At 45.5% G+C, this 60,948-nt stretch overlaps 5 protein-coding genes across 9 annotated transcripts in view; 3 read left to right on the plus strand and 2 right to left on the minus strand.

Moving 5' to 3' along the window:
- The window catches only part of adamts6 (ADAM metallopeptidase with thrombospondin type 1 motif, 6), a 56,078-nt gene extending 49,422 nt beyond the window's left edge, over positions 1-6,656 (plus strand). The window contains exons 24-25 of the mRNA XM_076757689.1: positions 1,935-2,091; positions 3,477-6,656. Of these exons, the coding sequence (XP_076613804.1) occupies positions 1,935-2,091; positions 3,477-3,586 (267 nt within the window). The 3' untranslated portion in view covers positions 3,587-6,656. The remainder of the gene's footprint in view (positions 1-1,934; positions 2,092-3,476) is intronic.
- Positions 6,657-17,590: 10,934 nt separating this feature from the next.
- Positions 17,591-45,198, minus strand: cwc27 (CWC27 spliceosome associated cyclophilin). The gene is made up of 14 exons (XM_076758586.1): positions 44,979-45,198; positions 44,537-44,633; positions 43,635-43,747; positions 43,395-43,538; positions 43,163-43,261; positions 42,970-43,073; positions 42,285-42,354; positions 41,618-41,697; positions 41,484-41,520; positions 41,234-41,400; positions 31,064-31,167; positions 23,253-23,362; positions 23,050-23,153; positions 17,591-18,131 (listed from the first exon to the last, which is right to left on the minus strand). The coding sequence occupies exons 1-14, from the start codon at positions 45,018-45,020 to the stop codon at positions 17,969-17,971; spliced, it is 1,434 nt and encodes a 477-aa protein (XP_076614701.1). The 5' UTR covers positions 45,021-45,198; the 3' UTR covers positions 17,591-17,968.
- A 603-nt stretch (positions 45,199-45,801) lies between these two features.
- On the plus strand, positions 45,802-49,462 carry ppwd1 (peptidylprolyl isomerase domain and WD repeat containing 1). Its single transcript, XM_076757860.1, has 11 exons — positions 45,802-45,962; positions 46,087-46,189; positions 46,314-46,417; positions 46,593-46,713; positions 46,839-47,286; positions 47,369-47,559; positions 47,650-47,839; positions 47,926-48,107; positions 48,189-48,270; positions 48,358-48,540; positions 49,250-49,462. The coding sequence occupies exons 1-11, from the start codon at positions 45,830-45,832 to the stop codon at positions 49,391-49,393; spliced, it is 1,881 nt and encodes a 626-aa protein (XP_076613975.1). The 5' UTR covers positions 45,802-45,829; the 3' UTR covers positions 49,394-49,462.
- An 82-nt stretch (positions 49,463-49,544) lies between these two features.
- On the minus strand, positions 49,545-55,018 carry trim23 (tripartite motif containing 23). The gene is made up of 11 exons (XM_076757862.1): positions 54,674-55,018; positions 53,918-54,080; positions 53,553-53,674; positions 53,190-53,468; positions 52,922-53,104; positions 52,623-52,838; positions 52,394-52,528; positions 52,160-52,289; positions 51,948-52,058; positions 51,262-51,386; positions 49,545-51,145 (listed from the first exon to the last, which is right to left on the minus strand). The coding sequence occupies exons 1-11, from the start codon at positions 54,770-54,772 to the stop codon at positions 50,966-50,968; spliced, it is 1,743 nt and encodes a 580-aa protein (XP_076613977.1). The 5' UTR covers positions 54,773-55,018; the 3' UTR covers positions 49,545-50,965.
- A 496-nt stretch (positions 55,019-55,514) lies between these two features.
- mzt2b (mitotic spindle organizing protein 2B) lies at positions 55,515-60,626 on the plus strand. 5 transcript variants are annotated; one of them, XM_076758918.1, is made up of 5 exons: positions 55,515-55,584; positions 55,810-55,997; positions 56,815-56,975; positions 58,451-58,588; positions 59,619-60,626. In XM_076758918.1, the coding sequence occupies exons 2-5, from the start codon at positions 55,822-55,824 to the stop codon at positions 59,762-59,764; spliced, it is 621 nt and encodes a 206-aa protein (XP_076615033.1). In that variant the 5' UTR covers positions 55,515-55,584; positions 55,810-55,821; the 3' UTR covers positions 59,765-60,626. The 5 variants fall into 5 exon arrangements, with proteins under 5 accessions (XP_076615033.1, XP_076615034.1, XP_076615035.1 ...); XM_076758919.1 differs by having other exon boundaries at positions 58,454-58,588; positions 59,619-59,896; XM_076758920.1 differs by lacking the exon at positions 58,451-58,588 and having other exon boundaries at positions 59,619-60,625.
- The last annotated feature ends 322 nt before the right edge of the window (positions 60,627-60,948 follow it).

Raw genomic sequence — 60,948 nt, forward strand, 5'->3', positions numbered from 1 at the left:
AGCTACCGAGCGCCTGGTCTCCCGGGCCAAAAGGTCACCGGTTCAAATCCCACTTAAGTCACACCATTGACGTATGCCATCTGTCATGGCCGGCGGCGGGTCCTAATAAAGACTCTCTAATTGGGAAGGGATGACATGCGGGCTCGCTGATCTGAGGCAGGCAGAGAGGATCATTGAAGGTGACAGAAAGCCTGGTAGTTCTGTCGTCAGCGGGGGGTGGGGGCGGCCATTTGTTGAAGGCTGGCTTCATATCACGCACTCGTGCACGGGCGCGCGCTCACAGCGATGGCTGACAGGTGTGTTGTTTCTCAGCGCGAGTAATTATGAAGATATCTGCTTCATTTGACGCTCGTGTTTTGCCGAAGGCGCTTTGGCAGCTACTGCAATTGTTTTTGTAGTCTTTATTTTGAAGGGGTTTAATGGCGACCCGTACGAGCGATCCCACTTTTTATTACAGCTGGCACATCCACCGCAGAAGAAATGCAGGTGCACAGTTTGGGTTCGGTACAGACTTTCACATAGAAGCGTCCACTGAATGGAGCCATTTCTCATTAGGTTTGAAGCGAGCATGGACCACATGCTGAAGGCACGTTTGGGTGGCTTTTATCAAGACACATCATTTAATACTCCGACAGAAATACATCCTGAATAAACTGCAGTGCAGGGAATGATCCCTGAAGATTGTAGACATGCATATTTATGAATAAATATTCTTTTGTTTATGGCAAAGACATGTTGAACTGGACTCTGGCTCAGCGAGGATGCAGCTCTTCTGTCAGTCACTGCAGACCCTCCTGACGCTTCCTCTGGTCCTGATCAGAAGCTCTTAGTCAGCACTCGCTGCACCTGTGTTCACTAAATTCAGCTTGATGCTTTTTTGGATTTGCTTCTGGAGTTGCAGCTGTATTAGTTTATGTTTGTATTTAACTATATGAGCGAGGCTGGAAAAGCATCCGTCCAGAGGACAGACTCTGGCAGAGGGAAAACTTGGCCTTATGATTTGTCCTGTTTTTGAATTTTACATTTATGTTTGGCTGCAGCAGAGGTTTTAAATCTGTGAGGTGTGACTGAGAGCTGAGTGTAGAGGAGGCAGGTGCACGCCGGTGTTCTGAAAACAAGAGGAAGTTAGTTATTGTAGTTTGGCTGCTGATTTGGCGTCCTTACCCGCACAGTCAGCGGCGGCTGTGATACACGGCTCCTGCAGGCAGTTCATCAAACATTTTGTGCCTGATTTCTGCGTTTGCGTCAAATCAGTCAGTCAAGTCTAAACACAGCGGCAGGACACGTGATTATCTTCAGTGTCAGTCGTGAATAAACATCCAGACACCTGCTCTGAAGTCACAGGAAGAAGGCAGAACTGAAAATAATCGTGTTTTTAAAGGGTTTTATCAAAGCAGTCCAGTGAAAGTTGTCTGTGCATCTATCATAGAGAACGTAATGGAGCGTTTAGCCACTAAAGAGCCGGATATTTCCCTCTGGAGCTGGTGGAGACCAAAAACAGAGCTAAGAGAAGCACAAGTGAAGGATAATGTTTCTCCATAACTGCTGGATGTGGAAATAAGGAACTGTTTGCTAACAAGTTCACCGGATCGACTGAAAAGGTGAGACGTGTCAGTGTGGTCAGTCTCGCTGTTGGACAGCCAGCAGCACTCAGGAGCATCTGAAACGATTCCTCCTCGTCTCCTTCAGCCGGGCTCGTAGCTCAGCGCTCAGTCTGAAAAGAATTAGAGAAGAATTCCTCTGAAGGAGTGAGAGGCTGTTTCTCTCCCTCCTCACACATGTACATCAGTTGCTCCGGTTCGTCCCGCTCAGTGACCGACGGGCAGAGTCAGCCCGGCGCTCGCAGAGAGAGATGGTCCTCATTTACCTCGTTAAGCTTCAGCTGGCTGCACGTGCTCCTGCACGGACGCTAACTTCAACCTCTTCTGTTTCAGTGTTCGGCCCAGTGCGGCCTGGGCCAGCAGATGAGGACGGTGCAGTGTCTGTCCTACACCGGGCAGCCGTCGAATGAGTGCGCAGAGTCCCTCCGACCCACCACCATGCAGCAGTGTGAGAGCAAGTGCGACGCCACCCCCATCTCCAACGGCGACGGTAAGACGGCGAAACCTACACATCTGAGCCTGCCATCACGCTTTAATGGCGCTGGCTCCGCGACTCGTCTGCTGGCCTTTCCAGGACAGACGCAGGTTTCTATTTAAAACTGCAGCTTCCTTCGAATGCAAAGGCAGATGGTTTGTGTGAATGCCTGTTGTGCTGTACACAAAGCCCCAATTGAAAAGGGTCTAAACCGTCTCTATCTTCATCTTCACTGTTCTGCTATGACCTAAACACACTTGGATGACACACTCCTCTACACTTTGCCAGCTACATTAATCTTTCCAGTGAGGTTGGCTCCTGGTCAAAGCGAAACAGCTCAACCCTCCATATACACTTACACATGATGGATGGCTATTCAGATGCATCGAGAAGGGCCTTTCGATTAGCCTGAATGGAAAACGTGAGCAGCGTTTACAGGCTGGCTAATGGGATTAGCTGTAGGCTAATTGTTCCTTTACGGACAGCAGTGAGGCAATGTCTCGTTTCATTTGGCTCTGCGGAGGCAGGGGCCAAAGCCTAATAAGGGAAGACACTCTGATCGTGATAAGGCATTTAGAGCACTGCCTGTCCGCCATCCAGCAAGCAGTTTGTGTGTGTGTGTGTGTCTGTGTGTGTGTGTGTGTGTGTGTGTGTGTGTGTGCGCACGGTCGGGATGGCAGATAGCCCAGTTAGTGAACGAGGCCAGAATCTGTCTCAGTTTCTGTGTCCAAGCATAGTTTTACTCAGTCGAGGGCTGAGGGAGATGCACCAGCGCTCATGTAGCAGGTTAGCTCCAGAGTCTGCCTCTCGTGTGTTACCATTAAACTCAGTCAGAGCGATTTTCTGAAAAGAAATGTAGAAAGACGGTTCTCTAAAAACACTTGTCTTAAAGGTTTTCAGGAGACGCTCGACGCCTCTGGCCTGAACGTGTCAGTGCTGCAGCTTCAGCAGCTGGAAGCTCATTAGATCATAATATAAAGTGCTGATTTTAGCCAAAACTTAAAATGAACTCATTATGACATGAATTCATCATTTTTAATCATCCCGTCCATTTTACACCACTTATCCAGGTCCAGGTGGACTTAATTTAATTGATTATATCATTAGGAATTATTGTTTTCTACTGCTGGAAAGAAAATATGATTTAATGATAAATGAAAAATCATTATTGGCCACGTCTTCTGTGCTGCTTTTGTTTTGGATGTCGTTGAATTATAATTAAATTACGTGTGGTCATAAAGGTCCAAATTTAACTGGGTGAATCCTGCAGAAACCCTGCAGGAAAATAACTGATAACATTTTTCGTTCTGCCTCACGTTGTACAAACTGAGCGCAGACTCGGCTCTTCAGAGGCTAATTTAAGGTGGATTGACGCTCTTCTCTCGTCTTTGTCTGCACAGAATGCAAAGATGTCAACAAAGTGGCCTACTGCCCGCTGGTGCTCAAGTTCAAGTTCTGCAGCCGGGCGTACTTCAGACAGATGTGCTGTAAGACCTGCCAGGGCCACTGACCCTGAGAGCGAAAGCAAGGCGAGAAAGATGGAGGGAGGCCGACGCAGCACTGACAGGGAGAGAAGAAGAAAACGGGGCAGGCTGAAAACAAAACCAAACCTCCGGACCGGTGGAAGACAGACGGAGAGGTCGGCGCTGGCCGAAGAAGAAGTAAGGATTTCCCTATTTATCACACCTGATCCTCCTGCCCTCCATCGTGGTGGAGCCCAAACCACTGCTCAGCCCGCAACGCTGACACAAACTTATTTTTTAAAATGTTCACTTCTGTGAAGTGGAACTCGGAAGATTATCTGTTGGTGATGTTATTTTTATTATAATAATAATTATTAATATCATTGTTAGTCTTCCTTTGTGTTTGTTGTTTTCTGAATCCAAAGTGCTGGACACATCGCTCACAGAGGATGTACCCGCGGATGGACGGACGGAGGGGAGGACTCCCCGCCCGGAGAGGGGGACGGGAGTCGAGGGCGCGGGACTCCCGTCTTTGGGGTGACTGTGATGGTGCTATTGGCAGGCAGACTTTTTGGCTTCGGTGCACTTTTTCGTGTAAATACTTTGCCAATTTACCGCTCAAATACGACAGAGAAACCCCATCAGTGTACTGTATATTTATTGTACAACTCCAAACAGAGCTGAGATATTGTCCTCTGGTCATGTTTGTGTCAGATAGTAGCCTACTGTCGAGGAAGGGAATGTAATGTGATTGAACTCATATTCAACGTCTCTGTGCTGGAATGAGAATATTACATACTGTAACATACGTTAAACCCTTATATACTGTAAGGATTTGTATATTATATATGATGTTAATCCAGGACCAGAAGGTACCACCTGCTTACAGGAGCGTTCTTAATTCACGGCTTCTTCTCCCCAGACGGGTGCCTTAGGTCCAAACACTCAAATTAAAGTTCACCCGGTCGCTCGGTCGCTCGGTCGCTCGGTGGTCCAGACGCAGTATGAAGATCTGGTCAGACCGTGTCCGGGCCGCATCAGACACTGTTAGCAAACTGGCCTTGACGAAACATCCCGTTGAGGAGCTTCCAGTTCGCTATTGAAGGATTCATTTTGAAGGAGCATTTTCTATGAAGCAGCTTGTTCATCGGAATCACAGCGCAGTCACTATTCTTCCATAACGGTCATATGTTTGCATTTCATCATCCAGCAGAGATTTGGAAATGAGAATATTAATGCCCGTCACTCTCATGTCTGTACTTTAGCTTGAGCCAGGAGACTGTTAGCTTAGCTTAGCACAGCATAGAGACTGGAAACAGCTAGCCTAGCTCTGTCCAACGGTAAAGACATCCACCTACCAGCACCTCCAAACCTAATCAAGATATATTATTTCTTTGATCTGTCCAACAACTGGAGTGTAAAACTTTGATGTGGAAGTTAAGTTCTCGGATTCGTGGTCACGTTTTCTCTCTAAGACAATTAGTGGAATTCAACCATTTAAATGCATTTTTGCACATATTTGCTCATAATGTTGAGACGTTCGTCGTCTGATGACCGTCTCCAAATCAGATTCTAGAAATAAAAAGAGTCTTTTCGGGGAGTTTGTGATGCTCAGAAAAATTACACAGTGAAGCTGCAATACCCGAGCTGACCACTACGCCACCACTCCAGAGCCGAGGTCTGTTCCTGGAGGCTCGGTCCAGCACGTTACCTCCTGAGAAATGTGTTACACTTTGTTTGTGTACAGATTAAAGAACAAACACCTTTATTGGTGAGCTGTAGAGCTGCTGCCAGGCTAGGCGTTTCCCCCGTTTCCAGTCTTTACGCTAAGCTAAGCTAAGCTAAGCTAAGCTAAGCTAGGCTAACTCCAACCCTGTCTCCAGGCTGTAGCTTCTTACTCATCATACAGACTTGAGTGGTATCGATCTTCTCATTCAGTTCTCAGCAAGAAAGCGAATTTCCCAAAAAGTCCAAGTGTTCTTTAAATAAGGGCCCAGCGCTAAACACACACACTCATCACATTCATCACGGATATGTTGCCAGAGCACGTATCCGGGCCTCAGATAGAACGACCCCCTCGTCCTCTTTCCTCGTCTTTGTCCGTCAGCGAAAACACAAAACCAGCCGCCTCAGTGGTGCTTCCCCCTCCTTCATGTTATTGTATTTTTTATTTCCATGGAGTACTGTGTTTACCTCCTCTTTTCCTCCTGCTCTGCTCCGAGGGTTACGGCCTTCCCAGGCTTCTGGTGCTATCAAGTGGGTGCTTCCATTCAACCCTCTCCAGTGTGCTTAAAAGTGAGGCTGGATCCAAACAATATGAAATAATATCCTTGTCAATATCTCTGTTGGTAAATGCTGGTCATGTTATTGTTTTGTTTGTATCTGTTTATACCTCACACTGGGAATTTTCATTGTTAACCGTGTATTGTTGTTTGTGCTACCAACAAAATGGACGCTCACCCAGTCGTAACGCATCCCTTTAGGTGGGGGACGTTCCTGCTGGCGGAGGGGTTGCGAAAGGGAACACCTGCGAAACGTCTCCATCACACTCAGCAGAAATCTGAGAGACAATAGGAGTGTGCAAGAATCTCATCGAAGCTGTTAACAACTAATTTCTAATTTTGCTGCTGCTACTTTTTCGTAGCCACCTTCAGTATGACAATGTCGAGCAGATTTTATCGGTTACCAAACCTTGAAAGGACGGCGGATGGCGAGAAGCCTTTGAATTCAGTTCAGAGCGCTTGGACTAACTCGTCCGCTGGCTGTGGGACGCGGAGCCTCCAGAAAACGAGAAGTGAAATCAATCAAACTGGTACTCATTGCTGTGAACTTGGATGTTTGAATGTCACATTGCTTATACCTGTACCTAAAGTGCAAGAGAAATGAAAAGCATCATGTGATTATTTGCTTATATTTTATATTCAGTATTAATGTTGGTACACTGTTACTAATTTTTTTTCCAAACGTAAATTATATGCTAATTTATTGCGTTGTCTCACTTGTACATTTATTTCACTGCATGCAAACTGAAATTTAGCATAGTGAAAAAAATACAGTGATGCAGCCCCTCACCAGCCCCCCTTTTTTTAAAAAGTAGATCCAATAAAAAGAGCAGCTTTTAAAGAGACTCTGCGTTAGTGGATTCATTTCTTTCCCCTGCTTGTCAAAACGCATCAAAACATGTCCGTGCAGCATTTCTAGCCGTGATCCCTGTGAGAGGAAAAAGCTCAACATCCACCCGGGATCAGATGGGAAGCGGCGGTGCCAGGGTGGATGCTCCGTTCTCACAGGCTTTAAGAGATATATACTCCTGTCCTTTCACTCAGCTCTTGGAAAGCACCCACAGCATGAGAAAAGCTAATGGCATCGCACCAGGATACCCGTTACCTCCGCTGAAGACATCCATTCATTCGCTGCCTCAGTTTAGGGTGACCGAACTGGAGACGGAGGGCACCGTTTGTAAGAGCTTTTGTCCTTATCTACCTAACTCTGACGCGCCGGCTGCATCATCATCCCAGACTCAAACATAATAAACGTCAGCTGGTCTAAGCGAGACGCCGTCCTGAACTGCCCCAGCTCTGTTGCCATAGCTTTGGTATGGCACTCTCCTTCCTCTCATCCTGGCCTCAAGTGTCTGGATTCGCTCTTTGGGAGCTGTGAGGTTTCCACTCTCCTTGGTAATTAATTCCAAATAAACAGTAACTAGCCCACTTGGCTGGGAAACGCTGCCGTCTCCTTCTAATCCACAGTGTCCAATTACAGAGGGAGACAGATGGCCTGTTTGGTCTAATGTAACCAGTTTAGAATACCTGTACGTCTGGCCCGGCTTCTGTCTCCCGCACTGGCCCGTCTGTGATTACATTAGGCCGAACCTGCAGAGCTGAGGGCGACAAGGAGAGAAAAAAGGGAAGGTGATGGAGTTCAGGCCGAGAGATTCGTACCTGCAGACGACCTGAGAGGCTCAAGGTGGTGTGAAACATTTGCGCTCGATTGCGTTCTGATGTGCGCATACGTCGAGGATAGCTCGTCAAAGACTGGACGCACGGAAGCGTTAGCGGTGTGTGCACACGCGGCCCGGAGGCCTCCAGATGATGAGGCAATGAAAGTAAGATCAACCTCAAGACAACACGTGCTGTCACGCAGCTTTATTGCTATTTAGCTTTGGATTGCCAAGTATTTTCCTCAGCTCTGTTGCTCTTAAGGCCCGGCCACATCAGAATGTGCTGCAGGTAAATTCATCTGCATGTGTTTACTAAATATTTGTGCTTCTAGAAGCTTGGTGACGTCGTTCCCGGACTCTCAGGGCTTGTTGGTGAGCTGCTGTAGCCAGTGAGCTTACCGCTAACTCACTAGCTGGCCGGGCTAGCACTAGTCAGTCTTAATAGGACCTGTTTTCTCTCTGCTGTTCTGTTTACTCGAATCAGGCCAGGAAACGTAGCGTCAGTCCAGGCCACATTCACAACAGACCACAAAGACCTGGTTTTCTGTGTCCTCTTTATGCCAGTAACACGTCTTTAGTTCAATAAATATTCAAAATAGTAAAAAAGTGTCTTCAGTTTTCAAGAGTCAGAGTTCTGACTGGACTTAATCATCATGAAGCTCAGAGTAACTGAAGGAGAAAACAGCTCTCTATTTCCCAGATTATTTCCACGTGCATCTCCTGCTTTCCGAGCGTGGTGAAGTTGTTTAAAATGTGGAAAAAACGCGGGACTGGAGCTGTCTGCTTTACTGAAGCAACAAACGAAAGATCTCCAGGCTAAAGACCCTGCCAATGGTCAGTTAGCAAGCCCGTTAGCTTGTTAGCTTAGCAACAATGGTAAAACAACAAACTGCAAACAGTTTTTACTCTGATGAGTGTTAATTAAAATGAACAACAACACGGCTAAGAAGCTAACAATCAGCATCCAGGACGGTTTGCTGTTGGTTGATGGTGCACATTAAAGTTCACTAGATTGAGCCTGACGTGAAACGTTTGCACAGATTAATTTGGCTGTTTTAAATGCTGGTGTGAGACTTCACTGCACAGTGAGGCACTGTCAGCATGTTCACTACAAGATGAAGACTACAGAAAGGTACTGTTGAACGCTCTCACTCCAGTATGTTGACTTTATTAGTCAAGGGGATAATATTAGTCTCCCTGACATGGACCATATGCATTTGAATAAGTGACGAGGTGATTTCCCAGCACAGCGGGTCGCTGAGACGTGCAGCTCACAGGCTGCTTATAATAAGAGGTGCAGAGAGGATGAGGAGCAGATTTCTCCTCTTCTCTGGGATTCTGCACTTCAAATGGAAACTAGTGTCAGAGAGAGAAGCCATCGCCGCTTATCAGCGTTTCAATATCCCTCAAAAGCTGCATGACAAACCGAACGTGTGCAGGCAGCAGCGAGGTACGTTCACAGAAATATGCACAAATTAGAATTCTTCAGCGTCCCACAATGTGTGGAACAGATTTTTACAGATCCCCTCGGAGGTTAGAGGCATCACTCTTGGCTGCGGTCCTGAGGACATATCGTAGCTCTGGACTTAAAGACCGCGGCTGTTTGTGTATTTACCCTCCAGCTGGGAGGTGTGAGGATTAGCATAGCGACAAACAGCACAGCTCTCTGAGGGCTTATCGTGCTTAATCAAAGTTGCCGTGGTACTACAGCGTTGTCGATGAGTGCTTGAAGCGTTTCGGACACTCTCGCCTTCGAACGCGGCGCAGCAGGACGAGCGGCTCCAGATGGTGTGGCTAGAGACAGTGCATGCCTGGACCTGGGGGGTCTGACAGGCAGGAATGCTGGCCTGGGATGGGAAGCTCACAGCTCCAGCACCTGCTATCTACTGGGCTCTGTTTGGGCTCTGTACTGTTAAGCCCTGCTGCTCTTTCCCACAGCTGAGGCCCAGATTGAACTGCCGTGGACAAGATCAAAGCCCCGAAGGGCACTGGCTGCAGAGGGGAGGGCAGCAGCGACCCCATCACATATACCAGGAGGATGTGTTTTTTCCTTCACACCTTCAGAGACGTGAAGAGAAATGCTTCAGCTGTGCACCTTTTCCTCGTTCAAAGCTGTTTTCTTTCAATGTGTGGAGCTCCACACTCTTTATCAGCTGTGAACCAAACACACTGCTGTGCACACACATACAGCAGCCAAACATGCACAACAACAGGACACTGAATCTGAAACAGGTGATGCTGGAAGTCTGTGACGTAGCGACCACTTGCAGGTTGTGTCCCACAACAACAAAAGATCCAAATGAATGTACAAATATACAACGCCAACATCGATTTGATTGATTGAGTTGTTCAGTATTTCTGATGAAGTACCTGCAGATTCTGCTTTCTAGAAATGACGACACTTCAGGTCTTGAACCACTGACCTGATCCTCAGGCAAACACTTGGACCAGTTCAGACAGGATCCCACTCATGACAATGGCCTTCGAAGGTAACACGTAAGGGCACATAACAACCTTCTGCTGTCTCGGGATACTGAACGTGATGGATGTAAGTTTGGCCTTTAAGAGCAAAACCTAGATTACCAGATCACACTGCTTTTACTCTGCAGCAACATCCTGCTGTGTTGACTTCAGCAGTTTTTAATCAGGATCAATCTGATGACACGTTCACAACTTCAGTTAATTTTATGTAACAATTGTTTGAAAAAGTGCAAAACGTTCCCATCATGCTCTCCTGAAAGATGCATTTTTACCCTCCAGTGGATATGAAGTAACCACCGTCCCATGTTTCCATGCATAAACACAAACAGACAAATCCTCAACACCCACATGGCAAAATGTCCTCTCTGACCCTCTACAGTCTTGGTGGATCAACAAGTTCCTCCCCAATGGAAATGTGTTTTCAGTGAACTTTAGATGTTAGTGAGTGCAAAGGGCATGTATCTGGAGTCATTACTTCTTCTGCTGTCCAGTCCTCAGAGGTATGTAGCCTCAAAGCCCCAGGTGAGGAACATCAAAGGGGTTCATAGCCAGGAAACAAGTGGCTAGCTCTCCGTCATTGGGTACCTAAAAACCAACAAACTTTCTTCTGTTGTTCCGAGTTGACGCAGCTCTCCTGTTTTTTTTTTAAATACTTCCCTGACATTCGGCTGTTGGAGCCTCACTTTGTAGAAACCAACAGAGATCCTGTCTTTAAACCTGCTAATATTGTTGAAAGTTGCATGTGTGTGTATTTATTTCAGACCTTAGTTTGAGAAGCGTTTTTATGTTACTACCTTCTGCGTGAAGTCAGTGTCAGGCTGTGCCTTAAAGTTTCATTTTGGACTGAAGATGCAGACCGAGGACAAGATTCAAATAAACAAAGGAATTTATTCACAATATGAAGTGAACACAAAGCGCACTCAAACTAAGAGGAACACTACAAACAAAAGGAGGCAAAACTCAAATGCTGACGAGGCAGGAAGGCACTGAAACAAAAAGCACGAGTGACGGTCCAAACAAAAAAAACCCCCAACACCCAACTACAAAAAGAGCACACAGCAGAGGAACTAGGAAACAATGAGGGAACGAGTAAAATCTGGCAACAGGTAGAACCGAGCCTCCTCCTTAAATACTCAGCCATGATCGGGCTGATGAGCGCCAGGTGCGCTGCTGAGGAGGCGGAGCCAGCTGAGTGCAGGGACACACCCATCTGAGACAGACAGGGGAACAGACAGACAGACAAACAACACCAGGGGAAAGGGAAAAGGAAAACAGTAGGACAAGACAGGTGAGCGAATCCTCACAGTCAGTGTGGACTGAAATATGGAGTCATTGTATTTCTACAGTTGGCTACGTTTTGTCAGTATTGAACTTTACTACCATTGGCTGGATTTTAGTATGTGTGATTCAGATCCACTCCAAAATTTATTGGTTCTTCCTTTGCCAATACTCCACCCTTCCCCCCCAGCAACAAACAAACCAAACTGAAAACATAACCTCAGATAATAATCACTCAACTCTGCAGCTTGAACTTTTCAGCCTCTTCTAGCTCATTTATTGATTTTACACCACATTTACAGCCTGTCTGACCAACTCCCAAAGGAACTGTTTCCAGCAAAACAAAAAAAAAAAAAAAAAAAAAAAAGAAACAGAAAGAAAGAATAAAAACCTGATAAAAAGCTCAAATAGCATAGCTTTAATGAAACTGCTAATTGATGCTGAATCACTTGACCAGTTTGACGTCCCTTCTTCTGTGTTCTTATCTTGTGTTTCGACATGAAAATAAACACAGACGTGTTATTGACAAATACTATGTTGCTATTGCTATATGCTATTGTTACAAAAGGAAAGCATTTGATTTCAGCGTGACTCTAAAGCAGCGCGGCATCACTTCTGTGTTGTCTCCACAGTATGAGCATCGCTGTGCAGTTTCACTGAGCTATTTTAATCTTAAAGACAAGGACAACTCCATCGACTGACCTCCACTTGAGACGGGACTTTGCTCTATTTAGAGTACAACTGATTGATGAATCGCTGGACAATTAATAAATTTGCTTGTGAGCAGATCATTTTGTCTTCACGGCTACTTTTTCATTGTAATGAGAGCGCGGAGAGATTACATTAAGGACAACTAACACACTTTAAAATAGGATGAGTTATTCCTCCATAAAACATATTGTTACCTCAGAACATCATTACAGTTACAAGCTACTACAAGAATAGATCTTACCGGGGGTTCACATTAAAGCAGACCCTCAGGGTCGCTGTCAAACCTTCAATATGGCTCCACTGGATGTCCTCGCTACGTCCGCGTATTGTCCAACGATTCACCTTTTCCTGGTTGGGAGTGAAGGACATGTGGGCTATGAAAGGGAGACAGAAGCAGCATTACAATGTAACCGAACAGAGTAATAACCATGAGCCTCGTGGCTCTCTGTACCGTGACTACAGCCCCATTATCATTTGTCCTCATTAGCTTGCTGTCATTTATTAGTTGTGGGCAGTTGGAGCAGAGGAGGCTAAATCACGACATAATTCATTCCTGATGGATTTCATAATGTCCTCGAGAGAGAGAGCGAGCGAGCGAGCATGTCCTTAAGTATGCTGTACGTAGAGCCTGCTGTTCAAGAGCACCGTCCACCCAAATGATGACACTCACATACACACACAACATTATTCCGTCCCATCCTCAACCAAGCAAAAGCTCTTGGCTTTACTCCATTGGCCTAAGTGATTGGCTATTGATTCTTTATACACTTAATCCATTTACCTTTCCTGCTGACAGAGGACAGAATAGGAACAAAGCAGGCGCATCGCTTAAAGGTGACCCAGCTACCTGCTGAACCACAACGCATGCAGCACCTGAAGGGTTAAAGTCTCCGTATGTTTGAGACGGACGTAAAAGTCTAAAACAGAATGTGATCAGCTGATCAATGTGATCAATGTGATCAGCTGATCGTTTTTACAGAGACTCACCTGAAAACAGCACAAAGTCAATATATTTAATGTTCTTCCTCATCAGCTTCATTGATTTCTGTAAATATCTGCTTATTGTGAATCTGATTTCAAAGACTGGGGAAGATGTGGAAAAACACCTGTTTGGAACATTCCACAGGTAAACAGGCTGATTGGTAACAGGTGAGAGCATCACGTTTTTGGAAATCAGGTTGTCAGAAAAAGGAGTCATCCTCTGGGAACAATGATGGATCATCTCATGACTGAAAACATCATTGATCAAATCATGATGATCCTACCTGCATCAGTTCAATTGACCTAAAACTCAAACCTGAAATAATAATTAAGACATTATTTCATTAATACGACTGCACGTCCAGCACACTTCGGATGGTATTAGCGTATCACATTTAAGCCAAACCACATTATGGCCCCCACCCGCCTCTCACCAACATTCAATATCATACTTACCTCTTTCTCCAATAATCTCTCACAATATGGAATAAATTCACTCTGACCTAAAATGGAAATATTTTATAATGTCCAACGAGGAGGTTAGATAACGACTGCCTTCCATGTAACTCAATGCTACGTATTCTTTCAGTTTGAGGTAAAGTATGTCTGAGGTTTGCTTTTTTGAGTTTAACCTTGGTCTCAGTTGTAGTCCTGGGCTTAATTTATTGTTTACACTAGTCTCCTTCTGTGTGTTCAGTTTCGGAGAAATAGCGTTCATTCCTGATCAGTCCTGTCCAATTGCTGTGGTATTGGAAATGTCCTGGGCAGGCCTTGCTTGGACCTCACGTTTGGCAAGATGTGGGGGAATGAATATGTTATTGTTAACGTTCTCTGCATCACACAGCTCTGCCATCTTTTTCTCTCCGGCTGCTGACATGCACCTCTGCACCGACATGTCGTTTTTAAGGAGTCGCCTTAATGAGGATCCTCAAACGTAAGAGGAGCAAAGCAGCACTTCCAGACAAAGACGGCTTTGTATTAGCTCACCACCTGAAGAGGTTCTAACAAGTTTGCATGCGAATTTGGCTCTGATTTAATACAATGCGCACTGTTTGAGAATATATGGAGGAAAAAAAGGAGTGATGTAATGAGAAGATACAGACTTGTCCATACTGGCTGTGAGGAGATCTCTACCTGACATGATATCAGTGTAAAATTGTGTGTAGACTGACTTTAATGAAAAAATGCAGGATGCTAACACACAAAGTTATGGTATAAAACACAGTGTCGTCAGCAAAACAGCTGATCCAAACTCAACTCGACTCGACCATGTAACAAAAGGAGCTGCTGTGCTCAAAGGAAGTTGAAGCCTAAACTCCTGGACGGCTGCTCTGAGACGTGACGTTCCTACTCTTTACGTCTCCATCGATGCCTCAAAAGATAAAATAACTTCTGTGATAACTTTTACAGAATCGCTCGATCCCGTCTCAGATGATTAGAAAGCAACTCACAAACCTTTAAACTCACAGATCTTCACAGAAACAACAAAAACCTAGGACTGATTCCAATCTGAGGGCTGAGCGATGGGGGACAAATGGACAGTCCTCATTCTAAAAATGCATTAAAGTACTTCAACACTTTGTAATACAGCAACTTTCAGTGTCATTTTTGCATGAATCAAGTACTAATAAAAGTCTCTCATTCATTCATTCTTTGTGTTTTTATTGGATCTTTTACTCTCTTTCTAATGATTTTTATTTGTGTCTTTTCTCTTAACGCCACACTGTAAAGCTGCGTTTTATGTATGAAAGGTGCTTTATAAATAAAGTTATTCTTTTTATCATAAATCACCGACACAGTGGGCTATCATAACAGAAATGCATTTTAGCATGATTACTTTATACAGTACATCCTGCATTTTGGATCAGTATTATCACATTTTGTTTTCAAATTCCAAACCAGCCTTTAACATTGCAGACAAAAAGCTGCTGGACACTGAGGACACCTGCAATGGAGACAAACGATCACTGCGAGTGACCAAGTGTTAACCATGAAAACCTGCCGCGCCTGTTCAAACCATCTTCCCTTTGATCTCGCAAACTCATCAATATTCCTGTGAGCGCACGCTAACTTACCGCGCTGCCTTCTCCTGCACTTCCTGTCCATCACACCCCGGGGAGCGAGGACTCATGGCCTCGGTTCAGAGGTCAGGCACGTGGACCATCTCTGCTGCTCACACCAACACATGAGCGACGGCAACAGGAGCGCTGAACCCAGCAGCCTGCAAAGCAAGAGCCAGACGTTAAAGGCTTTTATGTCCAGGAGGAAATCTGGAATGACGAGAGCAGAAAATAAGAAGTGTTGGTTGAATTTCTAAGAGATGGATTATTAGAGGATTATCTGGCTATATTTAACCCTCACCCACAAGGGCAGAGGGAGATAGTGGTTGAAGAATAGCGTGATAATGCTATTACCTTTCCATCTCATCCCTGGCAGTCACATGACCAGCAGCAAAGAGTGGTATTTCCTGCTCCGAGCCGGGCACAGGGACACCGGGGAGCGCCGAGCGTTCTCCTGGTGGTGCTGCAGAGGAATGACACCGCCTTGTCGTCTCTCTCTGGTCGTCGCTTTGAACATAAATTACTGACTTATGTGCATCTTCGTGAAAAGAAATATTGTGACTTTTTCAGCAGTTCTCTCAGTCACACATCAGTGGCACAACCTGACCAGGACTCAGGAGCACATACAGTCAGTTAGATCACCTGTTTTAGATTTGTGGCAGCTCGGGCCGAGCCGGGCTCATGGTGTAACATTAACTCTGCTTCCTGTTCCATATGAAAATTTAAGCATAATCCCAGAAGTGCAGTAAAAAATAGTGCGCTGGCCAAATGCAGCTCCTGGTCACACACATGGCAGTGGCAGATCATTTACCCCAAAAGCACCACAGTGAGGTAAAGTCTTTGGTTTAAACGGTTCCTTTTTACAAGCTCTGAATGCTCCAGCGGCGACCTGAGCAGGACGAGCTGCCACAGACTGAAAATATCAGGCCGTCACTGGTTTCCGCCTCAGCGTTAAAGGAATGGTTCGAACTTTTGATAGATGCACTTAAGAGATAGATGAGGAGATTGATGCCACTCTCATGTCTGCACGATGAATATGAAACTACAGGTAGTTAGCTTAGCTTAGCATAAAGACTTCAAACAGCACGAAAAGGCAGCTGAGATCTTCCTGCTGCCACCTCTGAAGCTCACTAACACCAAACAGTTCCACATTTCAGTTTTTGTGTGGATTAAACAAACGAGACGTGACGTGTTTTTATTTTTAGCTGCTTCCTCCTGCCTTCAGTCTTTATGCTAAGCTAAGCTAAGCACCTCCTGGCATATTCAACACAGAAACCTCAAGAGAGAACAAGCACATTTCCCACAACTGCTCCTTTAATCTGGTGAAAACTGCTATTGTGGAGTGAGGCTTCATCCCATCTTTCATGATGTTGAATCAGAGATGAGAGGATGAAGCAGGCTATTCATTAACCTCCTGTTGTCTATAATTAGTTTAATGCCACTTTGATGTTAATGCTGCGGTGATGAAGGTGCCCAGTATTAACAGTACTGAGGGCGTATAGAGGCAGTGACAGGATAGGAAAGCTCAATACAGCAGATGTCTGTTTCTGAGATCAACTCCCGGTTACCTCCCAGCGCTCTTTATTTACTTTTCCGACTTTTAGCTGAGCGTCCAAATTCAAGGTTTTAGAGAGATGGGCAGGAAATGCAGGAGGAAAGATGAAGGTGTGACTTCAAATGAAGGCCAGAATCAAGCTGAGGACTTTGCTTTTGTATGTTCTGCATCCTAACCTCGAGGGCACTGGACATGCAGATTTGAAGAGTAAAATTCCGGCAATGTGGAGGCCCTCAAACGCCCCACGGTGGAACAGGAAGTGCGTCCACAGCATGTATAGAACATTACCTCCTCGTGATGTGTGTCGCTTCATCTAAATGACGAAATAACTGGCACGTTTAGCATGAACATCCCGGGATCAGTGAGGAGGAATCTTCATTCTGTGTTTCTGAAAACAGGTCACAGTCTCTTAATTATACAGCCGGATCTGCTCCTGATGTGTGAGGGAAGAGGACGTGTTGATGTTTGCTACAAACTGAATTCTGAGCATATTTTCTCATGAAAAGCAGCCTCAGTGTGGAGCCTTACAGTGAATTTAACCAAAGAAGTGGGACCGTGCAGAGCTGCGTTCAGGTACGCTGCAGTACGTTCAGCTACAGGAAACAGGCAGATTTAAGAATCCACCTGCAGAAGACTCCTTACAATCCGCTCATTGTGTGACGATTTAAAGGCCACACTGGTTGTAGGAGTATAAAAACTTGTTTTAGGACATGAACCTCTTTAATGGTGGAGTTTATGAGTAAAAGTTCTTTAATTGACAAAGGTCTTTGCAATCTAATCTCATTAAGAAGTCAGCTTCTCGCCTGCACTGCAGCTCAAGTTGTATCTGAACGAGAGATCACAACACATTTACGGCCAAAAGTGATGATGAGGATTCATAATCAGTCAGTATACTCAATATACAAGCAGCACACACCTGTACAGTCTAATGCAATCTAACCGAGTTCCAGTAAAGACAGATGTTGTGCTGGATTACATTAGATTACACAGGTACACCTGATAAAGAGACGTCTTCATTTAATTAAAGCCAAACAGAATCATTACAGACTGTTTCCAAACGTACTTTATTTCTCTGGCAAAGTCACATTTAAGCTCTGGACGACAGAAACAGAAAAAGAACGGCATAGAAAAGTTAGCAACATCACACACAGTCCAGTCAGGACCCCAATCTTTACCACGAGCACAGTTTTAATCCAGATGAGCGACTGAGCGAAGTCCAGGAGCAGCTGGTCCGAGCGGAGACGCCTCCCCATCACAGATTACAGGGATCAGGTCAGCGTCCTCAATCCAGATGTTCCAGCCAGGAGACTCTTCAAAGTTTGAGGCGGGTTTGAAGCGGAGGAAACGTGGACAGGCCGGGTGCTGGATGTCCACTTTCTCAGTCACATGGCTTGGGCAGGAGCCGACCTTCGACCTGGTGACCTCACCTCTTGGCCTTCTTCTCCTTCATGATCTTCTTGCTCTCCTCTCTCCTCCGTTTATTGACGGGGTTGCGTGGGTCATAGATCTCGAAAGTGTCCTCGTCGTGCATGTTGGCATCCTTGACTTTTCTGGTTTGCTCATCAAACTGCAGAACGTGGGCCATCCTAAATCAGACGGAGAGAGGCGGAGAGGGATCAAAGAACAGCGGTGCAGCATCCACTAAATCACAGCTCTGCAGATGTGTAACCAACAGGCTCGTTTCTTCTCGCTTTGACCGGCTTGATTTCAACATTACAACCAAAAAATGAGAAAAACTAGAACACGAGAAACAACTTCTATTATTCTGATCCCCGTTTCTTTTTAAGCTGCTAATAATAAACTTCATTCATACTTTTAGAGCAGGCAGAGAACACTGAATAAACAGATACACAAACATACACTGAATGTTTCAGGGGACTGAGTCCTTTGAATGGTGTATGGGTCTGTCATGATGGTGGTGCAGGATGGTAAACAGGCTGATTGCTATACTTGAAATTAAAATTAGAATACAAGGAACTGCACCCAGTGTGCAAAAATAAACGACATATACGATGACGTTTACAATGTGCAGGATGAGCGTGATGAAGGGCTGTTTTTGTGTCTGGTTGTTTTGGTGCTCAGTGATCTCTGGCGCCCACCAGAGGAAAGAAGTTGGAACAGGTCGCGTCCCGGCTGTGACCTCATGAAGCTGTTCTGGTAAAGAAGTGATCAAAACGTGTGCACAGAGCGACATTAGCGTTAGCATTAGCATTAGGCCACCAGATGAATTTAAGTCTGTCATTAGCTCTGTTTTGTTCTCCACCACCTCCTGAGGTAAATATCTGCCGGTTTGGCTGCGAAACGCTCCACCAGCAAGTCGCTAACTCTGTCTGTCTGCTGTTCAGTGCTGGGCAGGTAGCTAACAGCGGGTTTATCAGAGCTTTTTCACTGAAAACAGCTGCGACTGGAAGCAGCGCTGATGAGAACGGCGAAATTGAACAAGTTGTGTACGAGCGATGAACCGAAAGAGGCTAAAAAGAGCTGAGAGAAACAGCGTCTGACAGCTGAAATTTGCATTTCAACTAAAGCCCAAACACGTCCAATATATTCTGTAATGCTGCCTGTGGGAAGCTAATATGGAGACATGCTAAGCTCAGGACACACAAGGTGTTCGAAGACAGATTTTAAGCCTTGTTGGAATATAAAGATGCAGCCACACAAAACGGTAAAAACAGGATTTGAGAATCTGGATGGTTCAGGTATTAATACCAGTATTCAAAACGTACTGAATGAATCACAATCAAAAGACCACGTCTTTGTCCGACGACCACAGATCAGGTATCTGATGGTAAACAGTGAGAGATAAGAGGTGGTAAAGGTGCAGTGTTGGGCTCACGTTTTGAGACAGCAGGTCAAAAACCCTGAACGAAAGCCTGCTCTCCAGAGAACAGACGCTCATGTGTCTTTCATTTCCCCCGTCAGCTTCTCTTCCCCCAAAGACAGATTAAAGAATCAGGACATTCCTCACCGGAGATATCAGTGTCAGGCAATTCACAGATTTCTCCAGCTGCTCTGTGAAGGCTATCGGTAAATCTGAACAACAAAGCAGGAGTGACGGATCAATTACAAGCATCCATTTTTAGCCACGCCAGAGGCTCAAAAGCTGTTATCAAGCAGCTACATCCTCCTACGTCCATGTGTGGGTGGAGAATCGAGTATCAGAAACACCTGAAGAATCGAGGAAACGTTAGTCATGCTAGCAGCGTAGCTCTACTGGTCCACTGCTAACATGTGACTGACAGGTCCCAACAAACATCGGATGGCACGAAATTTGTTTCATGACCAAATATCTGCATTCACATCAGTCATTTAGTGCTAATTAGCTAAATTAGCATGCTAACACCTTAAAATAAAATGGTGAACATGGGAAACATTATACCTGCTCAACACCAGCATGTTAGCATGCTGATGTTAGCAGCTAGCTCAGTGTCTTAGTACAGCCGTTAGCATGGCTGTAGACTGTTAAACCCGAAGGAAACTCCATCAGAAGTTTCTAACGTCTGTGTCCAACAATTTCTGTAACTGTCCAGCTGCTCGATCCTCTATGAACAACTGAGTCTCTCCAGGATGCCCCTTTCATACCCAACCATGATCCTCTCACCTGTTACCAATGAGCCTGTTTCCCTGTGGAATGTTCCAAACAGGTGTTTTTGGAGCGTTCCACATCTCTCCCAGTCTGTGAAACGTGTTGCTGCATCAGATTCTCAGATCAGATTGTTTTCCACAGCGTCTGAACACGTTTTTCATCGAGGAAAGATCCGATTTCTGACGTCTTCGGACAAAACGTCGACAGACTGCTTCTTTTCTAGCCTAATCTGACCCTGGTCGTGTCTGAATACATTCATTTACGCTGCTTTTTAAGTATTTTTTGGGCTACTTTTTGTTCTCTTAGATAGAAGACAGGAGCTACAGGACATGAGGGGACAGTCCAGCCTGGACTCAAACGGACATTGTGATTGGTTGCCGTCTTAGACGCCCCATGACAGTGACCATGTTTGGGGCTCTGTGGTTTCCGGCGCTGATCGGTCGTTAACTGGCTCCACTGACTGCTGCTCGTGTTCGTGAAGCCTCTCCGTCGATGTCCACAGGCTAAGCTACCACGCACATCAGTAAAAATAGCTTCAGTCCAACTGTCTTGTGTCCCAATCTTCGGTCCGTCCCTTCAAAGCTGATGGTCAGCAGGTCTTTCTTATCGGCCACAGAGAAAATATTTACAGGACTCAGGACTGAGTGTGTACACTGTGCACCAGCGTGGGCTTCAAACCCCGAAACAAAGCCGCTGTATATTCTCTCGTGTGTATTTTAAAGTATTTTGTGTTTGATTGCTTGTCTGCTGTGTGCGGCATGTGTTGTGTCTCAGGCCGTGTGTGTGTGTGTGTGTGTGTGTGTGTGTGTGTGTGTGTGTGTCTCCAGCGTTCATTTGAAATCGGCAGGAGTTGTGACAGCTCATCTAGAATGTAATGGCTAGACTCTGGCAGACCCTGAGGACTCCTGCAGCGTGAGCGGGCCGCCTCTGATAATTTGTCTAGCAGTCTCGGCGATGACAGCCCGCCGGCCGTTCAGCCTCAGAGTCCCGCAGCTCGGAGACGGGATGTGGAAACCCGGCGTTCGGGGTCTTATCAAAACCACTCTGTGCTGCCGTGATGCGAGGCTACAGAAGCTTTTCCTCAATTTATTTTTCTAGCTTTCTTTCTTTTTTTTTCGCTGCTCGAGCAGGGGGAGTGAGGGAGGCCAGGAGGGACGGCGAGAGCAGCGCTGGACGCTTTGCATGGAGAGTGTGGACTCTGTGAGGTTGTGTGTGTTAGCAGAGAGGAGGAGGAGGAGGAGGAGGAGGAGGAGGGAGGCAGAATTTGTAGACACAGACACAGATGGAATAGTTTACCTCCTCTGGCCCAGACTTGACTTCCAATGTCTGACCTGTTGTAACCCACATTCTGTTCACAGAGCTCCTAGAGTGGCACAGACTTCCCACTGGTGTTTTTCTAGGACTGCAATGCTACCGCCGCTGTCCCTCCCCTCTCGCCATACCTGGCGGGGGCGGCACAGTGAGGTGTCTGCAGCCAGGAGAGGCTCCAAAAGGCAGCCAAGGCTTCTCTCAAATTCATTAGCCCCCCACCCCCCACACACACAGACAGATTACACTTCAAGGGGGCTTCTGGAGACTAATAGCAACTACAGATTTTGTTATTCTAAATCTCTCACACACAGACACTTTGCTCGAATTCAAACACATGGTATTCATTTCAAACCTCGACTCTGTGCAGTTACACTTTGAGATCTTTGGTGAAAAACAGAATATGAGAGGAAAACACAGCGTCAGGGCTGATTTCCTGATGGCCGATCCGGTGGCTGCGGGTTGAAATCCCGACTTGACGCTCACACACGCGCACGACGTGAACCTTCGCACACATCTATGAGAACCTGAGGCGAGCTTCGGGTCTGACAAAGGTCGGCTTCATCGTCCGTGGAGCGAAGAGGGGTTTTCTGCAGGATCTGAGCAGCTCAGCGTCTCGGTTGGGCCGCTCTGACTCTTATAATAAATGGTTTCTTTTACAAGCTCCCACAATCCAGCGCTCACCACGCGGGAATCAACAGGACGAGCGCGACGTGAACCCAGCGGAGGCTAATGAAAAAGGCCTCCTCGTGCCAGCTCGTCATGCTCGAGCTTCACCGTCCACAGAACAGAGCGTTTGCCAAACTTCTTGAACTCTCCGGGAGCGCTCTGGACTCCGGTGCGCTCACACGCTGCTCGGTGCTGCTGCTAATATCTGCTACAGCGAACGGTGTCAGTGATTCAAGGCTCCGCACGACGGCCTCCACGCCAGCTATTTCGTTGTGTCTCAGGCAGTGTTCCTGCTCCAGACGCTTTCATACACTCGATGTTTGGCGTAAACCACCGACACAAACGTCCTCCTGACTCTGGCTGGTATGAAATTACAATAATTAAAGATAAAGTAACAGATACTCGAGTGAAAACAGACGACCGTGGCCATAAATCGAACCCGATGAATATGAATTAATCACATCTAACATTGAGTTCATTCAGCTTCACAGTCAAACCTGAGCACCAAACAAAATCCCCTTTATTAATCTGTGAATTCTCTTACTTCATCTATTAGTTCTGTTTTGGTCTCCACCAACTTCTCAGGGAAATATCTGCCTCTCTAGTCGACTATATTTGTTTTTTTTTTAGCTTTTTCTCATGAATTTGAGGTTGTTGTGAGCGGTGAGATGACAGACGGTAAAGCTGTGGCTCGTAAAACCAAAACAACGAGCTGAAAGATGCTTTTAAGTCGAGCAGATGTCAAAAAGGACTAATGGTGGTGAGCGTGCTGACGAGGGTCTGAACGCAGTGATGGATTCTTCTCTGAGGTTCGCTGAAGAGAAAGTTCTGTGAGGACGCTCTAAAAAGTGACTGTTTTCATGATGACGGATGACCAGAAAACCAAAGACATAACGAGCCTCAAACACTTCTGTCTGTTTGAGGGTGTCGGGCTCACTGACCATCCTTTGTCGTCGTCTTCTTCCAGCTCCTCCGCGTCCTCCTCCGGAGCGTCAGAGATGGCCGAAGACAACTTGGACTTGAAACTATTGAGGAGGGCCAGCGTCTACCGGAGAGATCAGACATGGTTAAAACTGTAAACTATGCTGAACAGGGGTCAGACTGGTATTTCAGCCGCTGACGAGCACACGCTGACGTCTTTCACCTGCTCTTCTCTGCCGGAGCCTTTCTTCCGTTTTTGTTTCTTGAGCTCCTCGTACTTCTTGCGACCCTCCAGATACTCGGCCACGGCCTCGCTGGAGGGCGTTTTGTCCGCTGCAGAGACAAGACACACGTCAACACTGATCACTGCTCACTCATTACTGACGTCATCATTTCACATCGTTTACGTCCTTTAGATTAGATTAGTTCTTCGCTGACTGACACTCACACTGCCTGGAGCTCACATCGTTTGGAAGGCTTTCACACCACAAACAGAAATCAAAAAGCCTAAAATATTAAAGTTAGTTAAAATTATGCAGATAGCTTGGACGTGCAGTATAGACGGTTTTTGATCTGTTTTCAGATTTCCTGTAAAATAAACCATCTTCAGCACAGAAATCCTCCACAACTAAAATGACTCTGCAACAGCGATGTGTCTGAGCCGACTCCCCCAAGCGGACAACAGCATCTCCTCATTCCGGCATTTGACAAACGAGGAGCCCAAACTGGGCAGAACATGATCAGAGAGAAAAGATAAAAGGAAGCAGAGCTTGTCAAGCTGTGACAGTTGCTGCCGTACCTGATCTGAGAACATGATAATACAGACGAGGCCGCACGGGGCGGTCCTCTCATCTGAGAGGGACGAGCTCTGCGTGAATCCACACCGCTGCTGCCAGCCTTCACAGAGACGGAGTGAACTAAAGCCCCAACCTAGTAACCCCTCGCTTTATCTTCCTCAGTCGTGACCCACATTCTGCTGCCACCTTATACCCAAACCTTATGTAATTGATCGCCCCGAGGAGAGCAAAGGCCTCTTTAATCCTCCGCAGAGACAGGACACATGAGCATCTGTGGACTTCATTCATCTTTTCATAAATACGTGTCCCGTAAAAGAGCCAGAGCTGCTCGTTTATGAATCACATGAGTTCGGTTTGTAGATTAAGTGAGAGAATTAGTCAGCAGCTGTTTGGGCAAGTAACTAATTATTCAGTTGTTTCTTCTTAAGTGTGAGGTTTTTCTGCTTTTTCTCTGCTTTGTGTCGTCCTAATCTGAACATCTTTGGTTTCTGGAGAAGACATTCACATGTTCCAGCTGCTCATGAGTGAATATTTCCTGGTTTTCTGAATGGTCTCTGATAGTAAAGTGAATATCTTTGGTGTTTTGTTGAAGAAAACAGGCTCTGTGGAACTAGATACCAAAAATGTAATGGACTGAAGGATTAATCCAGAATAAAAATAATCCTTCGGTGCGGCTCCAACAGGAACAAAAGGGCCTGAGATGTAAGACTGGACACTGCAGCAGCTGAAGGCGCAGCGCTGACAGCAATGCTGGGAATCATTTTCCACCTCTGCAGCGAGCGTGACGTAGCCTCTCATCGTGAATGAAAGGACAGACCGTCAGCGCGCCGACGTCGGTGTCTCATGCCGTTAATGTGCTCGTGTAAATCTCCCAGCTCAGACTGTGCTCAGGCTGTGAAGTCACAGAGTGGCAGACGGTGAGCACAGTCTGCTGGCTGCCCGAGAGCTTTCTTTCCACAACAAAATGTGATGTCAAACACGCGGCGAGCCCCGAGACAGCGCCGCCTCGCCGGACGAGCCGGGCTGGACGCTGTGACACATTCGGCCGCAGCAAACAAATGATGCAACAGAGAAAACACTGAAGCCCGCTGCTGCTCAGTTAGCTGCTTGTGTTCATGTGTAGTTATTTATACAGCTGTTTATCATGAGCATGAGAAGACGAAGTGAGAGAAACACCAAATTACATAAGAAATGTAAAACACGCGGGAGAAAAATGAAGCTGGAGGAGCAGAAGAGCCAGTTAGAAAGACCCGAAATACCAAACGTAACCTGAGGTGACTCCTTCTGCAGAGACCCCACCACAAAAAGACGTCAAGGAAAACATTATTAGGGCAAAATCTAAAAAAAAAACCTCAATGTAGAAACTTTGAGCACGGACAAACACAGATTTTATTATGAATACAAAGTCCAATTTTATGCTGCAGTGAAGAATCTGTGGAGTTGAGCCTCAGTCAGTCAGCAGCTCTCACCCAGAAATCTCCTAAAAGGTACAAACTCTCATTAAAGGAACAGTTTGACATTTTGGGAAAAACTCTATTTGCTTTCTTGCACAGATAAAAGCAACAACTTACATTCACCCACTAAGTACGAAGCCAGGAGATGGTTAGCTTAGCTTAGCATAGAGACTAGAAACAGGGGGAAACTGCTAGCCTGGATATATCTGAAGGTAGTAAACTCCCACCGGCACCTCTAAAGCTCGCACAGTGAGCCAGGCTAGCAGTTTCCCCCTATTTCCAGCCTTTATGCTAAGCTAAGCTAATCGTCTCCTGGCTTCATATTTGGTGGATAAATGTGAAAGTTGTATCGATGCTTTCGTCTCACTCTCTGGAGTTTTTCCCAAAAAGTCAAACTGTTCCTTTATTGTGCATTTGTACCTTTTAGGAGATTTTTCGGTGAGAGCTGCTCATTGAAGAGTCTCACAGAGATGCTAGCTGTTTCCCCCTGTTTCCACCCTTTATGCTAAGCTAACTAGTTGCTAGCTGTAGACAAATTTAACAGACAGATATGAGAGTGGTATTTTCCCAAAATGTTGAACTATTCCTTTAAATGAGGAAACTTTCCACTGCACTTTATTTCTGCATTTTAACACCTGAAAGTGACTTTTTAAGACGGTGAAGTCAGTTTTTCCAAATCAACAGATGGATGGATCTCCTCATATTGGAAGATATTTCATGTGTATTTATAAATAAATATATAATAAATACATACGTATATATGAAATAGTTCAACAACGAAACGCTTCCATCCCGCGGGGCGTTTGGGTCACGTATCATTCAAGAAAAACGTGGAATTATTGTTTTGGGCTTCGAACACTTCGATCACACGCAGGCCTGGAAATCGAAGCGCCGCGCTCGTCCCGTCTCCTGCGGAGTCAACGTGGACGCCTGCTCTGCTGCTCGAGGGCCGAACCTCTTTGTCTTGATTTATGAGACCAACAAGTGATCTCCCTCCATCTCCCCCCCTCGCCTCTCCGGCTCGGCCTCCCCGCTGCAGCCTGTGACATGCTGGATGCTGACTGATGATGCCCTGAGGTCCTCCACGAGGAGCGCACATCTCCCTCTCCAGCTGTTGTCACTAACTACTATCCTTGAGTTTGATGGCCTTTCTAACTACATTCCTCCCCTCTCCTGTCACCTGGGCTCAAACAGCCACAAATCAAGCGCTGATGTTGTAGCAACCGAAGGCCGTTGTGGACGACGAGCTCCTCCGTGGAAGCTTCCCCGTCTGTTCAACAATCAACAGTTTTCAAAGAGAAGTCAAAGCAGCACGGCGCCGAGCTGTGAGGCAACATTTCTGCGGATCATCAATCAAAAGCACATCAAAAATGATTATCAGTTAGCGCTTCGGGGTCAGCGCCGGCGATCCGTCTTCGATTATGCAACAGCAAAGACGACTCGAGTTTCACAAGGCTGCAGAGAAAATGAGCTGGTCAAGAAGTGCTCGGCGGCGTCCTGCGCCGACAGAATAACATGCTCATCTTGATCACAGGTAATTGGTGCTTCAAATATCACTTTCTTCAAAGTCAACCATGTGCAACCACTGTAACGAAACACCACCAGCGCGCAGCGTAACCTGTATAATATGAAGGTGGGATGAAGACGCTGCCACAGCGCTGACGGTGGGTTTTGAATGGACAGCGGTTTCAGAGTGCCTCTCTTATTTTTGGCGCCGGCAGCCGGCGGTCATGCCAGCAGAGAGAAAACCAGACGACCAGCCGGAATTCAAGTGATGAAAACTCAAGCGATGACTTTTTTAAAAACGTCAAAAATTCTGAAGAGATGATTTTGGTTTTCACTGCAATCAAGAGTGATGCTGCGCACATGGGGAAGAGGACGGCTTAATGCATGAGTCACGTGACCATTTCTGGAAGCATGACAGGTAGAAAAACTGGAGCAAAGCAATGAAAAACCTCGGCTGGACTGAATAAAGACGTTAAAATTCATTTTAGTTTGAACGTATTAAACTAGACGTAGGACAAACGAGCCGAATTTTATCTTCAATGCGATTTTGGCCTCATGAAAACAAGAAAATCGAGGTGAAGCAATAATGGAGCCACTCTGTTTGCTCTCGTTTTGTCTCGGGTTATAAATCCAGCGCGCCCTCTTCTATGACAGCGGCACCTTCATCCCTCCGTTAACGCCCAGCGTCGCTCTGTTCCAACAGAATTTCCTCGATGTGAGTTCAATTAAGTCTCATTTTCATGTTTTTCAGTTGAATTATATTCAAAGTTAAAGGACTGTTAAAAAGTGTTTTTTAAAGCTTCAATGAAAGCACGTTTCCAAATTCAGTCATTGTGTTAAATAATCTTGATCTCCATATTGATGAAAATATTCGTGATTATGTTTTTTCCACTTGTAGCCTGAATCAAAACAAGCAGCGACCACTTCACACTGACGCCGATATGAGAAATACACAAACATCGTCCTGGAGTCAAACCTTAATTTAAAGCCACAGACAGAAAAAGAACAAAAACAAAAACATTTCAGCGACTGAAGAGATATTATTAAAGCGCCATGAAACACAAAATTGGTAGTTTTCACTGTGTCATCAACATCTTTCTAATTCTTTCAGACTTTTTTTTGGCGTTTTGCCTGTGAGACAGCTGACGGCATGAGGAGAGACGGGCGTGTCCCTGCTGGGGGACAGATGTTATGAGTCTCAGCCATCGAGTCACTGGACCAAATACCAGTTTGAACAAGTCATTTCAAACTGCACCAGCAACAAACGATAACACTCATCACAAATTCTGGAAATGTAGGATTGTAGGACGAAAATCCAGCTCAAATATCCACTAAATGATGTTAGAGTCCGTCAGTGTTGCATAAAGCCGCCTCACCGGAGTCAGATTCCTTCAGTGTGTACACATACTTGGCCAATAAAGCCGATTCTGATTCTTACCACAAAGAATTAAGACCAATATGAAAGATATCATCAATCCTTTGGTTTGTCTGTTTTTTCTCACTTGGAAGTAAAGCAGGGTATCATCAAATATTCAGTGATGCGGCTGCCAAGGCACGGCGGGTTGGCACTTCGTTTCTCGATACCACGCAACCATCTAGTAACGTTTGTTCCCACAGACCAAACTCAGCGGATCTGTGGCCAAAAAGAAGCGCCACCTTTGGCTCCGACTGCCGCGATGAGAGCGTGCTGAGTGTCTGCAGCTGTTCAAACCTTCACATGGTGTCCACACTCATCCCTGATGCTCTTCAGTAAAACTTCATGTTGAACCGACAGTCAGTTGTATATTCTCCCACTGGGACTTGAAAGCTGCGCCATCCATGCTCGTCACCATTAAAGGAAGCCGTCCCGGGGTCGCGTTGCTCGCTGCATCTCCACATTCGGTTTAGATGGTGCATTCAGGTTGGATCAGACCACAGGTGGAGCACAATACTGCTGAGTGTCCACCACTTGATGTATGAGAAGAAGGGCTGTCAAAACTGCTTTGTTTGAACCATTCGAGGATGTATTTTGTGTATATTGTTCATAAAGACATGCTGCTAAATGTCTTACTGTCTGTCTAGATAAGTACACATTACAAAATAAACAAGCTAAATAATGTCCGATACCGTGCTGTTTCAGCTTGACCTACATTTAATTAAACCGAAGCGATGTTGTGTGCAGAGTTTCCAGTTGGTGCAGGTCCACGTGTCCTGGAAGTCTTCAATGTCCCAGACAAACAGGAGGAATTCTGGTCACTTATTATCTGATTATGGACCCTATTTTCCCATGTTTTTTGTGTCTGTTACATCGCTCGCGCCAAAGCCACCAGACTCCATTCACAAAAACAGTAATTTTATCATCGTAAAACACACAAAAACAAAATAAAACTCACCAAAACCTTCTTGGTTCGTCTTTTCACTGTTCCAGCAATCATCAGTAATTCTGGTTTGGTTGGAATAAACTCTTAATTCACTGAACTGACAGAGGAGCGAGAGAGAGGACGGACATCAGAGAGGCAGCGGGGGAAACGTGGCGTGGAGCTGGAACATTTCCACATCTACATTTAATTACCGCATAAGGAAAACTGGTTTTTGACTCGTGTTCATCATGAAGTGCGTTCAGTGCAGCCGCCGCGACGCTGCAGCTTTATTTCCGCAATCAAATATTAATTTTCACATTTGCAAAAAGCAAGAAAATCAAATGACTAAAAGATCTTTTATGGTACTTTTTCTAACATTGTTCATTGTTAAGATTTGCTCATTTGTGTCAGTAAACTGAATATCTTTGGGTCAAACGACCTACAGCTCCAACATTTCTTTATAAAACATCCTTAAATACAAAGACTGATAAATCAACGTTAACTGCAGCCTTGAAATCCTTCAGATCACGTGCAGCCCCGCTGAGCCGACACTGACCAGTGTGAGAAGCATGTGAGTGAAATGAGACCAGAGGCTGACCCTCACAGAGGTCAGAGCAGACCCAGCGGAGTGATTTAAGCTTTCGGGGACGGCAGTGTCAGAGCGAGCCTTAAAGTGTGCGCGCCGCTGCTCCGGCGGGACGAGATAAAACGAGCCCTCGCCACAGTGTTCCTCTGTGGCTGAGCTGAGTTTAAGATTTACAGCATTTGAGCAGACATCCGTCTCCCCTGCAGTGGCCATTGGCCCATGACATCTAAGAATTCCATCTAATGGAATTAACTTTTGCTTCCAACACAGAAATGTAATGAGGAACTCTTAAAAGAAACTCCTGCCTCTGGCTAAGCTGCCAGAGACGCACAAAACAAAGGTCCCTGGCAGAGTTTAAATACCTTGTAAGATAATGGAGGAGCTTAGGCTAGCTGCCACTCGGGGTAACAATGCAGCGCTGTTACTGACTCAACACTTGAGTTTATAACTGGATCTATTAAGAGGAGGCCTCTTTCTGCTCCGTGTGTTTGCAGAAACAGCTTAACTCTATGCAGATATCACTAAGAGCAACTCATTAAATCAGACTCACCGACAGAATCTCAGTTAATCTCTGCATTAAAGCACAATGTGACGATTGTGTTTTGTGCTCTTTCACCTAAAATCTTGAACCAATCAGCAGCGAGTCAAGAGTGGGCTCAGTGTCTGTGTTTAGAAACAGAAAAACCATCAGTGTTTGTGGAGACAAAAACAATGTTTGAGCAACAAAAGCCCATCATGGTCTTCAGTGCATTCTGGCTGCTGATAATCCCACGGTTAGGTCGGTCCCTGCGGAACCCCCCGCAAACTATTTTGTTTTGTTGCACAAGAAAATACACACAACCTCAAGCTAACCTCTGCGCCTAAGCGGTTTTTGGTAATTTTCAAAAATGTGTTTCAGCATCAGCAAAAATCCAGAGATTGACGGCATTATGACAGACTGCAGTGTGGTGAGGACCCGAGGAGATTTGGGGGCAGATTTTTTACAGACTCACGTCGGCCAAAGCTGCAAGCTAACAAACACACAAAGGGTTTGATGTGCAGCTATGGCGGCCACTAAACAACATGCACCCACGCAATTTTCTCTGAGCTTTAACACAAAAATGCAGACCCTTGGGGGGGAAAATAGACGTCTGCAACTAATTGACAAAATCAGAGGGTTGCCTGTCTTAGTGTCCATTAGCAGAGAATGTAGCAGAGACCACCCTCTTAGAGACTGTTCACACTTTCAGAGCTCTGTGGTGAAAGAGTTGCTTTTCTTAAAAAGCACCTCATTGTGTAACACATCATCAATAAATCTACTGTATAGTGGAAAACCGTCCATGAGCAAATGCAGAGGAGTAGAATCTGCTCACCGTCCTTGACTTCTTCCACAGCAGGTTTTGAACTTTCTTCTTTCCTTTGCTTTATGGCCTGCAGCTCCTTCTTCAGCTGTCGCGCCTCTTTCCGCAATTCATCACTGCGGAGAAGCGAGAGGAATTAAAACTCAACGTGTATAAACGGCATTAAGGATTACACCTGCAGCACACGAGAACGATGACAGAGCAACAGGTTCACAGACAAACATCAGTCACGACGAACTGAGCGAATAGCTTCAGCAGACTCTTGGCTCCTGCTGTGAAATCAGCACATACATCATTAAAAGAAATTACATCAACACCCTCCATGTTGCTGCTCTTTACACCCAAACGTCGACTGTTCTGGAACTTTAAAATTAAGCACTCGTGGTTAATTCTGCAGGTAGATAAAACACAAAGTGTCAGAATGAGGCATGTACATTAAAGGCTTGGATGGAGCCTTAATGAAGTAATTGTTCTCCCCTGCAGGCTCCTGGAAAAGTTCTAGAAGGGGCGCCGACGTTGAGCCGAGTCGACTAAGAAAAAAGTGTTTCCTTCTTTTTCAGTGAAGCTGCAATTAACTCATCCTGATGATGTCACTTAATGGTGGAAACAAATACAGATTGGTTTGTCTCGTGCCGCAAAATACTTAGAAAATACAAGCGTGTTTGGGAAAAAGCATCTAGAACCATGTTTAAGTTCTTATGTGGGACTTTCTGAGAACTTCACGTTAATTTTCATTAGTCTACATGAGAACAGAGATGGGAAATATTGTTTTTCAAGTCACAAACAAGTCTATAATCTTGGCAACGATTACGTCCAAAATCAAGGACCCAGTCAAGACCACCAAGTTCCAAATCAAGAGATGAGTCCCAAGTCAAGACCAACAAGTCCCAAGTCAAGTTTCAAGTCAAAGTCAGCAAAGTCTCAAGTGAAGTCCCAAATTAAGACAAACAAGTCCCAAATGAAGTCACGATCAACAAGTTCCAGGTCAAGATCGACGAGTCCTAAGTGAAGTCCCAAGTAATGTCCCAAGTCAAGACCACAAAGTCCCAAATTAAGACAGGCAAGTCTCTAGTTAGGACTAACAAGACCCACAAGAGCAACAAGGCCCAAGTCAAGTCACAAGTCAAGACCTGCTTATTCCAAATCAACAGACAAGTCCCAAGTCAAGGTCAACAAGTCCTAAGTGAAGACCAGCAAGTCCCAAGTCAAGACAACTACGTCTCATGTTAAGACAGGTGACTCTCTGGTCAAGACTAGCAAGTCCCAAGTTAAGTCCTAGGTCAAGACCAACAAGTCTCCAGTAAAAACCAACAAGCAAGTTGCAAGTTAGGAACCAAGTCAAGTCCAACGTCACATTCCAAGTTAAGACCAACAAGTCCAAAATCAAGACCAAAGTCAAAGTCCCATTTCAAGTCCACAACATTGTGTTTCAAGTCCTAAACAGGTCATAATATGCCCTTCACAAAACTGACTGCTGTAGGTGTTATATGATGCGATTGATTTTATCAGTTCAAGTCCCGAGTCATCATATTCATTACTTGAGTCTGACTCGAGTCACCTCCGCAGAAGCTTATGCACACAGTGAATATGCATGTCAGGCAGAGCACAACACTTTGGATGAAATCTGTGTGATATTATTTCACATTGTGTTCAATAAACTACATAAACGCTCTGTGATACATGAAATACACAACTGTCAAATACTGTTTGTGCTACAAGTCATGAAAAACTTTATACTTCCTGTCCTTGAGTGGTAACACATTAAGTATTACGGGCACTACTCATGTCCAGCAACCCTTATAAAATCTTTAACTGGAGGACGGAGGCAGGCCAAGGCACATCCTTGCTTCCTTGACTCAAGGTAGCGTCCGTTTTGGCAGGTGGCCCGAAGCCCAGCTCATGCAAGGCTAAATGCTAGAAGTCTGAACCGGGGCCAGCAATGCCGATTATTGTTCCCCTTCACGATTGAGACTACTGCCAGTTGCAGAGCAGATATGTTATGTTAGGAAATGATAATATTTTTGTACTGCCTGACAGCTCTGTTTTTGTCCCATTCTCTTGCAGAGCCACAAAGCACAGGTAAGCTGCACAGTCTGGGCCCCTGGCCTAGAAACATGTGAGGCATCTCCAGACCAAACAATGGCAGCCTTTGTTTCTTACATCTGCTTCTCTGGACTGACATTCATTTACATCCTTTCCTTTTCTTCCCTTTTATCTGGAACCTTGATTCTTCTGTTTGTAGCTTTCAAACACTCATGTTACCTTTGCTTAACTCTGATGTTGCCTGTGGCAAAGCAGTGAGGCATCAAACTGAGTGATATTTTAACTGTAAGTGCCCTGACAAATATTAAGAGCTGTGGCCGACTTGATGTCATGTCTCTTCCTCGTTAGCTTCCCCGCTGCTCCCCAGGATAAACATGAGGAATCAGTCAGACGTACGGTCGTTAGTCCTCGCTTTTCATGAAGAAAAAATGTTGCAGCTGACTCCAAACTGAGTTGCCAAGAGCAGAACTGGTTGGCAGAGTCAGACTTGGCCTGTGTGAGGAAGTCGCCTGCTCAGCTCTGTCTCAGAGCAATGACAACAAACCTCTTCGCTGAGGCACACTATTTATATAGAGTGCGGTAATGCTACTCAGATGTGACGAACCAGAGGTGGGCAAAATAATACAATAATTCAAAGATGACAGCTGCCGTTCACAGTTTCACACAAGAGGTAAAGCCTCGTAAATTTGGTTTAATTGGTGTAATTATTTGGCTAGTACACCTTGTTCAAGACCTCCATCAAAGGTAAATATAGCCACTTCATCTTAAAATGTTTAATTACTGAAGGACATGAGCAAAGCAACATGAAAATGAGGTCAAGTCAGAGATCGTCTATGTTTGAGTGTTAGTTTTTGCTAAGGTAGAACATGCCATCATAAGATCACCTGTTATTACGAGGGCAGCTTTGCAGACAAAATTAGTCATTCAGGTGAAAATCAATCAGCTGTATTTGTCAGATTTAACAGAGGTTGTACAAATTGCCACATTTTTAGGGTTACACCAGAAATTTAGTGCCGTAGAAAGACAATTAAAAAAGAGCAAAGTCAAGGCAGAAGAGGCAGAAATATCCTGACTTTTAGCCAATAGTATGGATCAACCTTCAAAAATGCTGGATCCTACAGTTCCCATAATGCAATTTTCTGATAAAGATTTGTGGTCTCCAAGCTAATAGTCTCCAGGGTTGTTTTCTCAGACATGACAAAGCTCTTCCACAACCACAAGCGATAAAAAAACAACCATTTTTCCAGGCTGTAGACTTCACCTCATGACTACTGAACTGATCTTTAAGTGTATAAATCAGCTGCTTCAAGGCAACACACAGGTGTGCAACAGGGCCAGATGCTGGCTGCCTGGATTACTGAAACAAATGCAAAATTATGTAATGTGACAAAAATCACACTACATATGCTGAAGAGCCTGACGACAGCAGGTCAAAGCAGCTGTCTTGACATGACGCAAAGCTCTTACTGCAGCAGTCCGGCCTCTTCTTCAGGTCTGAGAGGTGAACTTTTTTGCATTTATTCCACAGCGAGGAGCACTTTGGACTGAGCGATCGTTCGCTGCCTGCCGTGACATGCTGCCATTCAGAAAACAAGAGACATATCCAAGGCAACAGCCAAACAATCGGCTCCACAGCCGCGGTGCCAATAAAGAGAAAGAGGCCAGAGAGGACAGGAAAAGCCCCAACAACACCTGTTAAGACACACCTTGAGGCTCAGCAAATTCCTCTGGAGACCCTAACAGTCCAATACTACAAATTATTTGGTTTCTACGCATGTTATGCAACGTGAGAGGTCAATAATAATTTTCAACACGTGACATAAACATAGGTTTTTGATAAGGACCCATGAGATTTGGTTATTTATGAATTGTGACCGAGAAATGTGCTTACCGTGATATTCTACAGTGGAAAAATGACCCCGTCAGTGCCCTCTGGTGGACAAACTAATGACGGCACCATTTCTAAATGAACCACCAAAATCTTTGGCATTTCTGTACTGCAATTTATTTCTAACAGTGGATCAACACACACAGGATGCTGACGTATCTGTAATAAACTAAGATCTGACTCAAATATCCAAACTAAACATTGTTAGCGCTCAAACGATTAATCGCTCAAGTATCAAGTATATGTTAGCATCAACCTGCTACCATTGTTCAGACTGAAGAGTAAAGGAGGTAATATCAAATATGGCCGACAAATCTGATATTTGATGGAAATGTTTTAAAATCTTTAAATTACAATTCACAAAAGTTACACAATATACCTTAAATTACAAAATGTCAAGCTAAAACAGACAAAATGACGAGCCAAACAGCATCGGTTAGCTTAGCATGACAGGATATTTCAATCTTTTCTCATTTAAACTGTATGAACACCACCAAGTGGAAGACATATTTCTGCATAAAGACACAAAACAAAGTAATGCCAACATATACTGAGGATTAGCAGTTAAGTTTGATAAACAGAACGGCTCCTAAAACTTATTTTTGAAAGTTACGTTACAGCTTGTGATGCTACAGTGACATTCTCAGGTTTTCATGGTGCAACCTGGTTTAGAAAATCAAACTTTGGAAGGACTTTTGTAGTTCGTTTAGTTTAGCAATGGGTTTACAAACAGCTGGTGTGATCCAGTCCAGCTGCTGCAGCCGTTCAGGTTCAATGAAGACTAAGATTAAGATTTTATTCTGTAAAGGTGAAAAGCAAGATCGGAAGGACGGAAGAAGAGGATTTGGAGGAGTTTGTGGAGAGTGCCCTCGTTATCTTACCCTTTTCTCTACAGACACATCCATCCATCCATCCACTAATTGCACTCTGGTGGTCTTTTAAATCCCCTTAAAAACCCACTCAGATGTTGTCATTAGGTGTTGGATAAATAGACCTAAATGGGCCAAGCTGCATTCATTATGGATCCTTTTTGTGAATCTCCACCACTCCCAGTGGCCCGGGTCTGCCAGGGGCTGCCAGCTACTGTCATTCTTTCAGAAAATTAAAAAAAAGTGAAACCCAGAGAGCTGTGGATGATTAACTTTTCATAAAGAAAGCATATGAAGTGATTGGCAGCAGACCAAGAACTCTCTCATGATTCAGAACCTTGCATTTAATACTCCAGTGTCTGGCAGGAGTCTGAGGCTGACACAGGAATTCGACAACCTTCAAAATAGTCCAGCGATGACTGTACGGTTCATCAAAAATTCAATGGTTTTCCAAAATGTACAAGCAGACGTCCTTGCCTTTTTTGGATTTCTCTGTATTTTCATTTTCCGGCCTTCAAGAGACTCTAAGAAATGCAATAACTGATAAAGTCGAACTGGCTTCAGTTGAAATACAAGCACGGTACGACTGCAACGAGTCAAACGTGTATTCGACAGTAAAATTTAACACCTAAGTCTCATTTCGTGTAAGTACACCACAAGGATGGCAGCAGCAGCTTCTCCGTGCTACGGTGGACTCAAACCAGTCTAACGACTGAGCAAGTGATGTGGATGAATGTGCTAGAATAACAAGATGGCTGGGTGAACTCCCCTCAGGGGGCACTCCATGGCTTGGTCAAAAGCCAAGGAGAACTGTGAGCTGGAGTGGAGGAATCCAACCTCAACACAGGAATTTGCATGACTTTGCAGAGCGATCTAGACCAACACATTACCCACGCAGTGGACCAAGGTTCCTCTTTTCGAGCGGCTTATCTTCCTCGCAACTGTCGACTGGATCCTTTGGCCTTCTGTTAGTTAGTCGTGATGGAATGAATCTAGAATATCAAGAGTTTCTTTTGTTGTTTGTATTAGTGTCATGTGGCCATGAGTTGTTTGAAAAAGGACATTGATCACAGTCCATGTGGCTGCTCTGCTGTATTTTTTAATTATTTTCAGAAAGCCTTAACCCCGTCGTCCTCGACCTGCATCGCTGTCTGGAACTGTTTCCAGCGAGCAAATGCCCCATATGGGGCAGACATGCTACAGTGGGCCAGAGATGTGTAAACCTGGCAGTTCCAAAACATACACAACCCCACTGCCAAGAACTGGATTATCTCAAGCAGTTTTCTGCACAAAAGCAGCGCTGAATGCTTTCTTGATCTCTGCAACCTTTCCCTGCGAACGCGTTGGGTTATGACCGATGACAAGAGACAGGTGCAGCCAATTAATACAGAGTGACGCAGCGTCCGGGGAACGGCCACTCGGGCAGGATAATTAGTGTCTGATGTCCCATTTAAGTTACGCTGTCCACAAGGCTGGAAGGACGCTTTCTTCAGGAGCGCTGTGGCAGAAGACCAAAGCCAGAAAGAAGAAGATGAAGACTCGAACTGTAATGGCTGCTCAAGACAAAGGACAAGAAGTTTATTTTGATGCTCAATTACTCGTTTTAATCATTTTGTGAGCAAGTAAGACTCACACTTGAGAGTCAGAGGGAAACAATAACGCCTTTGACGCGAAGAAATTCAGAGATTTTACATGCTTGACCACATTGTCAATGATATATTCACTGCTTCCACCTTTTCAAATGTGAATTTTTGCAGGTTTTTACGATATTAAACTGAAGATTTTTAGATTTTTGAGTGTTTAGATCTAAGAATCAGTTTTAATATGTCAACTGGAGCTTTAGCGAATTTGACTCCACACCAAACGAGAATTAAAAATACATTTTTCCTCGCCACTTTCGCCAAGTGCTTCCTCATGTTGGGACTAGATAATGAGTTTGGTCTGTACCAGCTTGAAGTGTCCTGAGACAACTTCTGCTGCGATTTGGTGCTACATAAATAAAACTGAACTGAACTGAATGCCCTTATCAACATCATCATAAAGCTGGTATCACTATCCCTGTGGGGACACTAACCCTTTACCTTAACCATCACAGCTGAATGTCCCTAAAACCAGGTCTTAGCCCTCAAAAGGCAGTCTGGACTCAGGGGACCTCAGATTGGTCCCCAGGATGACAGGACGTCCCTGCAAGCTGGTGTGCAGCCAGATTACGGTCCCCACCGGGATATATAAACAAGACCACACACACTCCCTCACACACAGAGTTATTATTTTAATGACATACTGTAAATGGACATGATGTGGATGATGTGATGTCTTGATAGCCGCCTCTTTAATGTCGTTCTGTTCACGCTGCATATCCCGTATATGAGCATGTGATAACAAGTGATATAAATAACAGGAAGTGCGCTTCTGTCATTATCTCCAGCCTGCAGTAACTGAAAAGCGATTAGCAGAGACAGCAGAGGGAGCCAGGCCCTGCTGGCAGAAGCAGCTCACACTGTCCCACAGCCATATGGAAGCGTTTTGCTTCCCCAGTCATGCCCCGTCGGGTTTAACAAAAGTGGCGACTACCACATACACTGCTTTTGGGACTTCATTCAGTAGTGTCTTTTATAAAGCAACCCCCTAAAGAGGCCTACTTCAAACACAGCAAAAACCAGACTTGATCAATAGCAACATAAAAGAAGCGTCAAACTGTGAGCACAAAAGCTTAACCGGCATTACCAACAACATCAAACATCGCGGCAAGCTGAGGCAAACTGAGCAGAAACAGGATCTGTTTTGATCAATCGAGACTCTCTTCTTGGTTCAGGTACGGTGCACCGTTATCTGGCAACTCGCTCACAAATGTGAACAAGTCCAAGCGTTTTGCAATCATGGAAGAGTGCAGTGGAATATCATCTGGCTGCTGCTGGAGAGCAGCGTAAGATAGTTTTGACCTGATGTAAAAACTATTTTGGTTTCAGGGAGACTCCAAATTTCAAGGTTGTCTCAGCAGCCCCGACTTTGAGGAGAAAAAGACACAATCGGCTTTGTTAACGCTCCCCCGGCCGAGGCCTGAGCAGACAGCGCACTGTACACCTCAAAGAGCAAACAACAAAAGTCCCGCGTCGCTGCCGTCGATCACACAGGACTGAGAAAAGTGGCCTTTTTTCCCAGGTGACTAGATACCAGTCGGTGTTCCTCCTCGCGCACAGAGCAGCTGAAAGCTCAAAGCAAAGCAACGGTGGGAGAGCAGCGCTCACCCTGCAACAATGCCCCCTTTGTCCCGGACTAACACTGTACCTACCAGCCTGCTCTTTGATTCCCTGCCAAGACAAACCACTGTGTTGGGTTACAGTTCTTGTAGCAAAACAATCTGCGCTTGTGTTTAATATACTACAGTCTGCCTGCATTGGCCTGGCTGTCAGTCAGGGCACACACACACACACACACACACACACACACACACACATAACTGAGCGGGGGCCCACTCCTTATCCCATTAGCGCTAATGAGAGAAGGGTATGTTGATATGTGTGTTGAGGGCTACCTGTTAGGAGGATATGGAGGAGAGATAAGCGGCCGACCAGCGGCATCAAAGACAGATGAAAGATAAACGTCTCCCTCCGTCCTCCTCAGGTCATTTTCAGACTAAAGCTGTCTCACACACCATCACCTTCCACTCTCACCTTCAGCTCACTCACGCTCTTGGCTCAGACGGACGCACTGTTTGCTTCTACTTCAGCACAGTAAGTAATTTGGTTCGAGTGCCAACATTCCTGTTTCAAATAGCAGGTCCACTGATGTTGGTCCAGTGAGCCTCGGCTGAGGTGTGTGCGTGTTCGCCGGCTGTGCGCGCGTGTAGAAACAGAGCTGGAAGATATGTGGATGACGAAGACGCCAGGCCTCGGTGGGAGGCGCTGCGTTCAAGAGCGCCGCGTTCATGGAATCACGCTATCTAGATTTAAAGTGCTGCTGTTAATTAGGTCACTGGGTGAGGACTTATTTTAGACACACGACACTTTTCACATCCTTCTTTAAACATCGTTCGGTTTACTCATCACGCCGAGCGCTGGCTGGTTCTCTGCGGCTCTGCAGGAGCTCTGCGAAGTCTGGGAAAATAACCCTGATGACGTCACAGTGATGTCATCAGGGTCACGTCTGCCTGGCCTTTTAAAGATTTTAACAGACGGTGCAAACTGGAGGCGCTTTGAAGGATTCTGATTAAAGATGCACTTGAGGTGCATTGTGGGAAATGTAGGATCCAGTGCTTGAGCCATCAGAAGACTAAAGATCTGGATCTGTTTCAGTCTCTGCTGCTTCCATTCTGACCATTCTTCTTCACATGTAGAATGCACATACACACATGCACAGATGTTATTGATAACATTGAGGGACCAACATGTGACTCAGCTACAGGTAGAGCTGCAGTGATTGGCTGATCCTAAAAAAACAACTGTTCTGATGATTTGTCTTTTAAGCAACGACTGAAGTTTCACTGTCATATGTTTGATAATAAATGGAGCATTTGGGGCTTTTGGACTGCTCGTCTCTGTTGTGTCAAAGTGCCATTTCACCGCTTGTAAAGACAAAAGGTGCCATATCTGAGGGACACACGTGTTTTAATAACACGGTGAAACACACATCAATCCGTGCATCAATCAGTGCGTCAGACTGCTTCTGAAATCCAACCGCGACCTGATCAGAGGAGCCACAGGACAGAAGTGTTTTGGGGGATTTGCTTTAGCAGAGAAACAGCAATTAATACACGTTAATGATTGTTTTAGGTCGTCTGAGCTTCAGGAGTGTTTAAATAGGACGTGAACCGCTCTCATCTCGTCTGGATCGGCCATGATATTTCAAGGTTAACTCAATGTAGAGTTGAAAGGATTAATTGAGCGACAGAAAATTAACTATAATAACTGATTAACCCATTTTTAAGGAAGAAATGTCAAACACTTCCTGCTTCTAACTTCTCAAATGTGAAGAATTGCTGCTTTTTCTTGTATTATACAACAGCAGATGGAATATTCAAGGTTTTGGACTGTTAATGAGACGAAAGACACAAAATGAAAAATCAAAGAATAAAGAAAATAATCATCTGATGAATTCATAATCGGTTACTGAAATCCAGCTCGTCTCCCTGTGGATTTAATAAACGCTCTGCTTGTTGGAAAAGTGAACGTTTGGATGGTTTACTCTCATCTAACTGAAGAGGAGAGAGAAGCTCAAAGCGGTTCATCGCTTTCTCTCTGGACAGCAGAACAACAGCTCCCCCATCAGGCCGACACGCTGCATTACAACAGCAGCGACTTCACGCTGCTGCCGCTGACTGTTCATGAGAGAAACAGGCAGCGCTCTGGACGAACTTTGTGTCGGTGACTCATGCGCTCGTACCTGCGGCTGCTCTTCCTCCCTCGCTCCTCCTCTGCTGTTTTCTCTGCTCCTTTTTCTTTCTGCAGCTTCTTTCCAATGAGCTCTCTCATCTTCTCTCTCTTATCGGAGTCGTACTCTTCGTCTGCATCCGCGTCGTCGTCAGCATCGCCGTCGACTTCGTCGCCTGTCTGGAAGAACACGCCGAGGTTCAGAACCAGAGAAAAGCAACTGTGGGAACTCTGTTTTGATCTGCACAGAATGTCGCACTGACCTCAGCTCCCTCTCCTGATGTCTTCTTCTTTGTTTTCCTGTGAAAGCAGAATGAGGGTTAATGTCAATGGACGAGCATTGTGAGTGTAGAAGAAGACGTTCGTGGTCGAATCATCCATCAGTCAGTGTACATACTCATCCACGGCCGGGACAGAGCTCAGTCTGGGGTCGTCCTTCAGGAGGTCGTGGCTGCTTTTGCTTTTTCCCTTCAGAGTCTGAAGAAACATGAAAAAACGATCATCAGCTGATTTGGATTTTATACATTTTGCAGCAGTTTTTAAACTTGAACGAAAACTCGATTTCTGTAACTTCTGTTTCATTTTAATAGAAAATCACTTAAAAACAGCAACATACACACAGATTTCTTAAATTAACAAAAGCACATTTACATTTTCAAAGATTCGTCAGGCGACAGACTGTCCACTGAAAAAGATCATGGTGCAGTAAATACTGAATGATTTCCCAGCTGGAGCCATCAGATGTAGTTTTAACAGTATTAACAGACGCGTCCATCAGCATCATTTATGATTATCTGAGATGAACCAAATGTAAAATCATGAGACTTTGGTGGAAATCAGGCTGAAATAATCAAACCTTCACTTCTACATAGAGCCTGTTTGCTTTGCCTGCACTGGTTTGAGCTGTGAGGCCTTCACCACACCCAAAAACACCAAAGACTCAAACTACTTCAATGAGACTTCAGATGTTTCATGTTGTAAAAATGACGTTATGACTTCCTGTAGACTCGTTCAGGAACTGCTCCCTGCAGACGTGGTCAGAGACGGGCTTCATATTTCAGTACCTGACTGACTTGATTCACCATCTCCTCTTCCTCTTCAGCTTCCTCTCCGAACGATAACAAACTGAAGTTCCTGCAAAAATCCCCATGAAGCATTAATAACAACACATTTATCTGTGCAGCAACTGACAGTGAGTTTAAGGACGTAACCCAATGAAGCTCCTGTCAATCAAAAAGAAAGAGAAGAAGAACAAGACGGGCTGAACCAACTCATTCAGGTTTAACTGCTCAATGCGACTGTTCAATTAATTCTGTTTCGACATGTTTTACACTTCACATTGTCGCATATACGTTTGGCTCATCAATTCTAATTATTATTAGTATTATTATCATCACTATTTTCATACTGTCAACCTTTAGAGGGCACAGACACAAAGATGCCTCCAGCAGAAATCACATGAAGACTGTTGGATGATTAATTTCAAATAACTAGAATCAATATTCTATGTGCATACATTGATGTAAATTTGGAAAGTTTTTCAGTGTCGCTTGTTGTTGCAGCAGATGTGGCTGCTGATGCACTGATCGGGCAGATGAAGCAGTCGAAGATGAAGAAGCCAGAAAATGAACAAAAGAGGTAAAAAAACCCTCCCAAACACGTCAAGGTAAACAAAAGAGTTGGAGCACCTGCAGAGCAGAAACCTTCCGACGCCACAATGAGAACGACAGACGATGTCTCAACACTCACTTTGTGGCTTTTGACTGCGACTTCTTTCCCTCCTCTTTATCTTTTTCCTTTCTGGCTTTCTTCAATTCACGAGGCACAATGTCATCGAAAGGACAATGAAGCACCTGGACGAGACAAAAGCATTTTTAACGTTAGAGACGTGAAACACTGAAGAGCTGTCAGGCGGGTGAAGAAGCAGAGAGGAAGAAAATACCTCAGCGGTTTTTATCTTGTGGGCGTTTAACGGCCTTTCCTCGTCGTCACATTCAACCTCTGCTAATCTCAGCATGTTGTAAATTGTGTCTCCTGTGACCTGCGAGAGGCACAAACGGTCAAACACACTCTGACACGCGCGGTCTGATCGGCTCTGTGCACACAGGAGACGTTTCACTCCGGCAGAAACGTCCCGTGACGGACGTCCGACCGGGACAGACGTGAACACGCACCTTGCCGAATATGGTGTGTTTGTTGTTGAGCTCGTCGGCGCGTCCCAAGGTGAAGAAGAACTGACTGCCGTTATCATGCGGCCCGGCATTCGCCATGGCAACCAAACCTCTCCGATTGAAGCGCAGCCTGGAGTGAAACTCGTCCTGAAAGTTTTAAGAGAAAGACGGCGTCAGTGTTCCCTTCACGCTGCCGTACGGGTGAGCTTTCAATCAAACTCATTCAGGAATGGTCAGTCTGACCTTGAATGGTCGGCCATAGATGGACTCTCCCCCTGCTCCCGTTCCGGTGGGATCGCCCCCCTGAATGATGAACTCTCGCACCACGCGGTGAAATATCGTGCCATCATAGTAACCTGGAGGAGAGACAAACATGAGACAACAGGCCAACATTATATTTTACAGGCCTGGAATGTCTGAACGATTTCCAAGGAGTTTCCTGGAAATAACTACATAAATTGAGAGTAATTACAAGGAAAACAGAGACGCTGTTCAACTGGTACATTTCCAGTGATTTAACGGCAATAAACCCGACAGTTTAAAGACTAAAGAGTCTCGTTTGTCTGCAGGCGAGCATAAAAGTCAACACACCTGGAAAATAAAGTGTGTGATAATAAATCAGTGATGAATTCATGCTGAGTTTTAAATTGAGCTTTTATTTCACTAACGTGAATTATTTTCCCGATAATTATCACCAAATTACAGAGTTCGTTCCAGGAAAGTTATGGACCCAGAAAATAAAGAATTACTCACAATTAATGTAAAAAGTGGAATAAGCGATGGTGGGTTTGAGTTTCGTCCATTTTGAGATTAATGGCTGTTTAATCAAACCAGCTACAACCATGAACCTGCAGCTCAGGGGTCACCGCAGGGGTAAAGGCAGATTATGATGGGATTTTAGAAAACGGTAAAGGAGATATGTTGGTCATGTGTTTATTTAACTTTGCTCCCAGGAAACCTCCCAGGATACCCCAGAAACATTAGGTCCTAACAAACATGACTCACTGTCAACTCAAAGTGCCATTTAAGGCAGATTTTCCAATAAATCTGAGCATCTCACGTGGGTGCGTGTGTTTTCTTGCACAGTTTTTGGCATTTATTTCTGAGGTACAAAACTGGAAGCATGACTGCCTTTGAACTGTTACCTTCCATGCACAGCTGCACAAAGTTCCTGCACGCTTTAGGAGCCTCCTTAGACCACAGCTCGATGTCAATTTCACCTGCTGAGGTCTTCAACAGGACCTGAGATCACAAAGTGGGACTTTTAAATAAAGACATTAGAACCACATTTTCATATTTACCTGCAGTCAGAAAAGAGAGTAAACTATTTTACAGCTGAAACATTTCATGAGGTTTGCTGCAGGACGTACAGTGAAGGCTCAACACAGCAGTGGTGTTAGTATGATTGAATATTAGTGCTACGATCGTTACATTGCGACATTTACAGTCGTCAGCGAAACAAGCAACGTAACCAAACGTCCTCCTCGCCGTTATTAACTCTAAAAACAGACTATATATCGAAGGACTTGTTCGAAATGCGAATGAAAACACAAAGTAGGTGTTAAAACAGCAAAAAGTGGCGCTCACCTTTCCGTTTGTTGGCGGCTCTTGAATGTAAATATTGCTCATTCTGCCGCTGAGGTTTGTTTGTCGTTAAAGCACGAAAATTCAGTTTTTTCACACTATCTGATCCTGAAAATATAGAAAACAGTATATAATGGTTATTTCATTAGCTTGCTCTACAAGTGACAAATATCATAACTTCGTTCCTACAGCCATCTTGGCCATAAGCGTGAGCTTATTGTTTACTTCCGAGTCCGTGGGGGTTCTCAACAAAAGCATTGTGTATTTTTTATTTATTTGAATAGTAACATTTAAATTAGTTCACTTGTTTTAACATCAAATTTACTGGATAATTAATTTACATGTGTATCAACGAGCAAATGTTCTAGTGACAGAACAATTACAAGAAATGTTATTTTCCCCCCTATAGTTGAATTTTGGTTTGACCCAAGTGTTCCGTGAAAACACACCGTCAGAAACAAAACAATAGTTTTGTTCCACTGCTGCAAATGTTTTTAAATACTTCAAATTGAATCATTAAAAACACTGATTGGAAACACCGATTAGATTCTTGTCACTGTGTGTTGACACTGATTTATGTTGGAACCGGAAGAAATAATATTTTAAGTGGTGGATGTTGTTGCTCCTGTATCTGTGTCATACCGAGGAAACAAGCCATTTTTATCGCTCACTGTGCAATCAGCCTAAAATACAATCTGTAGAGAAATTGACGTAGCAAAATAATAATTGGTTTTCAGAAAATATAACATGATATTAGGCAGCTGGAGTCAAAATGGGTGAGAAAGAATTCAGACGTCCAGGCGCTGAACGGAAGTGCCGTAATCCAGAATGGACCACGCGGAAGCTTCGTAGCAATGGCGGCAGCTGAAAACAGTGTGGAACTTAAGCGAAAAGCAGATGATAATCAGGATGGAGATGGGGATGGAGAAGAAGATGAATGGGTCGGACCCATGCCAAGCGAGGCTACAAAGGCCAAGAAAAGGAAAGGTTCGTTTCTGGCACTCAGATTATTCGACATATTTTGGTTGATCCACGACTCCTGCTAAACAATGCTAATCATGCTAACCAAACTCCCGCTAACTCTTGGATGGTTTTGTTTTGTTTTTGTCAGTACTCGAATTTGAGCGTGTCTACCTGGAAAACCTCCCTTCAGCTGCAATGTATGAACGGAGCTACATGCACAGAGACGTTATCACACACCTAGTTTGTTCCAAGTAAGTGGTTTTCCAGCAAACAACTGACTTTCTCAAAGTGTTTTCAAGTTACTGTGGCCTCGGGGGACTGCTTCCCTACTTCATGCTTTCCACTTACTACTTTACTCACTATTGTTTTTTTCAGGACAGACTTCATTATCACGGCCAGCCAAGATGGCCATGTCAAGTTTTGGAAGAAGAAGGAGGAGGAGGGAATAGAGTTTGTCAAACACTTTCGAAGTCATCTCGGTATGCGGTGAAGTTATCACTTAGTATTCATCATAGTGTTTTTATTTAGTTATTTATTTATTGATGAGGAGCGATAGGGAGTATGCGCTACCTTTCCTTTCATTTAAGTGTCTGCACATTGCATTGTTTACTCAGATATAAGACGGTGCAGTGAGTCCTGACGTTGTTCTTGCAGGTGTGATCGAAAGCATCGCTGTCAGTGCTGAAGGAGCTCTTTTCTGCTCTGTTGGTGACGATCAGGCCATGAAAGTGTTTGACGTTGTCAACTTTGACATGATCAACATGCTGAGACTGGGGTGAGGCTGAACTGCCAAATAATTATGCTTCATGTGAAATGTGCTCACATGGAGGACAGACAATGATTACAGGTGAGCTGAGACCTGTTTTCCAGTGTAAATGAGTTTTTCTCTCCTTTGTGCAGTTTTCAGCCCGGCCAGTGTGAGTGGATCTACAATCCCAGGGATGCCATTTCCACAGTGGCCTGCTCAGAAAAATCCACAGGGAAGATCTTTGTCTACGACGGAAGGGGAAGCAACCAGCCGCTCCACGTCTTCGACAAGATGCACTCCTCGCCGCTGTCCCAAATCCGCCTCAATCCGGCGTTTAGAGTCGTCGTCTCTGCTGACAAAGCGGGAATGCTGGAATACTGGACCGGCCTCCCAAATGAATTCAAGTTCCCCAAGCATGTGCACTGGGAGTACAAAACAGACACAGACTTGTATGAATTTGCGAAACACAAAACCTATCCCACCAGTCTCGTGTTTTCTCCTGATGGGAAGAAAATGGCCACGATCGCCTCTGACAGGAAAGTCAGAATCTTCCGCTTCCTCACGGGAAAACTGATGAGAGTGTTCGATGAATCGTTAACGGTAAGTTCTCACACATTGTTCCGCCTGCGTTTCCTCTAATGTGGTTAATTCACACGCTGCTCGCGGCTGCTTCCTGTGTCAGATGTTCACAGAGCTGCAGCAGATGAGGCAGCAGCTGCCCGACATGGAGTTCGGGAGGCGAATGGCTGTGGAGAGAGAACTGGAGAAGGTGGACGGCATCCGACTGACAAATATCATCTTTGACGAGACGGGCCACTTTGTGCTCTATGGGACTATGCTGGGCATCAAGGTCATCAACGTGGAGACCAACAGGTGTGTTCACATGGAGTTCACACCACCTTGACTCAAAGCACCTGTTTCAGGTCAAATATCAAGTCGGTTTTTCTGGATCTCGTTCCTCAGATGTGTGCGGATCCTCGGGAAGCTGGAGAACATCCGTGTGGTCCAGCTGAGTCTGTTCCAGGGGGTTGCAAAGGCCATGCATGTGGCGCCCACCGTAGAGATGAAGGCGTCTGACAACCCCGCCTTAGAGAACGTGGAGTCTGACCCCACCATCTTCTGCACGGCCTTCAAGAAGAACCGCTTCTACATGGTGGGAGAACGAGGAGGTTTAAATAAAATGATACAGCTCCAGTTTTGTTTCTCTGTCTAATCTTCATATTTTTTTCCTAACTTAAGTTCTCAAAGAGAGAACCAGAGGATACAAAGAGCGCGGATTCAGACAGAGACATCTTTAACGAAAAGCCTTCGAAGGAAGAGGTGATGGCCGCCACGCAGGCCGAGGGCCCCAAGAGAGTGTCGGACAGCGCCATCATCCACACCACCATGGGAGACATCCACATCAAGCTTTTCCCCGTAGAGTAGGTTCAACAGAACATCACTTTGTCCAGAAGTCTCCTTCACGCTTAGATCTAAACAGGTCTTTGCTCTGTTGTTCTTAGATGCCCCAAAACTGTGGAGAACTTCTGTGTCCACAGCAGAAATGGCTACTACAACGGCCACATTTTCCACAGAGTGATCAAGGTGCGTGTCTTACCTGGTTTGTCAGACGTGTTCAGGCAGGAATCAGTCATGTGACTCTGCGTCCACACCTGTCCTTCTTGTGTGCAGGGCTTCATGATTCAGACAGGAGACCCCACAGGCACCGGCATGGGAGGAGAGAGCATCTGGGGAGGAGAGTTCGAGGACGAGTTCCACGCCACGCTGAGACACGACCGCCCCTACACGCTCAGCATGGCCAACGGCGGCCCCGGCACCAACGGCTCGCAGTTTTTCGTCACTGTTGTCCCGACGGTGAGTTTACTCATTGCCCCTTTCAGACATGCAATGCATTAATGTGCGTTTTCAGACTCGTATGCACAGAGAGGTCGAACACTTCAAGGAATCGTTCATTTTGGTAAATATGAAGCTGGAGCCAGCAGCCTGTTAGCTTAGCTTAGCATAAAGACTGGACACGGGGGGAAACAGCTAGCCTGGCTCTGTCTGAAGGTTAAAACTAATCAGCCTGTTTAACATGTAAAAAAAATCAAATATAGAAACAATAATTCGTGGTTTTACTTAAAGGATCTAACATGTTGACCAGTGAGCTTCATGGGCGCCGTTATGATCACTCTTTCTTATTTTATTGTTTTCCTGCTTCCAGTCTATATGCTAAGCTAAGCTAGCGGTCTCCTGGCTCAAGTTTCATATGTAACAGACAGATGTGAAGCACGGTCTCAGTTTTCTCATCCAACTCTCGACAAAACGGCCAACAAGGGGCTGCTGGTCAGATTGTGTGTTTATGAGAAAATGACTCTACTGCTCACAACAGTCATGAATTAAAGCTTGAGAGTTTAATAATCCATCACTGGTGCAGCCTGTCAGTCAGTGCCTGACGTCCCGGACTGCATTATTTCCGTCCTTGTCTTTAACTGACAGATTACAGATTCTCCGCCTGAGGGGCTTCAGACGTGTTGTTTGTGATTTTAACGGTTCGTGCGCTGCTGCCTTTTTCTCCCCGCAGCCTTGGCTTGACAACAAGCACACTGTGTTTGGAAGGTGTACAAAAGGCATGGAGGCCGTCCAGAGGATCTCCAACGTCAAGGTCAACCCCAAGACCGACAAGCCGTACGAGGACATCAGCATCATCAACATCACCATAAAGTGATCGTCCGTCTTGTCCTGTACAGCCATGTTTTTTTTTACCAGAATGACTTATTAAAGAATGCTCCGAGGACGAGTGCAGCGAGTTATTTGTGCTGGAGACGTTTCAGTTTGTTCGTTTCCTCAAAGAAAAAAAAAACTACCAGCCAGACAAATCAGGTCAGTCAGTTTATTTTACAGCATCACATTATGAATAATTTACAAAAGCCATTATCAAGTCCACTGGTAACAAAGGTTCCGCCGCGCTTTGTGCTTCTACGTCTCAAAACAAATGGAAATGCTGTCACGAACTACGTGGAAAGGCTTCTCACACGTGCATTTTTTAATTGCATTTTTATACATAGATACATAAGTAAACATTACATAGCAATGAATAAAGATGAAATCGAAGTGGAACGATGGCGTCAGTGTTAGGCTGAATGCTTCACTACGTTCACATTACACTTTACTGAAGGCTGCTGATCACAGGTGCTCCTGCGCTGCGGACACACAAACAGGACTCGTGAGATGTTTAAATAGGAATATTTTCACAAGACATTTTGTTCTGCGGTGAGATTAATATTCTAGAAACAGCAGATAGTTAATTTGCTTCCAAATGAAAACTGGTACTGAGGCAGCAAACAAGTGCATTCCACAAATTCTGCGTGCAAGACACCAAAACCGGAGGCAGAGTCGGTGCGTGAAGCCTCGAGTCGGCGTGACGTCAGACGTTCCCGCTCATAAATAAGTTCAGTAAACAGTTTGTTCTGTAACAGAAAACACTGCGAACGAGCCGAAACCCAACAGGCGTCGAGACCAGCTGTGGCTTTAAATAGGTTCAAACAACACACTCAAAAAACCAAACATCACTTAAAGACGCCTCAGCTGCTATTGCTTACATCAGGTGTCGAGGCAACGTGAGAAAACAGCCGAAATCTGAACGTCTGAGGCTTCAGAAAGTCCTCTGAGTTAAACCAGAGGGAACATTTCCAACCCGTCTCACTTACCTACAAATGTACTGAATTTAACTCAGGTCCTCGTCATTATTTCAGGATTAGGAAAAAGTACGTAAATGATACTATCATTACAATACAGACTACTCTGCATTTAGTCACGGTTACTGTCACGTGGTTAAGATGGGTGACGGTGGTGAGATAGAAAATACAGAGTCCACTGTGGCAGGGCACGAGGAGCATTTGAACATGTTACTGGTCCTAAAGTCAACTATGAAGCCAGATAAACAGCTCGTCTCTGGAAGAAGGTCAGGAGAAAGGAAACTGAAGCCAGGTGTCAGGTGGTGGAAGCTGCCGTAGAACTGAAGCAGGATGGGAGTCTTAACTCAGGTTCTGTGGCTGGTGGGTGCGACCGGTGGGGCAGACTTCGAGCTTTTGTAGTTTCTGTGTTTGGGTGAAGCGAGAGAAAGAATTCACATCTTTGTTTTCTTTGCTCACAGTCGTGCACAGAGAAGGAAAGATGAGCAGGGCGGGCCGAAAGCTGCAGCCTCGTCTGCAAAGTTAGTGTTTGGAAGTGGTGGGAGGGCGGACGAGCGAGGCTCAGACGCCGGAGGAGGTTCAGCTGACGTGGAGGGCGGCGAGCTTTAGGCCACATCCAGGACGCCAGCGGCCACCAGCTGTCTGGAAAGCCAATCCAGGCCCTCGTGGAGACCCATCCCGCTGCGGGCGTCGCAGCCCTGGATGTGCCAGCTCCTCCCGCAGCACAGCTTGTGTAGACTCAGCAGCTCCGTCATCTCCTCCACAGACACGGCGCCGGGAACATCCTGCAAACACACAGAGCGGTGAGCAACGGCGAGGTTCCTGTCACCACAAACTCACCGTGAAATGACGCGTCTCTGTCCCACAGCGCTGAACACTGTGCGCGTTAGCGGTCCGCTACCTGTTTGTTGGCAAAGATGAGCAGCAGCGCGTCTCTGAGCTCCTTCTCCGTCAGCAGTTTGGCGAGCTCGCTGTGCGCCTCCATGAGCCGGTCCCTGTGGCAGCTGTCGATCACAAACACCACCGCTTCACCAGCACAAGAGGAAGAGCAGGAAGAGCAGCCACTGTTAGCTATCGTTCGCTCTCAAATATGACGCTGCTGCAAAATCCTCAAAAATTAAAGCGAGGCAGAGAAAAATAATTCCCAGATTTGAAGTGAAATCAGATCTAAAGGCTCTGCGTGCTAAATGTTTTTGATGTGCATCAAACAAACAGAAAACAGCTTCAGGCGATTTTCACTTACGTCATTTACACTGATGGATGATGGAGTTTGAAGGTGAAGCAAAGCTCTAAAAGCAGCATATAAATCATCCTCTGGTATGTTTAATATTATTTAATTGTATAATTAATGTGCTGCAGTAAGTATTTTTTGTGTGCTCTCATTCTGTGCAACATCAGTGAGCTTTGAAGGTAAAATGTTGCTAAAAATCAACAAGGGGAAACATGTTGAGCTCAGAAAAAGTCTCAGTAACTCCATCAAAATGAGTAAAAGTCTGCAGGATTTCTTGTCCTTGCACTATAAATGCTGCAGCACGCTGACATTCAGACAAAAGCACAGATTCAAAGTGTGCAGGACACAGAGGATACCTTGAGTGTTCAGGTAATAGTGTTTCCACAGAGGTCTGAGCTTATGCTTTCCGCCCACGTCCCAGATGGTGAATTTTAAGTTCTTATATTCCACCGTCTCCACGTTGAAACCTTGAAACAGAACGAAAACCAGCTTTATTTAGATCAAAGCTAAAGAGAAGCGTGTTGTGTGTCGTCACTGGAGGACTAAACTGACTCCACTGTAATCTTACCGATGGTCGGGATGGGCTGCATGAACTCATCCTGTTTCAGCTTGAAGAGGATGGTGGTCTTTCCAGCTCCGTCGAGCCCAAGCGTCACCACCCGGATCTCCATCTTTGGACCAATGTGGACCCGGTTGTCCTGAAAGAGTGACATGTTTAAATCAAACCTGAGCTCTCTGACATCACGCCGGGACTCAGTGCGGATCAGTGCGGATGTGCAGGATCAGCTGAGTGGGTGTGTACCTTTGTGAAGGTGACGGGGATGCCGGCGTCCAGCTGAATGTGGTCTGCCAGCTCTGTGAACTGATGCTGCTGCTTCTGAAGCGTCTCCAGCAAACAGTTGATCTCCTGCTTTGCCAGCACGACTCTGCAGTCATCCTACAACAGGACAGAGGCGACATGCATCAGGCCCGTCGCCGCAGCGTGCGAGAGGCTTCGTCCGGATCTGGACCGGCCTTAGCGCGTCTCCTACCTGTTGGAGTGTTTTCTCACAGTGCAGGCAGGCGGTGGAGACCTGGGACAGCAGGATGGTCATGTCCTCCTGCTGCTGCCTCAGCCAGATCAGCCTCTCCCTGACGTGGGCGTCCACCACGCTCAGCGCCATCTCCTCCTGCCGACACAGAGTCTCGTGGAGGTCTGCGAAGTAAGCTCGGACGCAGGAACGAGCGCTCTCTGCCGTGCCGGGGACCTGACGAAGACACAGGATTAACGTTAGTGCTGGAAGGAAAGCTCAACGATGTGAGTTTTAGCCGAGGACGAGTCCCGTCTTACGTGTTCAGTGTGTGCCATGCCAACCCCGTCCTCGACGATCTGCTCTCCACCTTCGATCTGCTGCACGATGCCCACCAGCTTCCTCGAGTACTCGGACACTTCGTCCGTGAAGGTGCGGATGCAGTGGGCCATGTCCAGGATGGACGCACGGATCTGATTCGCTTCGGTCTCCAGAACAGCATGCTGGGAGGAAAGTTGACCACGTGAGCACGTGTCTTTGGATGAAGAGATCGAACGTGAAATGGTTACTGTAGCTTATCTTGACTACCTTATGTCCCTGGTGCTTGCCGTACTCCTTGCACACACAGCACATGAGGGGCCCGGACTGACAGGCCTCCTCCAGGCAGACGAACTCGATGGCGTGGACCTGATGCTGCGGGCACAGGGTCTTCTCGTGAGGCTTGTCCGCCAGCGGCACCCGGCGGTGTTTGGCCAGCGTGCGGGTGGAGTGGGTGAGCTGGGAGCACTCGGCACACAGGTGGGTGGCACACACGGTGCAGTACATGGAGGCCGTGTGGCTCTCGTCCTCGTCGCACCGAATGATGCACTAGACCAAGAGAAGAACGGTGAACGGAAGGTGCAGCAGGTGCGAGGGACACTTTGCAGAACAGTAACAGCACAGGTGTCTTACTTCTCCCATGCCTTTCAGGGCGTCCTCCGCCATCCCCGACTGGTTGGTGGCTCCATTCTGGAGTCGCTCCAACAGTTCGAGCAGAGCAAAGTTCTTCTTCAGACCCCAAACTCCAGAGTCCCCTAAACAAGAAGGTGAAGACAAAAAAAAAAAAGAATGAAAGAGTCAGCTGGATCCACCGAGGGAAATTCTTGTGTCACAGCAGCAGAACACACAAAGTAAACAGAATAGCAGAACAAATGGCCAATTCAAAGGAAAGAGGCCTAAAGCTGCAGATAACTCAGACAGGAGATGGACATAATAAAAACACAGTCACATGATAACGATGAGCATCATCGTGTCCACGCAGTCCTCCTCTTACTCACCCAGCTCAGTGACCTGTCTGTCGAAGGGGCAGCGGACCGCTCGGCCATGGAGGGGCAGCCGGGTGAGACAGTCATGGCACACCGTGTGTCCACAGAGCAAGAGACGGGGGACCTTGTCTCCTTGGAGGGAGAAGACGTCCTCACACACGCCACACTCGAGCACCTGTGATGAATACACACCTGGGATGAATACACAACCACAGAAGGATCCTGTGTGCCTGCTGCAGGGAGGGAGCTGCTGTCACCTTGACGCGCAGGATTTCAGATGGTGACCCCCCCATGATGCCTGCCAGGGCTCTTTAAATACCTACGCTGGTGTTTGCTGAACACAGCGTTAACAGAGGCCGGTTTGAACTTGCACGCCACAGTCTTTTAACAGCGATCACGGTGCTGAGCCGCGCTGCCACACAGAGGAGCTGCAGTCAAGCTAAAGCGCAGCTAACGATGGCAAACCTTCAGCGCTGTTAGCATGTTACAGACACAAACATCAGCCTGGTGCTTTCATGTCAAACTAGTTTACTTGATTGTGATATAAGCAGGCAATATTATTATTTCTGTTCAGCTTTCAAACGCGGCTTATCTCGAATCTGGATGACTGTTTGGGGTCCAGTGCCACCGACGCCAACGCAGCAGCGTTCACCCAAAAATCAGAAGCCACGAAAGCTAGCCTGCTGCCGATGCTTCGTGCAAGCTAACCGAACAACTTGATCACTGTGAGCATAATGTGGCCGCGGATTTTAGTAATAAAGGCACAACCTTAACGGTGTTTCCAGTCGCTCCCCTCCCGTGTCGGATACACGGCTCCATCGTCGCTACGGCACTCTGCTTGTTTATTCCTGCTGCTGCAGCGGCCATTCTTGGACGACAGCGCAGAGGAGAGAGCAGGTGCGAGAGCACAATCCCGCAAGTACTTCCGGTTTCGCTCTCTTCGCCTTTTTAGCATACAATGTCATTCTGTCGGCCTTTGTGTTTTGTTTTTTTTTCCGTCAGGGTTCAATGACCTTAAATTGTAGTTTCTCCTCACGATACCGGTTGTGTAACAAACATTTTTGCTTCTCACTTGTAGCAAGAAACATTGTGATGTCGCCTACTTCCTGCTTTGAAGCGCATGCGCAGTACCACAAAGTATTTCTTGTATTTGTTTTAAGCGTAGGCATAATATGGTTTTAAGGTCCCATAATGAACTTTTCTAACTTTTCTGAAAGAGGTCAATTTCAACCAAAACAAAAACAACGGTGAACAGCAACAATTCAAAAAGTGCAAGACAGTATAAGAGTGCACAGAGTACTGGAATAAAGAGTGAATGGGTACTGAAATGCTACCCAACAGTTTAAGCAAGTATAGACGAAACAATAATCAATTTGCTGACTGACCAAAAAAAAAATCAGTGGGGAATGTTTTTGATAATTAGTTCACATTTCGTGGTTCCGGCTTCATGATTGTGAGGATTTGCTGCTTTTCTTTCCAATGATCTTTTTTTAATGTGGTTTATTTTGAATAATTTTGAGGTTTTAACTGATGCGTGGACAAAAAAAAAAAATCCATGTTGACTACAAGTCCCAGAGGGCGGCGCGGTTTTGTCTCATGGTGATGACGTAAATTTGACGCGCGTCGAACTGTTGTGGTTTACGGTAGTCTAAACGCCGCCTAGCTCAGCTAGCTGAACGGTAAGTGTATTTTATCGAACAAAATAGTCCTTTTGTGTATTTAATCTGCTTTCTGTTGGTTATATTTGTAGTTATATTTGGAGAGGAGCTCGAAACACGTTACTCCATGTTTTCACTCCGGGCGGGTAACGTTAGCTAGCTAACTGCTGGACCGCCGTCCTGATGGACATTTGCTAGCCGAGTTCATTTCAAATGTACCTTCTTTACCCTCCTTCATCCACTCAGGTATCCACCCCGATGTCTCAACAAGCACAGCAGACGGTGCCCTCCGCCCCAGACTCCCCCGCGCTGGTGGTGACCAGTAACGTGCAGAAATATGCCATCAAGAAGAAGAAAGTCCTCAGTGCTGAAGAGACGGAGCTGTTTGAACTGACCCAGGCTGCGGGCATCACTGTGGACCAGGAGGTCTTCAAGTAGGTGTCCCACAACCAGTGTGGTGCATGTACTCAAACACTGCACTGAAGTACACTTAGTGGTACTAATACTTTGTGTTTTCTGTGTTGTGCTGCTCTGAACTTCTACTCCTGTCTCCCTCAGAGTGAGATATTGTACTTTTACTGCGTTATATTTATTTAACACAGATAATCAGATCAATCACCAACGAAATTGATTCATCGTTTAAGTTATCCAGCAAAGTGTCAAATATTTGCTGTTTCCAGCTTCATAAATGTGAGGATTTGCTTCCTTTCTTTGTCATTTATGACAGTAAACGAGGGATCTTTGGGGTTTCGACTCTTGGTTTGACAAAAGCAGCAATTTGAAGTCTTATTTTTTTGCCATTTTAAAGAGCTTGTGAAAACAATGAGTAGATTAACCCATAATAGACATAATCATTACTTCCAATCCTATTAATATTAAATATACATATATATGACAGACTTGGAAAACACAATAAATCATTAAAGATGAGAATCGGTGGTTTTCAGCCTCTTTGGTTTGTGACCATGAGGTGTCAGCAGATCCACCAATGAGATCTTTTCCCACTAAACTTCTCAGGTTTATCTCAAAATGATCAAATATTTCCAAAAGCTGTGAGAAAGATCCAAATGCTTTTCTACTTTTACTAAAGTAGGACTTTGAATTCAGTGCTTTTACTTGTAGTTGAGTACTTTTTGAAGTAAAATATCTCAGTACTTCTTCCACGCTTGCAGAAACGTGACTGCAGTGCGTATGGCGTGACAAACAGGAGGAAACCCTGATTTCACTTTCTTCCTCTTCCTCGTCCTCCAGGATCATAGTGGACCTGTTAAAGATGAACGTGGCTCCTCAAGCAGTCTTCCAGACTCTGAAGGCGATGTGTGCAGGCCAGAGGGTCGCTGAGAGCGGCGGCGTGGAGTCTTCAACCGCCTCCCACACGACTAGCATCACCACGGCACCCACAGAGGCCAGAGGTCAGTGTCTGCAGGCTGAACAATGGTCAGCAAATGGCTGCAAGATCACAGGAGCAAAGCAGGGGCGTCGTAGCGCATGTGCTCATAGAAATGGTGTAAGTTTCTCTGTCATAACAAGTGCAAGAAACCTAACTTGGCTGGGAGGGAGATGGCAGTCAGGCCTGCTCTGTACAGTCCACAACAGCAGTGTAACCGGCAGGTGATGGAGCAGGTGTTACTCAGAACATTAATGTCTCAGTAAGCTTTGATAGCGTGACTGTGAGCCGTTCTGCACAAAACCAGGACTCTGAATCAGAAGCAGCTAAGTGGAATTCAGCCGTCGCTCAGTTTCTTATTTACAGCTGGGATTTTTCCTGCTGTGACAAAGTGAAAAAGGCTTATCAGGAAAAATAAGTGAAAGCTCCTCTGAGGACTGAATGAAGAGCTATGAGCTGTGTTTTGTTTGTCGTAACCCTGCAAACATCCAAACTAAAGAGGTGGCTAGAAGCACCGCTAATCATCACTTAATTATTTTAAAGGTCAGGAGGTTTAAGTGTCATTATTAGACTTTTTCACCTGCGTGCAGTCATCGTTCAGCACAGGTGTCACTAATGACAGCGCTGACGGCTCAGCTCTGTGACTCTTCACTGGTTGTTTGAAATCACTCTCTTATTAGACTCTCTTACACTGAAATGCATTGAATTTAGCCCGTTTTAGCCTGTTGGACACTCAAATAAAATGGCATAAAGCACAAAGATGAAGTGAAAACTCCTGAATATTCTGCCCTGTGGAGCGAAACCGCCTCAGCGAAACTGGCAAAACCGGATGAAATGCCGTAATTTTTAATGTCACTAATTACACCTGTGATTTTCCTCAGCTCAGTCAGTGCTAAGCTGTGAAAAGCAGCAGGAATAACACACACACACACACACACACACACACACACACACACACAGAGGCAGAAATGAAATGTTGAAGGTTTGTGTCTTAACACTTCTATCTGAAACACTGCTGGATTTTTGTGTGCGTGTGTTTGTGTTTGTGTGTATGTGCGCACGCGTGTGTGTGTGTGTGTGCGTGTCCCTTTCGGCAGAGTGGAAGTGTAAAGAGCTCAAGGTCTGCAGAGCACAGACTCCCAGCCTTTCATAACAAAGTGTAGAAAGGGCCACAACTCAGAGAATTTTTTCCGTCTTTCTTCCCTTTCAGCTCGCCTCGTCATTCTTCCTGCGCTCTTTGATTCTCACGTCCCCTTTCAAGCATGTGAAATATTCACATTCCTTAAGTACTGTACAGAGCAGAGCTTCTTGTCCTGCACGCTGCACAGCGTAATCCTCACTGACTAAATTCCCTCTTCACTCCACACCATGCTGAGGTCTTTTAAATGAAGGATGTGTGCTGGATGTTAGAAAGAATAGAGGCTCAGCTTCACTGTGTGCATGTCTTGGTCCTTTCTAATTTCTTCTCTATCCTGCTTGAATTCTATTTTTTCTGCGAAGAAGAGGACTCTTTGGTCTCTGGAAAGAGCCCTAAGCCTCCTGCAGCAGCCCCCTCGGCCTCTGGCCCCAGAGCCACGAGGGTCAACACTAAGATTGTGGTCTACGGCCCCCAAGACGCTAGCTCTCCTCACACTCAAGGTCCCCTCTGCTGCACTGTGTCTACACCTCCATCTGTCTGCCTGCTCGCCTCAGACTTCATGCCATGCTTTCCTCATTTCATGATTATGCAGAGTGGAAACTGTGTGTGTGTTCGTGCATGTATGCTTTGGGTGATGTTTGAACTTAGTTATAAGGAGCAAGAGGCTTCATTCATGGAGAGAAAAAATCCATTTTCATCTTCTTTGATCCTAGATCAGTCTGTTGTTTTGCTTCCTCGTCACTAAATGTGCCGAGCGGACAGAACGTAGAGCAGAAATCTGTTCTGGTGTGATGGAGGAGCTGAACTCAAACAGCCTGATCTTCAGTGCAGCAGAGAGCTGCACGCTTACAGATTAATGATCATGAGTCATGTTTTTACTCTGCTGCAGTGTGAAACGTAACCGGCAGGTAAACTAACTGGTCACTGACTGAGTGAAGCTTTGACAAATGAAACAGAGAAAAGAGTCTTTTTATTCATAAAAGCGGACCATGAAACGCTGACAGACTGTGGTGCAAACAGCAGTTACTGGATGACATGAAAGGCAGCGAGCAGAGAGTCAGAGCCAGAAATCTGAAATCAGTGTCCGTCTAAGTTTGCTAACATTAGCACCAGAAGCAGGTGAGGCTGCAGAAGCAAAACCCAGAGAGTGTTAAGAAAAACAGGTTTTACCACGTATGAACTTTAATTTCTAAGAGGAAGAGTTTCTTAATTCTTCCTTCAGATGTAACTGAGTCTTAATATCCTGTGGAGGCGCACTGAATGATCACAGTTCACAGGAGATAAAAGACGTTTCTAGTCTCCTCTTCCTTCTTAGTGTGGCTGCAGTGTCGGTGTGCAGTGATGTAAGCTGTGATTAAATTGAAGCCGTGTGTGTGAAACTCAGCCCTTCGTCTGTACCTTTTCCTCGTCATCATCACTTTCCATTTTTAAGCTTTTTCGTGTCGTTTGGAACATGTGAACAAGCATCTGAATGACCTGACGCCCGTCTGCTGCTTGAACTGGGCGTGTTTTCTGGCTTTGTGTCAGCAGTGCGCAGTAAAGCTGCAGCAGGCCACAGCGAGAAGAGCAGGGAGGCCTCCAGCCAGCGCGTGCAGCGGCAGCCCAGCGCCACCAGGGGGCAGAAGACCAAGAGCTCCGGCAGCAGCAGCTCCTCCTCACAGATCAACTCCACGTAGACTCAGGTCAATGTGACAGCACCTGTAAATATGTAGTTTTCTTTACATTTAATTTATCTGGATGTCTTAAAGGGCCGGTCAGCCAAATGAAACAAAGAAACAGGTTTTCTGACGACTGGTGCTTTACACGGTTGAACCAGGATGAAAACAAGTCTGCTGTCAAACAACTTTTTAAGGGTTTGCTGTTTAGATTTTGACATTTCGGTGCCGTTAATGGTGCTGAATTCGCTGTCAGCGCTTCCTGTTCGCAGTGAACCCGTCGACACACAGACGACTGTCACTGGGTCACTTAGACACTGAGGAGGACTTCAAAAAGTGATGTTTCTCAGGAAAGTTCTGGAGTTATAAAGAGGCTTTCTATGAATTTTAGGCGCATGTGCGGACGTTGATCTGAGAAAGACATTGCAGATAATGAAATCCTCAGAAAGCTTCATGTGTACTGTGCCTGTGTGTTTACATGTGACTGAGTTATTGCTTCTTGTGTGAGTTTTGCTGCAGTCTGAGGCTCTTAAAGTACCTTAGGCCTCGCGCTGTCTTTGTCTCTGCGTCTCCGTTCAACTCGCTCACAGTCTGAAAACCTGCTCTGGATAATGGACAGACCTCCCTGTGAACGGTTTATTTGGTTCAACGTACTGAAGTTTAAAAGAAAAGCGTTCACAGTGAGTCTGTGATGAGAGACGGAAATCTCCAAACCTCACAGAATGAAGTGAAAGCTACCTGAAAGACGAGGCAGACGCCGCTGATATCAAGTAAGACAGTGTGTTTTTGTTGGTTTTCTACTGAAAAATGAAAATGTCTGTACTCAATGTGCCACTTTTTATACAACGACTCATCTTCAATAAATCCAGTGATGACACATCCACCATGTCTGACCCTTTGTGTTTCTCTTGACCTGATTCCTGGACTCCCCTTCTCCCATAAACATGCTTTGAATAATAACTTGTTGTCTGAGATGTTTGTGCACTGCAGGCTTCACGTTCCCACGTCACATGTTGGCTTCCTGAAGAGCTTTAACGTCACAAAATCCTGATCTGAGATGTCTGAACTTCTCCTGTCAAACTCTGCACATTCTGCTCAGTGACGGTCAAACATGGTCAAACATGGCTGAGGTCTGCTCCGGTGTGTAATGTTTCCTCTGCCCTGCTTTTCTTTTTTAAAATGTTTGACTTTCACTCTTCTTCAAC

Source organism: Chaetodon auriga, chromosome 19 (assembly GCF_051107435.1).
Source record: "Chaetodon auriga isolate fChaAug3 chromosome 19, fChaAug3.hap1, whole genome shotgun sequence".
NCBI classification, from domain to species: domain Eukaryota; kingdom Metazoa; phylum Chordata; class Actinopteri; order Chaetodontiformes; family Chaetodontidae; genus Chaetodon; species Chaetodon auriga.

What these genes read in the sequence shown, in the direction of transcription:
- trim23 (XM_076757862.1), bottom strand. Translation starts at nt 54,772, where the DNA reads ATGGCCGCTGCAGCAGCAGGAATAAACAAGCAGAGTGCCGTAGCGACG. An exon ending in GCAGCCCATCCCGACCATCG is followed by an intron (nt 52,059 to 52,159) that starts GTAAGATTACAG and finishes TTCTGTTTCAAG; the next exon opens with GTTTCAACGTGGAGACGGTG. An exon ending in TCATCTTTGCCAACAAACAG is followed by an intron (nt 51,146 to 51,261) that starts GTAGCGGACCGC and finishes GTGTGTTTGCAG; the next exon opens with GATGTTCCCGGCGCCGTGTC.
- mzt2b (XM_076758915.1), top strand. Translation starts at nt 55,822, where the DNA reads ATGTCTCAACAAGCACAGCAGACGGTGCCCTCCGCCCCAGACTCCCCC. An exon ending in GTGGACCAGGAGGTCTTCAA is followed by an intron (nt 55,998 to 56,814) that starts GTAGGTGTCCCA and finishes CTCGTCCTCCAG; the next exon opens with GATCATAGTGGACCTGTTAA. An exon ending in GGCACCCACAGAGGCCAGAG is followed by an intron (nt 56,976 to 58,450) that starts GTCAGTGTCTGC and finishes TTTTCTGCGAAG; the next exon opens with AAGAGGACTCTTTGGTCTCT.
- ppwd1 (XM_076757860.1), top strand. Translation starts at nt 45,830, where the DNA reads ATGGCGGCAGCTGAAAACAGTGTGGAACTTAAGCGAAAAGCAGATGAT. An exon ending in TGTTCGATGAATCGTTAACG is followed by an intron (nt 47,287 to 47,368) that starts GTAAGTTCTCAC and finishes TTCCTGTGTCAG; the next exon opens with ATGTTCACAGAGCTGCAGCA. An exon ending in TCGTCACTGTTGTCCCGACG is followed by an intron (nt 48,541 to 49,249) that starts GTGAGTTTACTC and finishes TTCTCCCCGCAG; the next exon opens with CCTTGGCTTGACAACAAGCA.
- cwc27 (XM_076758586.1), bottom strand. Translation starts at nt 45,020, where the DNA reads ATGAGCAATATTTACATTCAAGAGCCGCCAACAAACGGAAAG. An exon ending in AGCCGCCAACAAACGGAAAG is followed by an intron (nt 44,634 to 44,978) that starts GTGAGCGCCACT and finishes TTGTGATCTCAG; the next exon opens with GTCCTGTTGAAGACCTCAGC. An exon ending in TCTATGGCCGACCATTCAAG is followed by an intron (nt 43,539 to 43,634) that starts GTCAGACTGACC and finishes TAAAACTTTCAG; the next exon opens with GACGAGTTTCACTCCAGGCT.